Genomic DNA, 72,089 nt, shown 5'->3' with positions numbered 1-72,089 from the left:
ATTCCAGGCGTATTCATGGGGGACCTGGGCAAGCCCAGTTCCTCCGTCTCTCTCTCAAAGGCCATTTTCTCTCCCTCAACCCATTTGCTCCACAGTGAAAATAAACAAACATCCTTTTTTTTTGTGCAATATGAATTCTCTCAAACCTTATACCTTGGTCACCTTCAGGGCTTGACATACCATCTTAAGCTTCGCTGATTAACACATCTCAGTGTGTTCTTCTTTTGAGGACACAAAGCAGAGGGACGTGTTCAGTAAAAAAAAAAAAATCATATGCAGCAGGCTCTGAGCTCCAGTACCTTATAACTTTAGCTATAAATGCTTCACTGACTTTTTTTGCAATTGTGACTAGGTTTACATTACAGTTGTGAGAATGTGTAGATGCCCTCTAGTGGTGTATTTCTTTTCAATTTCTGCTGCTGTGCCCTAAAGAAGCTCCCACACGGAAGACCATGTGCCCTCCTCTGCAGTGCTCTCCATAAGGGAGCCAAATCACCGTGCAGCTGGAAAAGAGAGAGAGCATAGCATATATAACTTCAACTCTGTGTAAAGCCAGGTTGAGGCATGCCATTCAGACAGCCCTGTTCCAGACTTGCTGACCTTTCAAACCAGTAGGCCTCATGATATAAAAAGCACCTCCAACTTGACCAAATGCCACATCATCTCCAGATCTCAGAAAAGGATGCATTTTCCTGTCAATCTCAGTCTTCCTTGACAAACAGTTGCCCTCTTCACCTACCCATTCCCTTCCAACATTGACCTCTTTCCCCAGACAGGTTCTCCATAAGAAGCAATCTCCAAAAATTAGCTGTCAGGGTGTGTTGACTTTGCCAAGAATTGCGAACAAGCCATTCTGCCCTGTGAAAAAGACAAGTCTTAAGAGATCTTCAGACAATACGAACCAGCCAAAATATCACCAATAAAAAGATGGGAGCTTGATGGAAAATTTTCAACAGGTCCTTGTTACAGCTCTGACCCGGGGTGGGATTATTGTCTGGCCCTATTTTCCTGTAGAGCAGCTGGAAAATGGTATAACCAAAGCTAAGTACAGGCACTGTATTTATCTGCTCCAAGCAATATAGAGCAGACTGTAGTTTACTGTATTTACATTTCTAGCCACAGAGGCATATATAGACCAATCTGATGCATTCATCCAGTGTTTAACTTGTTATCACTCCATGATAGTAGATAGAAAGCCAAAATCCCACCCTCCTCACTTCACCTACTGCAGGCAGATGCCACCACCAGGGCACGTTCAGGAAGCAGCTTTTCCTCCCCTTACAGGGGAACTACTTTAGACTCTTGGAACATGTTAACTACTAGTTTTAGCAACCGCAGCCAAAAACCAAGGACAAAACCATGAGTCCTTCTGTGACTGTTTCTGATCCTGTCTTGTCTATCCCAACCATAGTGAGATGTTCTCTTGCAAGAATAGCTGTAGCAGTTTAAGAAGTTACTGTGGATGGAGGCTCTTCAGATGAACCTGACTCAGCTGGCACTGTGAAACAGAAGAGGAGTGTTAGTGTAGTTGCTTATTCAAATTCTACACAGGGTTTTAATGAAGAGATGTGGTGGTCATGCTTTATACTACATTAGGCAGCCTTGCAAGAGGACCCTTAACTATGGTCTTAGACTACAAGCCTTATCAATTCTTGGAAGATACAGCTAGTTTAGATTACATTTTTAGCGGAGGCTGGTTGTTCCCAATATATTTGAAAGAGCTAGACCCTGCACTTTTTTCTCCCAGAACACAATAATTTCTGGAGCACTTACAGTAAATGTAAAGAGAGCCAATAACACTCAGATCCTGGAATGAGGATCAGTGGTCTGTCCAGCCTAGCATATTGTTACATTATCAGTCAATCAATCAGCCAAGCCATTTAAACTAGGAATGTAAAATCTTTTCTAGATAAACCCTAAAGGTTTGTGCAGTGCCTAGCACAATGATTGGGGCCACTATAGTTATCAAACTATGAATAAGAATTATAGCAGAAGGGAGCAGTCACAAGACTGTGTGTGAGGTAGTATCAATGCCCAGAGTGCACCTCTGAGGAGTTTTTTGGCAGGGTGGGGCTGTAGGATCAATACAAACAGTACAAATACATTGCAAACGATGTTTCCATTGAAAACAGCATCTGAGTCCTAATGAGACCTGAAGAAATGCTGTGCTCCTGATATCCTCAAGTCCTAAATTCCACACCCTTGGCAATTTGGTTGGAGCATACCAAAAGAAGATGGGTAACATGGGGAGGGAGGGGAACCTACATGGATTTAAGAGTTGCTCCATGTCTTTCACGGAATGAATCATTACTGATGACCAACACATGGAGGGGGGTGGCCAAGGGCCCCCGAGGTCGTCTGACACTCAAGGAACAGCATTATGAAAGCAGACATCTTATAAATAATTATAAAAAAATCTGTTCCATTCTTTTGCAGTGACCCCAGATGGGCAAGCCAGCCCCTTAAAGATGGTCTTTCTCTGCTCAGTCAAAAATATTATGAAAATGAAGCATTTGACAAAGAATCTGTGTGCATTTGCAAAATACATTTTTCAAGCCCAACCCAAAGTAGCTGCTTGATAAAGTCTTTGTGTATCTAAGCTTCAAGCCACTTGCCAGCAATTGTTATCATACAGAAAGGTCATTAGTTCTTCTTTTATATTTTGCCTTTTACAACTATTTCTGAAGGAACTGATTTTTGAGAAAGGAGCAAAAGAGAAACCCACACAGTGCTAATTACGGCAGGGCAAGAAGCTTTGCTATTAACAGACTTCTAACATTAGTTGTGTCTTCTACCAAACAGGCTGTGCTTGTGTAAGTCTAATTGGAAGATCCGACTTTCAGTGTTTGGGGTATAATTTCAAAAAAATGTTCAGTACATCTCTGTCTCACTGCCAAAAAGAGACATCAAGGCTACGCATTATGCAAAAGGATGAGCATTCTCTTTGGGAAAATGGGTGTCCCGATCATCTACCTACTTGGTGTTAAAAGTACCTACTATAATGCTTTATTTTGGTATTTTGCTTAGTTTTATAAAGGTGCTTTTGCCTGTAAACCCTTTTTCTCTTCTGCATCCCTAACCAGACTTTCTCCAGCTACCTCTCACACATCGCTTGTGCTCTTTCTGCATGTACCAGCCTCACTGAATGGAATTGAATCCAGTCCAAGAAATTCTTGCCTCTTCCTGGGTCCCATGCCACTACTCATGAGACAGTGCTGCATATGCTCTAACAAATAAAAATACAGGATTTGCAACCATGGTGTGCCCTATCTTGAAGCATGAATGCAGCACTGTTTGGCTCTAGCTCCAGGGGAGCAGTCTGCAGAAAAGTGGCCTTGGGGACACAAGTCAGGGCTGGTTAATAGCAAATAGGATTTTCCCCTGCTTCAGAATAGGCTCTCGGGCTTTGAGATGAGAGAAGACAGTAAACTTGCAGAAATGCAGACAAGTTATTTTAAGCAGTTCCTATTCTTTGGTCTCCCACTGGATATAGCTACAAGCAAAATGCAGGGTTATGTAGAGATAGCTGTGCTGCATTTAAACATGTTAACATAGGCACCAGTAGCTGTGTAAGCACAGCAGCATGCAGCTCAGTGCAGGGCTAATTTGCCCTGCTGCTTGTTTAACACCAGCTTGTATAATTCCACAGTGATTTGCAGTAGCCATACCCAATTTCCACATCAATTGCAGCTGGGTATAGCCTTCTCTCCTGTAATTGAGTTACATACCCTCCTTGTGCACTTGCAGATTTAATGGCTCTGATCTATGGTAATGGCTCAGGCTGGATGGGGAAGGGGATTAAAATTTGTGTTCTTGGGGCAGTCTAAGGACTGCCAATAAGGGAGAGATAAATCATCAACATTAATCTAATTGGCAAGTAAAACTGTTGTATGTCAGTTACTAAAGGGAAGGCCTGTGTTTAATTCTGTGGCAGTGTAGAACCATCTGCAGTATCCAGCCCTGGGACCAGAGGGGTTTAGTCCTGCAAAGTGCTGTGTACCACTCCCACACCAGATCAGCAGAAGTCAGGGCACACAGCACCCACTGAACGCCTTGCTACCAATTAAAGCCTCTTCAGGAGTCAAATCCTTAAATCTTTCCTGCTTTACTGCCACAAAAAAACCCCCATGCCTTCAGCATCCATATCCTCACTGCTGTGTGTAGTTTCGCAAAGTTCCTCAGGCAAGAAGGAGCCATAAGAATTGTGCTTTAAGTTACAAAGTGAAGGAAAAACCAAAGTAATTCTGTCTATCAGATGAGCTCAGGAACACAACACTGGGAAAGGCCGTGCCCCTCAGCAGGTTGAGTCTGCTGTTTACAGTATTGCTCTTACTGCACCCAGCTGCAGGAATAGAAAAGGCAGGGAGGGAAGGGCAATACCTCCTAAAGGGAATGGTCACTACAAAAATAATGAAGAAGTGCAAACTGACTTAGATTGAAAAGTCAAAACAAGGCAGCATTCAGAAGGGCAGAGCCACCACAGAGCCCCATCAAGCGACTAACGCAACCACCACATGTCAGAGCCAGAGGCAACTCCATGGCCACCAACACAACTGACTGCCTCAGGACTCATACAAGGAGCCAGATGCTCTGTCTGGGAATCACTCTTCCACAGGCCGGCATCAAGATCCCAGGACTGTCATCCTGAGAAGAGGAAGAGCAAGTACAACATGGTGACATAAAACAAAGGTTGAACTGGACTATACTTGGTTTTGTTTGGTTGTCTTTTAATGCACTGAGTTATAAATAAAACACCTATTTCTGACATACTTTTGCTTTGCTGCACGACTGGCTTTGCTTATAAAAAGAAAAAGAAAAGCCTATGTCCTCTTTATGAATATTAAGAATGGGCCCCAATTACATGTTTCCCAGCACTATTGCCTCAGGCTTGGGAACCCAAGGAAACCAGCCCCACATGCTCCTTTGCAAAACAAACCCTCAGATCACAGGCTGATTGGGCAAACAAACCCCTCCCTGTCCTGCAATGGAGATAGGCCAAGAGAAGAAACATTTACCTAGCTCTCCGCCCTGCACTTCTTAGATAAGAGTCAGAGACGTTCTTGATTTCAGTAATCAAGAACTCAGCCAATGACAATTGCAAAATCTAACTCAAAGGCAATATCCATCCTTGGAGGCATATCCATCCGGGAAAAACAAACTTTGAACAGCCAAGTCAAAAATGCCAACTTGTTTACCACCAAACAAAAACATAACAGAATAACCAACTCCAATTCCTTTGCCCTGATATTTTAACAGGATCACAACTGCAAGGAGAGAGCTTGAAAGTCTGACCTTATGAATGACTCATTTTCAAACAGGCATGTCCCCACAATCTTTTCTGTCTGCTATTGTAAAGTGCACACCTGATGCACTCCCAGGGATGAAGTCTGCATCAAAAATTGGAAAATTTAGGCCACTGACAATTTAGTCTACAGATACCTAAGGTTCAATATTGGGAAGCAGCTGCAGTGTGTTGGCTTCAGCTCTGTTGGTCACTTTTGTCTTGGTAGCTTCGTGCTGCTGCTGCTGTGGCCCAGCATTCCAGCACAGTGGGAAGAAATGCAGGATATCTTGCAAGAATGCAGGAGACATCATGTGTCTGGCATTTGGGCAAAATTTATTCATGTGCCACACCTGGGTTCAAAAGAGTGCTTCCTCAATAATGGAACGACCTGGCCAACTTTCTTTGCATGAAGCAAAATGTTGCTTTCCCATAATTACACCTAGTATTTTGTTGTTTTGTGGGAACACATCTGGTGTATATATACCAGACTGTAAGTAGAACTGCACAAAAGGGGATTTGGGGAGATTATACCCTCCAGCAGCTCCATCCAGCAGGTGGTACAACTGGCAGTGGTCTTTGCTCTAAATCCCACAAGAGGAAAGGAGAGATCCTTGTGTCCAAAATAGAAATATTCATCCTAGAAGCAAAAAGTGTTTTTGCTTTGGTATCCCCACAAGGATTCCCTCAAGTGACTCTGTAGCAGCAGGCTGAATCAGACTAGATCAGAGCTGATGTGGCAGCAGCGACAGCGCTGCCTGCTCAGTGACTCCCAGAGCTGACTTCCCAGGGCCAGCTGCGGTGGGATGGATGCTGCTGAGCTGGACTATGTGGCTGCATATTGAAACGAGGGCTGGCACGGTTGAATGTTTTGCACCCGAGCAGACAGACAGAGGGGAAACCTCCCTGACCACCACTGAATTTAACTAGATCTGTGGGTGTGCTTGAAGGGACCATCAGCATTTCTAGACCATAACAATGACTGGACGCACAGACCGGCATCTATAGGAGAGCTCACATTCATGATAGACTGACTGGGTTTTGCTCATCTTGCTTTTTGGAAACGTTTATCATGTTGGTTTTAATTTTTTCCCCCCATTTCCCTGAGACTCCTGGGGTTTCATATTCTGAAGGCCTCCAAGATGTGTGGGGGTGTGATTCTCCTGGAGAAGAGGCTAAAAAGCTTAGTGTTGAATTTCCTGGAGCCAGAGTTGGAGCGTAGCTTTACACGTAAGTTCAAGCCATTGTGCCACTTCATGTCATGAGAACTTAGGGAAGGTTACACCCACCCACCCACCCACCCACACCCCTCCATGTACGTCTATCTGCACACAGGGGATTTTTCTCTATGAAGGCTGTCATGTAGTAATGCCCACGGCCATTTGGCCCTCTGCACAGACAAAGAAACGGAGACCTTTGCCCACATTTCTAATGACAACAATTAATGGTAAAACTTGGTGGTGTACCTGTAATTTTAAACATTAGGTAAAACTGACAGTGTCTTTATCCTCACTGTTATAATCTAAGTTACTGAAGACAAGGCAAATAGCATATGAACCTGGATCAGCAAAAAGATAGGGAAGCTACATGAAGAGAAAAATCCCAGTGAAAGTTTAGAATAGAAAATGAAGAGGGAATTCACTGATAGACCAAATTTTTTGTTGGCATTAGATGGAATGTACATTGATGTAAACAGCGTGAGTTCAGGCAGGCTGTGTGATTCATATTTCTTGTTAGTTACACTGTATTATTTAGAGTAATTGCTAGTGGAGTTAATTGTTGAGAGTATTATTCTGTCTGAATGTAGCTACTTTTTACTATTCAGATATAATTACAAAATAATTCTGTTTTCTATAGATTCAAAAATATTCATCACATTGTTTACCTAAAGAATTAGGAAACTAAGAGATGACTCCTGACTACAGAAAAAAGAAAATAATTTGGTGTAAAATAATGAGAGCTTTAAAAAGCAAAACCAAGAAAACTCAAAGCAACTACAACAGCCAAGCTGAAAAATGGTGAAAGGTAAGAAATTACTGTATGTATCAATTCATCTTAACATGGAATCACTTTTATGACTATAATCACAATAAGAATGACAAAGGTAATGATTATCTTTTCTGTTGATATCCCTTGTAACGTCCTTCAAACTAATACATCCTCCAGAACTCTTGGTATTCCAAACCCACACAATTTACCTCTCCACACAAAGATGAAGCAGGACCGTTGTGAAGTTGATCTTAACACGAACCTCCAATGAACCACCTACACAAACTCCTTCTAACATGCTGTGTCCTGGTTCTTAAAAACGAAACTCCATCACCAATTCTGATTTAAATGTCAAATACAGCTTCAAAAACTCCAGACAGGTGCTCTGACATTTAGGGTTTTTTTCTTGTTTCACTCATCACTTTACCTACAGTAAATCTCCACGAAAACTGCATCTTTCATTGCATTCACATCCCCCTCATTTATGTGACGCCTTCAGAATATTCATACATGCTATCAAATGCGTAGGAAACACCATAGGACCTAGACACATGTTCTATACATACTTTTTACATGTGCACTTAAAGATATTTTAAGAAGGTCTCTCATCCTGAGTTTACCTATCATATGCATATAAGAATAAATGTGTGTGTATTTCAGACTCGTGATCCTTTCAATACTGTTTTATGCAGCACCGATCAGGTTTAAAAGGGTCATTTCAGAACAGCAAGACTGAGAAGAAATCACAGTAACAAAACATCAGTCCTGGAGTGTGGGAAGTGTCAACACACAGCCAGTAGAGGGTTGATAGTAGCAAAGAAGCTGCTTTATCTGTTCTGCGTTCACTGTGTTAAATAGTCATATCTAATGACTCAAATCAGCTCGAACTTGTTTGTGTGGGTGTCACACACAGGACTATTTGAATACACCAATCCATAGATGCAGAGAGCTTGCCTACAACAGCATCATTTTTCCCCATTATGGATGTGTTGAATGATCTGTGTTTGCAGAGCGTCGGGGGAGAGGGAGTGCTCCATCTAAAGGGCAGAGGCCCAAAGGGTTTTGTCTCCATCTCCAGTGGATCAGCTACAGCAGTTATTGCACCCCATTGCCCACATGCCCCTCCTGTCAGTGGTCACAGCCCCCCTCACATGGGTGCCAGCAATTTGCACTGCCACTTAAGAACAGGTGCTGTAATATTTATGTAATCCACCCTTGCTTTTGCTTTAGGTTAACACACCAGGCTGTGAATTAGGCTGAGGAGCAAGCCCTGTTGTGCTGTTCCTGCTCTGGGCTGTCATCTCCAGCGGACAGATAGGAAGGCAAAGGTAACAACGCTTTCACCCATGACAACTGACTCACTTTGGGGGTGTCAGTCTGGGCCTTTAGCACTATATGAGGAGCCATTTACATCACAGAGTTTTACTGATAATGACAGTCTATTCAGCTAAGTATCTCACCTGGGGTAGCAGTTTATAAACTGCTTGTCCTGACCTCGGTTATTTGCTGTATACAAAGATCACCTAACCATTGGAGTTCCCCTAGCCTTAACACAGTTCAGGCGAGTGGCCACAAAGCAATACATGGGGTCCCAGGGCACCCGCTATTAACTAAGTAAGTCCTGCATGTCCATGAATAGCATGAAGTCCACATCTTGCACTCCAGCTAATTCAACCCAAGAGTGAGAGTGCCTGATCCAGCACTGCCAGGTGATCGCTCAGCGTTGATGAACACAGAAATACACCCTTTGCACCAAGGCTGTTAAAACATGGTTACGTATCTATGCTGGAAGTAACTGCACTACAGGCAGACACAGCTATGCTGAACAGCAGAGTATCCAGCAGCAATGAAGCTGACAATCTGCAGTGAAGCAGACAGGTGTCTTCTTTGGGCTTTCCTGTGCAAGTGAGATTGAAGCTAGCATGATGTATACACTAACTCATTCTGCAGTCACATCTCTGTTTGCTTTGTGGACATTTTGCTCAGTAAGCAAGAAGAACCTAAATCATTTCTGCAGGTTTTGACCACAGACCTCTCCAATTCCAAGAGGTGAATGCTTCTAAGATGTCCTGGAAGTTGGGCACCTTTCATTAAGATATTTAAAGACCACAATTTGCAATTGTGAACCCTTCCTTTAACAATCAAGACTCTCAGAGTCCCCCAAACACTTCCATACTGAATCAGCCCCAAAATATATTTGAAATGTCAAGGTGGAGTTTAAGGTGGTTTAAGACTCCATCATCAGAAGGAATGTGCTTAGCTGGACAGCACAGCAAATATCTATTAAAAATAAACAGAACTGGGAAAGTCAAATTTGCCAACAATTCATAAATGGTAAAAGGGCTAAATTTATGACAGTAAGTTATTAGGAATAGTACATTGAGCATGATCTTCAGAAAGCCAATTCTATGAAGTACAAATCGTTCAATAATTTTAAGTTGAGCATCATTGTCAATTCAAAGATATATTTGATTCTTATATTTTCTTTACCTCCCACTTTGTGTTCCCTTGGCACTTTGCCAAAGTTAATTCTACTATTTTAACAATGTTCATTTGTGCTATCTGTTATGGATTTAACACAAATCTCACTGTACCTGCTGTTCTGTCTATATATCGAATTCCCAGTGTGAAGTGATCATCCGGAAACCTCCATATTCTTTTATCTGGGGGAAAAAAAAAAAAGATAACATTTCCACCCTTCAGCACTGTGACAAAAAAGTCTGAAACAGAAACCAAGTCTTGCCATTGCTCTAAAAAGTACTCAAGATTTACTATTACTTAAAACCTAATGATTTGGGGACCTTCACTCATGCTTTTTGAATGCTGGGAACCATGAAAATGTACATTACCATTTTTAACTTTTTAGATAGCCCAGAATAACTGATCCGTCTCTGAGCAATGTGGATTCTCTTCTGCCTCTAGCATAATTCACGGAAGATCCATAACTTCCTCCTTGTGTTTTCTATACAGTTATTGTGTCCCTATTCTTGTTTCCTAGGTCAAGAAGATTACTTGTCTAGGGCTCCCAGTTAACCTAATGAAGGCGATGCAGGTGGTCTTTGGAGGAAGGAGGAGTCTTTAGACAGAATTTTTTTATACAGATGGTTGATTTTAAGAAAAAATATTTGTTAAAGTGCTTTAGAGATATTGAAAGCTAAATTAGATCCAAAGCAGATGACGCTGTAGAAATGAAGTGGATGAAGGTGGACTACATGCTTCCTCTCCTCCCAGATTTATCCCAACCACTGATGTGGTTTGTACCTAGGGTTATACAGGGCATGAAACCAGCCTCATTAAAATCAGTAGGAGCTTTTAGACTTCAGTGGAACCAGGATTTAATCCAGAAAGTTTTACTTCTCCAACTTTACAGCATTAGAGCATTCAGTTAGAACACATCCTATACGCAGTAGGACATGACATAAGTCTCACAAAATCAGGGGAGGTTAATCCTATAGGATTGCAATGGGCCATGTTTAATACCCACTAGATTTGCTCTAGCCCCCAATGACTGCATTAGCTTTCATTGACTTCTTGGGCTCAGAATCACACTGAAATAAGCCCAATTAATTTCTTTAAAGACTCAGCAGTCAATGACTATGCGACACAGAACTATTCATTATTTGAGCTATTGTTCTTAATTAGCTGCCATTCCCATCCATCATTTTAAAGGGATGCTACAGCCACATCACTTAAGTATTCAACCTTGAAAACACTCTTGCATTTTTCACACCTTGAATATTCTGAACTTTTAATGATGAAAGCTGGAAAATTTCCCTGTAATCACCGGGCTTAATTATGTCACTGATGGGCTGCATCCCTGACTTGTGCCAGAATGTAACATAGCTTTCAAATCCAGGCAAAGGTGTTCAATTACATGTTGGAGATGAGCAGAGGAGAGTTTAGAAAACAAGCTGTGGAGAACAGAAAATATAATAAAGGACAAAGAGGAGACAAATATTTTGTGCAGGAGATGAACTGCCTGCAAACCATGGATTGGTGTTAAATCCTGAACTTTAGTGAGTGGGCGATGAGCTGGGTTCATCTAACACCAACAAACATGATATAGCTACAGGGCATTTCACCCTGGTTAAATACCAGATGAATTAAAGGCTGTTGCCAGCAGCTGTGATGAATGTCACTGGGATGCCATCTGATTGCTCTCTGAGTTTTATGAGTGAAGTATGTCGGCTCCTTCTTTGTTAAGGTCAGCATGTATTTCTAATGGTTCATCTGCAGGGCTTTGCTGAAGGCACCAGTGAGAACACAGGTGCTGGAAAATGTCTTTTTCATGCAGCACGGACTGGAACAAGCAGGACTGAATAGTGTCAGGAGGAACTTTTGCGTCAATATGTTTGCAGTGTGGAAACAAGAGTCACAGATCAGGACATAAACTGACAGGCATTTGTGGATGGGACAAACTTACTGCCAAACAACAGGCATTTTTATTTAACTTGCATAAACAAATAATTTTCCTTGAGTTACCTGCTTCTGAAATTCAGAGAGACTTGCACAACTTTTATATACAGATGTTTAAAAAAAATCTCAGACTGAGAAAGGACCAAGGTTCGCCTGTTTTCAAGGCTTGCAAGGTTTTACCTACTGGGTTTTGAGACAGTGACTCAGAGAAGGGGTTATGAGCTTTTTAATCCTCCTCATCCATTCTGGATGATTACCTAAACTAATCTCAGTGCTCCTATTCCTCTGGTCTCCTTTTGTACAGGATAAAGTGAAGCTTGGCTTCCACAGCAATGTGAAATTCTAGGTCACTCACTTTCCCACCCATTCTCAGCTCTTCCTCCTTCAGTCTGTCTCTACAGACTACTGGCAGAGGAATAATTCCTAAATTTTTGTTGTGGTCAACAGTTGTATAACAAAATAGGCACCCTACTGCATCTTATTGTTCCTCAATGAATAAATAGCTAGATGTGTTCCTCCCCTGGGAAGTTTCATTCACTTTTTTAAAAATTATTTTTTAAGGAATGTTTGATCATTATTACCAACAAGCCAAATCATCTAGCTGTCCCAATGCCAGAAAAACATGCCAATGTTTTTTACCCCAACTTGCTAACTAACTGCATCCTAACCATCTCTTGAGGTAAGAGGATAATTAAGACTTTGTCTATACCTAAGAGTAAACCTAATCCTGGATGTTGATAACAGGTACAGATAAATATAGTCAAACTGGAGCTTGCATTGACTGAATGAACTCACTCATACCTGCCAACATCTATCGTGAACAAAGTGATGGGAATCTGACCACATCCAGCAGAGACTTACTAGGCAAGCTCTGTTGATTAGTTCATTAAGACTAACACTTTTCTGGATTCACTTGGCTTTCCATGAATCAGCCTTGCTGCATGCATGCATGGACTCTGACACTCTCACACATGCTCTCCATGCTCAGATCACTCTGCTCCACACGTGCTGTGAATCCCCAGTCTCTGGGACATGTTGAAAAGCCACAGATGCTTCTCTGCATGTATGCAGTGATCACTTGTCTGGCGAACTGGCAATTGATTACTGCCAAAAGTGGGCACTGACCTCTCTACAAGGTGGTTAATGTTGCCATTTGGACATTAGAAACATCAATATATAAGTCCCTTTACCTTCTTTTCATCTTAGCACTAGGTCTCTCTAATGTCAGGAGACCTAAGGAGGACAGAATGGATGTTTATTTGGAGCCTTTTGAGGCATAGGTAGCAAGGTTGACACAGTATCATTAACTCTCTCTTCCTGAGATGAAAGGAAGGTTGACTCTTAGACACTTGGAAAAAAAACTCCACCATTTAAAATAATCCACATCATTTCAATGATATCTAAGGGACAACACACTCTTAGGACTTGGTTTTACAAGACAGGTATGACTTTGTACCAGCTATTCTGCACATCAGATCCAGTCTGATGTGAGACAGTTGAATTCACTAAAATGTAAAAAAAAAAAAAAAGGAAAAAAAACCCAGGACAGTTTTCTATTGTTTCAGTGAATTAAATTGGCTCATGGGAGAGCCCAATGACTGCTGCAGCTGGAATAAGGGAAGGGGCATGGACCAAGAGAAGTAGTGAGGGAAGAGCAGGGCAAGTCTAGCTACACTATCGTGGCAGTTGTCTATGGTTTCAGCGTCATACTGAGAAGTACCATAATGAATATGTGGCAGGAGGTGACCAATTCAAACCAAATCAACACAGTGTGAAGGAACAATACAGAAGATTGTTGCAAAACCTCTTGTCATCTTTCTACCAAACATTTACTCACTTAAAACAAAAAAAAGCTCCAATTATGAACACATTTTGTAAGCTCAAACAAATAAGAAAAATGTGTAATGGAAGATATTCCACCCTGAGCAAATACATAACTAGGGAAACATCACTTAGCATGAGTACTCTCTCCCACACAATGTCTCCTGCTGCAGGTGCTCTCTTCGTCCCTTTCTCTGTTCTTCCCTCCCACCGTGAAATAAAGGTGAAAGCTTCACAGCCCTGCCACTTCATCATGGCTTGCGTTGCAGTAAAAACAACTCAAGGTAAAGATAGACAAGTCTTAATAAAAAAATTACTGTCCTTAATTCTGCAAGATTCCCATGTGATCAATATCATCAGGGTCAATCAAAGCATAGTGGGATTTTTGCAATGGTGTGAAGCTAGATATGTTCCCCAAACCTGGACTGGGCTCAAGAAGACAGTTCCCACCTTCCTGACTCTGGTAAAACTTCCACCAAAACTCACTGAACAGATAGTGAACCATCTGGTTCAGGAGGAGATAAAGCTCATGCCACTCAACTTGGTTTCGGGTGCTTCTCTTGCAGAACCGTTTCCGTGACAGTTTACAGTCCTGGTGAGACTCTTGCCATGCTTCTGCAGCCATAAGGGCCAGAACTGGGGCTGACAGTCACAGCAGCAACTGCCCTGCTTCCCAATCACACCAGTTTCTCCTTGCTATAAGGTTGGTAGTTACTGGCTGCAACAGAAACCACCACCAAGTTGTTTGCTTAGCAGCAGAGGTTGATAACAATCCAGGAGATATGTGGGAGACTGACTCAGCTACCTTTAAAATCAGACTGTGTAGAAGTGAAAGAAGAATGCTGTGTTACAGGACTTGGCCTTTCATTTAATTCTCTCTGTTAAACTGCTCATTTACACTTTGAAGAATATTGACCCTGAATGCTGAAAGAAAATTACTAAGCGCATATTTTTATTCATCTTCATAGCACAAAATTGTTCTACTTTTCTGACAGATGTAGGACTACTGATTTAAATTACTTTCCTTCATACCTCTCACCTTCCCCTATTCTTTCCCATTTGCTCTCTTACCAGAAGAGGTGGGCTGGCACTCATACACTGAAATGAGGCCCAGGAGAGCTGATGTACAAGCAAAAGCTCCTTTCTGGCACCTACAAATGGAGAGACAAACTCCAGCCACAGAGCAGAATAGGTGTTTGGGTCAATAGTTTCTTAAATCACCTTAAATAAATCCATCAGAGCCCACCTCTCAAAAGGTCTCAAGCTTTCCCCACATCCTCTCTTTTCTTAACCGCTTCAAGTTATGCTACTTTCAATTTTTGTTTCTTTTCTTTCTTTTGTTTCTTCTTTGTTTCTTCTTTGTTTCATCACTGACAGAAAATGCAACAAATTTTTATTTGAAATGCTCGTCTGGTTATGATAAGCAAATCCCTTTAGTAGTTTCTGTGACATTGTAAATGTTTGATTTCTTTTTCAGTATGTAGAATGTGTTTTTCCACTTGGCTCTGATAGCACACTGAAAAACACGGCATAGTCAAGGTTCACATTTTCACAAGTGATCTCTAATTTTTGATGCCTACACATATATACCAAGTATGTTATTCACACACAAGCTTAAGGACAGGGCTTCTTGGATCAGAAGCAGCGTTCATTGTTTTGCAGAATCAAACTCACGCTGTGCCAAGCACATGCATGCAGATTTTGCAGTATATTGCTTTCTCAAAGCAGCACTGTTAAGTGTCTGCTTTTTGTGTGCCTAAGCTGAGGGGACCCTCTAACTGTGAGTCACACAAGCAAAAGGACGGCTCATGGGGCTACCTACAGGGGTACTATGAAGTACCTGAAATGATTTGGGAAGAGGGTATATGGAGTTCGTGAGCTACCAGAGATTTCTTTTAAAATGATCCAATATAAGAAACTCCAGGCTTGTCTTCCTCCTGTGAGCTCTATTTTGTACAAAAGTATTCTTGCATTAAAAGCAAACCAATGTTGCAGTGTAAAACTTGCGATCGATTTCCATCATGCTAGCTTTTCATTTATCTTTATTCCTTTGCCTTCAATGTGCAAAAAAGATGAAAAGGAATTACTGAAGGAAAAAAAAGGGAACGGATAGCAACAATGAACTCCTGTACCATGCAAATATCTACATGTACCAAAGTTTTGAATCGGGTGACACCACAGTAGAATCTAAAGTTAAAACATTCCAAAAACTCCTAAGAAAGCAACAGAGCTTTTTGCTTTCCCATGAGATGCCTCACAGGACTCTTTGGAATCAAATGGTGGAAGATTAAGCTTCTCTGAGTCAGGAACCTACACGAGTTATTTTACCATGTGTTATGCCACGCTACGGACAGAGGCTAAAGCACGAACATGGAAGAGTAATGTAAATACACTGGCACTGCAAAGCAGTACAATCTGGTGCAAGAGAGGCTGGAAAACCAAAATATATTTGAACTGGTGAAAGCAAAGAGAGGGAAATTTCTTTCTGAGCTGAACACTCCCCTCACACTATAACACGACTTCACTGTCTCATGGTTGTCTCTTCCTGGAAGCAGTCTGCAGAAATGGGGATGGGATGAGAGATACAGAAAAACAACAGTGAAAATACAAAAGATACAGGATGGGATTTTGCAGTGTACCCATTGTTGGTTTGATTTTGTCCCACTGACGCTAATTATAAAATCTTCATTAATTCAGCAGAGCAAGGCTGTAACAGGACTTTGTACTTCTGAAAATTTGATTCTTAAAAGAAATTCAACTTAGAGACTGCCAGGGCAGTAGGAGTCCCCAGTTGAACAGCAAGGAAAAACACCCTCTTTTCTTATTGCCAGTGAGGAACTCAATTCTTCTCCTCTCCTCTCCTCTCCTCTCCTCTCCTCTCCTCTCCTCTCCTCTCCTCTCCTCTCCTCTCCTCTCCTCTCCTCTCCTCTCCTCTCCTCTCCTCTCTTCTTCTTTTATCTTTTTCTTTCCTTTCCTTTTTTTTCTTTTCTTTCCGAAGAGGAACTAATGCTCTGAAGTAAGTAATGGCAGTGAATCAGCACATTTGCTAGACAAGGCAAAAAAGAGGACCTTCGCCTTTGCTGTCTGACTTTCTAAATTCTTGAGACAATTACTGCAGTTTGCTGTTTGTATAGAGAAAGTGTGGCTAGGAAGAAAAAGATTTCCTTTCCTGAGGACACCTGTTCTGCGAAGCTCTGATAAATTGAATATGCATAGCACAGGAGAGGCACTTGCAAAGTGTTAAGTAAATCACCTAACAAGTAACAAGGGAGGTGGGAAGAGGAAGAACGGAAGGATACAAGACAGACAGACTATAGGATAAATTAAAGCATACACAGAATGCCATAATGAATATGTACATCAATACTTAAGCTATTTGAATTTTTTTCCATTAGATGTATGTATTTCTTTCACAGTTTCCACATGCAAGTGGTGATTTTGATTAATCTTCCCACCTTTCCAGCTCAGTTGATTGAAATGAGAAAATGCTCTCTGTCAGCCTTAAATTTAGTTTCTATATTAACATCAGATCACTTCATTTCAAATCCAAAATGTTTACATTTCCCAGTTTTTCACATTTGTAAATTCTCAGAATTTGTTCCTTAAATGTCAATATCTCATTCTGATTATCTTACATCCATGCAGGAGTCATTCTAAAATAGCAAGCTTTTCAGTTAAATAAAAATTCAACTTGTTGAACAACTCAAATATCTTTCCACTGTCAGCTGCACTTGGTGCCCAAGACCTATGGAAAAGTAAGAACACCCATAGTATAGCCTAGGTTTATTGTATTATCATAAAATTTTATGCATACGTCCCCAATTTTGTGACTGATAAAATCGCATGTTGAAATAAGATTTGAGCAGAATTACATACAAGATGGTTGTTGAAAATATGGGCGAAACTCATGTCTGAGGTGCTCTAATAACTTGCCATCACCCGAAAGGAGAGATCTGCTTACCCCTTGCTCTACCACTACTGGTACCTCCCACCCTCATATCACCTCTTCCAGCCTTACACTCCCACTCTGTGGCAGCAGGTCTGGAGCTAATGTGATTCACAAATTCATCAATAAACTATTGATACTTTTGCTGCCTAATGTTCTGTTGGTTCCGTGAGTTCAGCCACTGCAGCATGGGATCAGAAGACCACCAGAGCTGGTGCAGGGTGGAAAGGGTGCCAATAGGTCAGCTTCAGTGGTATTATATAACTTAAAAATTAAGTGCCCTTTTCAGGCCCTTGCTATCTTTAATATGTGTCTTTAACACATATTTTTACTATCTTTAATTATTAAGAGAGAACTCAGCCCTAGAGCTCTTTTTCTTTTATTCAATGTACTCAACAAACTTCATCTCCTGCTAGTCTCAGTGGGAGCAGAGGGAAGTCGGTCCCGGCAAGGCTGGGCCCTCCACGATCACATACACCAAATGTCTGTCCTGACACCTAACAGGGAAGCCACTGACGGAAGTACACTGCTCAGTGCCTTCTAGGCCCATCTAAGTGTTATTTGTCCCACACTTTTATATGTGTCACATTTGCTTGTTGTTTAAAAAAATAATATCCGTGCTCATCTCAAGCGTAGATATGATTTGGTTTTGTTGGTAACATGTTTGTACTTTGCTAGAGGAACCTTAGCCCAACTGAAGTTTATCGTTGACTTCTCTTAAGCACGGCAGGTAGGCCAAAACTTTCACACATAACACCTATATTTAGCACCAAATTGACATGAAGGACTACATGACAGCAGGACTGCACTAGAAACTTTTGCTGGTAAAGCAGCATGTAGCACAGAGTTGGTTAGAGGTGTGATTTTAGAGCAGCATTGCTAATGTCAGCAAGAGTGCTAGCACAGACACAGTTAAAAAACTACTTCTTGCCTGTAAAAGCTTATTTCATTCTGGGAACTGATACCAAATGCAGCAAAAAAGGTGTTTTGCTGACAAAATTTAGGGTAGACATCAATAGTGATCTAAACCAAGGGGGTGCACAGCTGCGATCACACCGTATCACACAGGCACATGTCTCGGACTGGTTCATACCACAGGGGAAGGGACTGGAGGGACAAAGCATTGTTAGTCCTGCTGGCAAAGCTACTCCCGGTAAAAGCTGCATCTCCTAGAGGGGAAGGCAGCAGTAGGACTACACCAGAACCAGGTTTACGCAGGAAGGTGGGCCTCAGGTTGATGTCTTGCCATCACCAGAACTCCACAGAGCTGAGGTAGTGGAACATTTGTGAAAATTTTCGATGCTAAAATGTGAATATTTTGTGTCAAGTTTTAGGCACCCAAGCTTGATAAATATGTTCGGAATAGCTGGAGTCCTAAATTTGTCCACAGAGATAGTCTGAGACACTTAAAGCATCTTCATGACATCTCAAGAAATAAATAGGATGAAGGCTGAACCCTACTCTGTGTGTGTGTGTGGGAGAGAGAGAAAGAGATCCTTTTCCTCGTAAGTGTGAAGGAAAGCTACCAACATACCACTTCACATAAACATCACGTTAATCCCTACTGCTGTCAGGGCTAATTGAAATTTACAGGATTGGTACTTGCAGTATTAACCCAGGAACTGTCAGGCTTCATTATTTCCAGTGGAGTCTGACAGTCTTGTCTTAACATTATGAAGTGTCAGTCTCTTTTCCCTTGATGACAAAGAAATAACATCTGCATTTCCCCACCCTAGAAGGCTAACAGGGTATAAAAACTACTGTTATGGTCAGTATTTCAGTGTTTTCGGGATCATGATGGTCCACTCACTGCTGTTGTCAGAAACACAAAAGAAAAAAAGTAACTCTGTTTATTTTATAATTGCTATCTTTCCCTGTTGAGCCAAATGAATACTACAATTTCCCCTTAGTAGAAACGGTGATACAGTTAACACTTTTGATTAAAAGAGTATCTAGAAAAGTCCATTCTTCCTTTGTTTACAACTGACTGAAAGGACTGCGGTTAGCAAAAGGCAGACAGAGCAAACATTTCATCTTCAGAGATCTTTGTGTTCAACTCAAAGCTTGGGCATGCAAGGCCAGGTTGGATGGGGCTTTGAGCAACCTGGTCTAGTGGAAGGTGTCCCCGCCCGTGGCAGGGGGATTGGAACTAGATGATCTTTAAGGTCCCTTCCAACGCAAACCATTCTATGATTCCATGATTCTATGAAGTGGAGGTTGTCTCCAGTACAAGCCTTCTCTATTATATCAGGTTCTGAAGTGTTGTCCACAGGGATAAATTTAATGTCTTACAAAAAAGAAAAAAACCCCTATATTAGCATGAGTTGAAGCCTAATACAAACTTCCCCCCATGGATTTTTAACCAAACTCTATTAAATCCACTACTGGTCTTTCCACTGGCATCTGTGATACCCCTAGCTTGCTGAGATGTTTATAAGGGTAGATGTTCTTTGGTAAAAAGGGGTGAAGATATATCTATATAAGTAAAAAAAGAAACAAAACAAAAGAAAACCTAGGACTACTCAAATTTAAGAACTTGCAAACTAACTTTCTGACATTTCACTCAAAATGACACTGGCAGTTAGCAGCTCCAGATGGGCTGAGGAGGGACTCTGGGGCCAGCATGGATGGACAAATCCATCTTCCCCAGAAAGAAATAATTGGAGGTAGCATTATATATGCAAACTACCTTTATAACAGTGTCGTGGCTTAGCCCCAGCCGGCAACTAAGTGCCACTATATTCCAGCTGAAACCAGGACAAACAGTTACCACAAAATCTTGTTACAGGAGTCAAGGAAATTTACCTAAAATTAAAGAAGTAGCAGCTGTATTTTCTCAGTTCAAATTCAAGTGCTAAGCTTTTGCTCCTAAAAGCCTGTGCACAGATCTGACCTGTAGGACAGCCTTTTGAAAAAACAAAATTCCACTTCTCACCAGTGATGCATGCAACCTAGAAAGCCAGAGAGTGCAGCAGTATACATAGTAACAGTGCAAACCAGTTAAGCCAAAATAAAGTAAAACCTACCAAATCTGAACAAGGTGCCCTCTGCAAGAAGTCTGAGCCTGGCAGTTTCATCACAGCTGTTCCCTTGTCTCATTTTTCCTCCTGCTGTTACTTGTCTCAGCTCCTTTTTCCCCTAATGTCAAACTGCAGTTGAGTGGGTCAACCTAAAAACAGTGCAGGACTTAGATTCAGCCTAATGGAGTCAGGGTTGGTTCCAGCAAGTAATGCTTACCTGTGACCAGGCCATGACAAGGCAGTGCCAGATCCTCACAAGACAAGAGGGGACCAAGAGGCTCGGGTCTATTGTGCTGCTTTGCACAATTACTGTTACAGAATGAACACTACCACCTACAGATTTACGAAACAGAGATCGCCAATATGTCTATACATGTGTGGAAAACATTATAAACCAGTGGATCAATTTACCATCGCTCCATCAGATTACCTGAGATAATTGTTAGCTGCGAGCTATTAATTTTTATTGTTACTATGCTCAATGCTCCAAAGCCTAATTAAGGTATTAATTTGAACGTACATAGGCTAGCATCTATTCTCATATTCAACAGATAAGTGGCTAAAAGATTAAAATCACTTATGTGATCATAAGTACAACAGACCTCATGTCTCTCTTCATAAACATTCAGAACTGGCATGTTTTCAAGCACTCAAAACTTTCTGAACAAAAAACGGATAGAGGTTCAATGAGGACAAAAGATCGTAAATAGATCAGTGAAGCTGAGAGGAAGAACATATTTCTTGGTCCTCTCCCATCTCAATTCTTTCAACTCAAATAAAAGCACAAAAGCAAAGGTCAATGATCACCATTCTAACTCCTATTGACATAAACTCTCTGTAACTACAAGGCTAATTGACAAAATCCTAAGTAAATTCTCTGATTAGAATCACAGAAACAACCATGACACACTCAGCCTAATCCATTCATCCTCCTTACCTGCAGAGAGACAATATTCAGAAGTACTGGGAACTATCTATTTGACATTCAGGTCCTTTTGACTGGAGAAACCAGGAAAAGATAAAAATAAAAGTGGAAGTATATTAAAAAATGCATAGTACAGGAAAGTTCCACTCTACAAAGAAAAGATGAACATTCATTTAGGTATTAAATTCATAGGAAGGTATTAAAAATTCAAGGGAATTTTTTTTCCACACAAGGTCTGGCTGGACTGTAGGACTGTCGCAGGAAGCCAAGGAAGCAAGAACACAAGAAGATGCAATAGGGGATTGGACTTTATTACACAGATATCAAGAGAGTCCAGATATATCATAACTAATTATAAAAATCTTTATAATTAGATATGGGATGCTATAATAGAAGGGATACTAAACCTGGTCCACCAGAACTTAATGATAAGATGGTAAGATATACCTTAGTGTCATTCACTGTCAGATACTGGATGTTGTGCTCTAACTGTAGGTCTGATCTAGTAGAGCAATTTCTGTATTTCTTATTTGGCTTAAAGATTCAAGCTCATTCACACATTTTCTTATACGCATATCCTTTTGATAATAATCATAAAGTAATTTACAGCATTTGAAAACCATCCATAAGTCAAGCTTTACTGGCACATACCTAATACCACGTTTGGCATCTGTTGCAAATATTTTTCAGGATATGAATGATTAATGGCATAATTACAGATTTCATATTAGCTAATAGCTTTTATTCTGGGCAGACATTAATATTGTAGATTTAGCAGCATTTAGCAGTATTTAGCTTTGAAACAGATTGCAGTGTTATAAGTATTAGCTAATAATTAATAGCTGTTATGTTCATTGTAAACTACAGTGTTTAATAAACAAAAAAAGAAGCAAACCCCATGATTAAACAGTATTTCCTGAGTATCTTTGAGTATCTCTGTAATGCTTACCTATCATCTTTTTCTCCTATTTATATAACTTATATAAAGTTATATACCATGGTAAATGTTGATATATCAGGAGGTTATAGGAAAAACCCCACATGTTTAGGCTGGCAATTTCATTTTGTGAAAAACAAGAAGTCCAGGCAGAGGATGAAGACTATTTGCACTTGAAATAACAGAACAATTGGTTTGGAAAACAGAGCTTAATGTGTGAGCTGGCAGCTGTCCAAGTATCCCAGAAAGATGTTCATTTTCTTTGCTCAAAGGCTTCCCAGTCTCTTCCTGAGCTCCTGGTTTATTGAGACAGCGAAAAGCTGCACAATCTAACCTCTCACCAGATTTGGTGATGCTTTGTAGGAAACAATTCCCACCTGAAGGGCCAGAAATAAGGGAATGTCATTTTGATTCCACAAAACATAATTCTTAATTGTGGGAATAAATTCACTGTGAGATACATCTTCATGGACTGGTTTTTTGTGTACTTCCTTTCAACTACCATTCTCCATTTTGCTTTCATCTTCTTTCTATTTTCCCCTCATTTGAATGCGCACACTCCAATGCTTCCCTGTTCTCTGATGCTTGATAAGAATTTAAGCCAAACGCTGTTTATAGTTTTCCTCAACAGTGAATCTGATGGATTTCCTAATGGCTATTCTTATGATTTATACTTTATTCAATTTGTATATTATTGACATTCTGAAATATTACTATTTGTCATACACAAACTCATCCATTTTCTGTTCACGCATCAACATCCAATACCACACTGATTTTTGCCCTCTCCTGAAAGCCATGTATTCAGCTGAAAAATGAACAGACAACTTCATTCTTGTGCAGCTCAACTCACAGGGAATCAGTTGCCAATAAAAGTAGAGAAAATAACTCCTTAAAAGTGTTAAACATGCTAATTGAGTTCCAGTTAACTTGGCCTGGCTGGAAGCCAGCATATCTAGTATGGCACTGACAGGGAGCAAATATCTATGCGCTGCTTATATACTGCATATGTTTTTCCTAATGACAAAAAAATGATTTGGAAGAGGCGCAGTAGCAATGTGTGCTAAGCATTTTTTTCTCCTATTGTATCACTTTGCCTAATGCTTTATTGTCTTCTTATGATTGAATTGTTAATATAATTCAATGACAATGATTTAAAAGGGAAGAATGAGTAGAAAAGGATGCACATGATAGGCAAGACTTTGTTGTAGCTGTGGAACTTCCTTAAGTACTATTTGCATTTCCATACCTAAAAAAGTCAGAGCAAAGTTAGAGGAAGTATGGAGAATAGCAAATAAAATAATTAAGTAGAGGGAGCTACTCCTTTGTGAGAGACTGAATGGGCTTAGAAGCTCACGATGGCAGTGGACAAGGTAAGTTGTTATTCAGCAAGTCCCACACTATTTGAACGAGGGGGCACACAACAAATAGAAGACACACCTAAAAAGGATTTTTGAAGTATTTCTTTTGTGTTTAAACAACAGGAATGAACTTCTGGAATCTATTGCCATAGGAGGCAGAAGGTATCAACAGGTTCAAAGAGGACCAGATAAATTCATGGACAACAGGTCCATAAATAGGCACTAAAATAAATAGGCAGGGATGCACTCTCTAACATCCCTTATCCAGCAGTTGTGGATGGTAGGGAAATACAAGGGGAAAGGACCACAGAGAGTAGCTAGGGTTGCATGCTGTTCCCTAACAGCATCTGCTATTGTCACTGTGGGGGACATATACATTGGATAGGAAAAGGAGATTAAAAAATTGCCATGTTGGGTTTGACCATCACTAACACCATAATTGCATCCTATATGCTCATCCTATATGCTCATCCTATATCCTGATTTCTATATCCTTGTAGCACTCCCAGCAGAACAGGGACCTCTCTGTGCCAAAGGCTCAAAGAATCAAAATAAACATTAAGAAGGTACACACAGGTCTACAGAAACTACATAACATGCTTGCTGAAGGCATGATGTAGTTCCTAATTATTTGACAACATAATTTGTTCCAATTTCCCCCCCTCTTTAAAAAAACCCCACAACATTGCATCTAGAACTTTTAATAATGCATGTATTCTACCAATGAGGCATGTCTAGTTAGATGTGGTTTGAGGTGATAATGCCCTATTAACCTCAGGTTAGACTTAAAAACGTAAAGCAAATACATCCCAACAGAAAACCAGTGTTTGTTTAATAACTTCACTTTATTTTTCTCTGCTGGAAATCAATACATTGCTATGGTAATTCACCTATTTTGTCCTCAAACCATAACAACATACAGATCCAAGGAAAGAAAATTGCCTTCTATATAAAAGTATAAAATTAGCAGCACGTGTCCTTACTATGATAATCAGAAGTACTTAAAGTTGACCTCAAAGCAAAAGTAATTGGGTCTCCGCTCTTTTGTGTCTCTTAATTATCTCTGGAGGGGATACGAAAAATTGTCTTTTGTTTGTTTTCTGCATTAGAAATGCAGATGTTTTCTGCCTTGAGACCTGAGACTTCACAAGAGTCAAAAACCTGGAAGTGACTAGCAGTAAAAGGAAGGATTCTGATGTTTCTTCGGCCTTGATTCTCATGTACAACTAAATATAGAGAGCACTAGAATAAATGGTCATGGAAAAAAAGCAGTATGCATGCTTAACACTATATACAAGGTAGATAAATTCACATGCTTGATATGAGAAACAGATGCATTTTGGATTGTTCAACCTAGAAATGGGTGAGTTACATTTGTATGCATTTATCCTCAGGTAAGCCATGGACTTACCACTCACCTATGCACTCTACAGAGTCCATACAGTTCTTCCAAATTATTTTGGTAGACCTGGCTCCTCAATTAATTCTGCTAATAATGCAAGTATTTTTATTGGCTCTTATCACCAGATTATGGCATGTGCCACTAGAAGGCTTGCTGCTTAATGTACGTTCATGAGCATGTGTTTTTCTAATGAACACACAGCATTCCTCAATGAAAGGAGGAAATGAAAGAAAACCGTCTCACCCTTTTGAGTAGAGTTGTGCTATAGGAGCATTACATGTTAAAAAAAAAAGAAAAAAAAAGAAGTGGTGTGTTTTCTGAAAAATTTACATTTAATCCAGGAACAAATGGATGTCCCCTATCTGGTTTTTGTCCCTGTAGCATAGTGTGCAATAGATAACTACAAGCTTGTTGCATTTTTGATTGGTTGTTAGCTAGTAATTTTTGTTATTTTCTACTTTTTCCAATAGAAAAAAAATGCTGTTTTCTATTCTTTTCTATTCTCTTGCAAATAATTGCAACGTGGCCTCTAGATTCTTACACCAGTGCACCATAATAGTACCTTAATGCCATTCTTTCATCAGTGACCATTTCTTGATAAAGACCTGTGGTTTGTAACAATATCTATTGAGAAACCTAAACCTAGACTTACCAAATAAAATAATAGCCAGTATTCACAAACTAGCTAATTTCTGCAGATAGTTCTTCCCCAGGAATAGCAGAAGTCCTTTCTTCTCATCCCAAAAACAAGGGAAGAATGAGACCTTTACCCAGCAAAGCATTTTCAGCACAAGTTTAACCATAAGCATGAGTAGCACCTTTTAAAACAAACTGTTGAAATTTAACCAATAACTTAGTGAGAAACGTATGTATATTGCTATGGTACAATTCGCATTTAAAAAAAAATCATATTTCTCTCCCACCCTGCTTACGTGTCATTTTTCTTATACTAACCCCCAACGAAATATCAGATTACACAAAGACCAGGAACGCCTCTATGCCCAGTCCTTCTCCAGCAGGAGATTGTTAAAACATTCCCTGAAAGATCTACTGACATGATGTTCCCCGCCTGCCCAAACGTAACACCATGCCGGCACTGCAGCCTTGTGCTAGCGAACGCTCCCACCAACCAACCTCAGAACAATACCTCCGTCCTATCAGGCAGGAGGCTCTGGGGTGACCGTTGAGTGCACTCTGATTTTACAAACTGTCATATGGCGAGATAGTGGTGGGTTTCAATGCCGTCACCTATTCAGTCAGCCCAGATGAACTAGAATCACCATTTCAGTTATATCATAGCTCGGGGCGAGAACATGTCACCCTCTTTATTTCCAGCTCGGAACAAGCTGCTTAGGCAGATGCTAACTGTGGTCCTCCCTGCCATGTTCTGTAGAGTGGCCTTTGTCTGGGTTAATTGAGCCCCCACTCCATTTAATAGGCTGTTGAAGTCTTATTGAAACAGAGCTAGTGCCGCAGGTTAAATACATTGCAGTGCTCTTGTTAATCCCCTCATTAACGGAGCTGTAAAGCTTGTTGAGAGCTGTGAGTTTGCATATATTATCAGAGAGTTCTTCACTCAAGTGCTATCAATAAAATGACAAAGCCAGTTTGCAAATAGTGAAATCAACAGTGACACAAAGCTAGATACCTTAAAAAAATAAACAAGTTAATAACTGATAAATCTAATTTTCACACTTGGAGGATAAAAAAAAACAGGTGGAAGAATCTCCTTTTCTATTGGATGAACTTAAAACATGAATTATACAAACACGATTACTTTCCTTGAGCAGAGAGAACAAGTAGGAAAAATACCACTTCTTCAACACGGCTTCTAGCTGAGGTTTGGCTGTAGCTGTTTAGAAGTAACTTAATGAGCCATGCACAGACTAGCTCCACTTAGCAAACCCAAAGAAAACAAATGAATTAATAATACAAAATAAGAAGTGAACTTAGATATAAAATACAATGAGCATATTGAGAAAGCCTGGTATGGTCTCCAAAGGAAAAGAAAGCAGAGTAGGCCCTGGAAAACAGAAGTGGGTGGTTAAAAGAGGAGCATTTAGCAAATCAGGGCTCTCTCACACCTGCCTGGAGGGGGAGCAGGAGAAAAGCCTCGCCCAACACATGCACAGTGGGAGATGGCTGACTGTCAAACAGCAAAGACAGGACTGCGTGGATGATGTTCACCAGGACACAAGAGAAGGAGTCTGAGCAGGAGAGGCAGCCACTAAAAGCAGGATGAGAGCAGAGCCGTCTGGAGGCCAAACTATTTGGTGCTGAAGTCCAAGGGCACTTTGCAGTGACCTACTGGGGACAACCACCAGCCTCTTGAGTTCATGTTTTTCCTAATGCTGATCTGAAGCAACAATCTTCCTTGTAATAAGGAAGACAGAACTATCTGCAAATATCTTTTTGTGCATATTCATCTTTATCTTTTATCTGCATTGTAGGCATGATCCTTGGCAGATCAGAATGCCATAGAGAAGCCCAAAACTGAACTGTTGCAGCTTCGATGTTGATTTAGTGCTGATTTCAACTTCCCCATCTCTATCTCTGACCAATGAATGCATACGGTTTAGAAAAGCCCAGTGGGGTAATTTCAGAAACGACAGCCACAGCTGAGCCCTTTACAGATACTCTCAGAAGTTCTTTTTCTAAAACGTAACATGAATGCCTCTGGTTGCCCCTTATTTTCCACCTCTTGCTCTGACTTGCTGGCCTATAAGAAAACCTGATTAGCATTCTTTTCTTAACAGCCCCATCTGTATAAATAGTTAGTTATAATTCTGATCAGGGCCTTTTTTTAAACCCTGTAATAAAGCATAGGCAAAGTTTGCCCATCTATGTTGAGTCTGCACTACTGCATGAACACCAGAGACTGGATTGGACAGTGACTTTAGTACAGGCAACTCTTCACGGTATAATGAGAATTGTGTCTTTTTGGGCACTTTCAAAACTTAACCCTGAATGCTTTCTTCTGAGAATGAATCCTATGCCCTTCCTGAACACTTTTTTTAGCTAAATGAGGACTATATACTACCATTTTTTTCTACTGTGGTTTGATGTTCTCCTTTTTAAAATTTGGAAACAACCAGAAAGAGGGGGTTTGGGTTGTTCGGGGGTTTTTTGACTCTTTCTTTACCTGCAAGTACTACGTCTATAAACTATATATAGCTTGATGTAGATGCAAAACCTTTCTTTTCCAAATTCCCAGGATGCTACCTTTGCACAAAAAAAAAGTCTGAGAAAAATTGTACATGAGCTGGCAACGTGTGCTTGCAGCCCAGAAAGCCAGTCGTATCCTGGGCTGCATCAAAAGAAGCGTGACCAGCAGGTCGAGGGAGGTGATTCTCCCCTTCTACTCTACTCTTGTGAGACCCTACCTGGAGTACTGCATCCAGCTCTGGCGCACCCAGCACAGGACAGACATGGACCTGTTGGAGTGGGTCCAGAGGAGGGCCATGGAAATGATCAGGGGGCTGGAACACCTCTCCACTGAAGAAAAGCTGAGAGAGTTGGGGTTGTTCCACCTGGAGAAGAGAAGGCTCTGGGGAGATCTTATTGCGGCCTTTCAATATATAAAGGGGGCTTACAAGAAAGATGAAGAGAATTTTTACCAAGGCCTGTAGTGATAGGTCAAGGGGCAACTGTTTTAAACTTAAAGAGGGTAGATTTAGATTGAACATAAGGAAGAAATGTTTTATGATGAGCATGGTGAGACACTGGAACAGGTTGCCCAGAGAAGTTGTGGATGCCCCACCACTGGAAGTGTTCAAAGTCAGGTTGAACAGTGCTTTGAGCAACTCAATCCAGTGAAAGATGTCCCTGCCCGTGGCAGGGGGTTGGACTAGATGATCTTTAAGTTTTGAGGGACAACCTGAAGCAATTATGGTTCTTTTGAGAGCAATAATAGATAACATAAATATCTTGTTATGTGGCCCCTGTTCAGTAAGGCGTGGCATCTGACCAAGGTCTCATAAGCCACTTTTTAACATCAAACATACAGTGCTTATATCTTGCACTCCTTTTTTCACATGAGTTAGAAGTGGTCGTGGGAGAAAAGGTAGCGGCCATGGTCAGGAAGCTCAGCACAGCACTTGAGAGTTGGCAGGTCTGCAAGTGTATTTTGCAACAAATTATGTTAGGTTTTGTGAGTCTATATGCTGTTTAACATCAAGGGTGCTATATTTAATATCAAAACCACAATGACTGTTTGTTACTGGTTGAATTACTATTCATGTAACTGCAGGTAGTACTAACCACAGCTTCAGGTTCAGCACTTCAGCTGTCTCACTCCAAGAACATGCTGCTTGACTTGCCATACTGGAAACTTACTGTCATTTACACGGAGATGCCTTTACTAAGCTTAAGCAGCATAAAACGTATGCATGCCCATGCTCCTGCACAGACTATGGAAAAATTAGCAGACTGCTATTGCAAACTACATTAGTCAGTCATTTCTCTGAGTCTGCAGACAAGAGGATCACTTCAGTACACGCACAGGATACTCACAGTAACTCACAGAATTTCTGCAGCGTCTTCCACAGCAAAAGGCATTCTTCTCCTCTACCAAGTCAGCCTGGCTGACTGTTTTTCACTACACCTAGCAAAATACACTTCAAAATGCTGGCATCTTTCACATAAATTTTCATTATTTATATAAATCGAAACTTTCATATACCCCTCTCTCCATTCTCTAGGTCATCTGTAAAATGAAAAAAAGGAAGTGATGACCTAAGTGGAGAAAAGGGTCCCTCACTACCTGGCATACTGGATGGGAGTTGCCAGTTTCCATTCCAATTTATACAAGCGCTGTCAGCAGAAGGAACTCCCCTCCTTTCCATGAAAAGTATACAGTTTAATAGCATTTCTATTAACAATTACAGCCTTTGGGTAGCATCAAGTGACTCCCCAGAACACTCGCCAGAACTTGTAGTTCTTGATCAAATGGGACTGTTAGTGAATGTAAGCCAACAATTTAAAATGGAATTTCCTCTGATTCCTCCTCCTATTTGCCTCTCATGAAAATATTCCACCAGAAACATTTTTCACTGGCTCTTTCAAATATTGAGCCTGTAGGCAGGCAGTGGCTGAATAAATATTCTACTGCTAGCAAGGGTCCAATGAATGACTGTCCATCTGTACAAAGCTTGCTTTGCTCCCCATGGATCTAAAATGGCACCTGTTAAGCAACACACAGATGGGTTTTATGTTTGCCAGTTGATCTAAATAGGGATAGTCATCTTATTGATGGTGATCCTTGGCTGGCCATAATGCTCAAAAAAAAGGGAAAATCTTGGCATAGGAACACTATTAATTTAGTTTTAAAAATATTTATTTAGCTAGATTTGAGTAAAATGGCTTTTTATTTAATTTTTGCTTACTACCAGGCAAAGCAAACTGGGATTTTATCTGAAGAGGTGAATATCTAGCATTAATCAATAACTCAGCTTGTGAGTATTTCAGAAAAATCTCTTCTACCAGCAACTTCCCTCTGAGGCTACAACAAGCAAAGAACATTGTCTGTTTGACTTTATCTAACCTACATTGCCTTTCCGGTCTAGAGAAGCCCATGTGATATGATACCTTTTCAGTGTTGTGTTCTACTGTCATACACCAATGCTTTATTGTTTAGAATCTACTCACTCACCCAGTTAACATCCAGTCTTCCATTGCACACAGTTTTCATAATCTTACAACATGCAAACATTGTGCTCTCAGCTCAGTGCTATGCTTTAGCTAAGCAACAGGGATTTGAAGGCAATGGTAACGTGATCCCTTTTTCTTTCAGTCAGTCAAAAGGAGCCTTTACTAGGAAGAATTTGATTGCCAGAAGAATAAATAATTTCTTTATTCCACAGCTTTTTAGTGTAAAATTTTCTAAGCCTTTATTTCATTTATTGTGTAGCTCCCCAGTTGTTAGGAGTAAATTTTCACAGTAACAATGCAGGACATCAGTTTCATGTAGTATCCCTGCTTCACAGTACCAACCCTTATCTCTCACTATAAAAATGTCTAGTAAATACTAATGTCCTCACTTGCTTACAACTGGGGAAGGCAAATGTTTTTCCACACTTGGCCTAAGCATATGCTGTCCTAACTGGAAATAATCTTTACAAAAGATGGGTATTTTTTAGGCAAAGTTTCTTTGTTTTGAGATTGCTGTAGCTAAAAGTCTTCTTATTTCTACACACAGTTGAAGAAAGAGACTTGTTTAGACCACATTCAGACATATAATCCATAGAATTAGGATTACCTTTCTGTGTAGCCTGGAGTTTCATTTGTGGGTGAGCAGTTCTCCCTCTATAGCTCGAGGGGGTTTTGGCCATTTTTGAAGATCACATAGTCAGAAGAGTGCTCCAAATACTTTTTGTGTGTTATTCAGGAACACTACAAAAGCTGAGGCCATGTAATAATGAGCTTCAAACAGCTGCTTTTGCACATTAGAAAGAGAAGAATTCCAGGTTGTACTGAACTTACATCTACCACACATTAAAAAAAAAGAAAGAACAGGCAAACAGTAATATTTAAAGAAAATCACCACGGAATAATGTTCAAATGAACTAGGAAACACTGATGTTAAAATAAAGTTATTTCAGCACCTTTGTCCCTACAGAGGGAAAATAACTCAGTGAACTTTTCAGAACATTGGAACACCACAGTCTCTCTGCTAAGCTCTTTCCCTCAAGGAAAAAATGTTCTGATGACATTGGCTGCATGTAGATTGCAGTTTTTAAGAACGCCTTAAGAGTGATTCAAACAGCTACTTCCCTGTACTTGGGTGTTGAATACCCTATGGGCACTTTGAAATTCCCATGCATGCTGATGGATGAATTTGCCTAGACAGTCCTCAGGATTAAGTGTTTTGCTTCTAAAAGCATTCGAGTTATCTCAGATAACTCAACTGAGAAATCAACCACTGCCTCCTGTATGATATGAAAAGAACATATTTCTAAAAGTATGATTTTCTTTTTAAGTCTTTTCCCTCAATAGCTTTAAAGAAGGAAACCTACAAGTTAGGTTAGGAAAGTCTTTTTTTTTGGCATAAACTCCTCAAGATCTTTCAAAAATGGAGAGAGGAAGCTCACGAGGAGGGTCACCCACTAACACACTGTACACTTAGACCAAGGATGAGCCATCTACTAACATACTGTGCACTCAGATCAAGAACCCCTTGCTAGTCATCTCTCCATAAAGTCAGCAAAGAGATTTCTTTGACTAAATATTTGACTAAATATTGAAGAAAGAACAGCTGGAAAAAACATGAAGGAAAGTGAATTAATGAAGTACCAGGTCTTCACTTTTGATATGCTATTTCCTGGTTCTGTAATGAAATGTGTGTTGACCACTTGTACAGGAGGAGGTCACTGCAAATAATTTGTCTTGTCATATACTGTGGAAGCACAAAATGATCCATATAAGCTGCAGTGCACAAAAATAGGGACAACAAAGTTTTAACTGTTCCTAGCCAGGTACTGCCCAGACCTCAGGGCCCCAGCAGAGCCTGTTGCATCCGCTCAGCACAGAACATGACAAGGCCTTGACTCCTCATCTCTCTGTTTCACTTGAGCAAATGTGTTAATAGATCTAATGCCATCTTATTTTCTCACTTTGGTTCGACAGAAGGTGACCAGACAACGAGTGTGAGGTCATTTTGGAAAAAGGAGGACTGCTGAGGTAAGGGTCATTGAAGAGGCAAGGTGCAAGAGTTCAGGATCTTGCCTCCTGGGAAAACTAAAGTTTGCACTCTGATTTCTACATTTTTACAAATTCCTTGTCATGACTTACATCTCCACTTTTTTAGCCCATTTATCTTCCTTGCTAGAGATCATCTCTCCCTAGTTTGGTGGATAGTGAGAAACGTCCAAAATTTGCAAAAAGACATGCAGTTGTGCTTAGAGAGATGTAGGTGGAACGCGTCACCGTTACTGCCCATAATTGTCATATATAATTGCAGCATCTTCTTCAGACCAAAGTTCACTTTCTTCTGTGGAAGAGAGGCTCAAAGTTGCTGTAACCTGTGCTAACTGCTCACAGCTGCAAATCAAAGAGCTGCTGCTGCAGCTGGACAGCCATAAGGGAAAATGTAAAGAATATGCTTCTATGCTCCTAGACAGAGGTTGCAATTAGAGTTGCATGGGAGCTGTCACAGCAGTCGCCTCTCTGACAGGATCCTCCAGGAGGATGAATCTGCTTATTCTAGAGTCACTTTTCAACAGCAGATTTGGCTCAGCTAGTAATTTACCATCAGATCAAAACACGCAAAGCTGAACAATCCCCAGCTGTCTGCAACAAATTCTTCTTAGTTTTACTCATTGTTTTGCTTACTGCACATTCCTGACATCTTTGCTCATTCTGAGCTCCAGTATATCTAGGCGTGTGCCCAGAAGAGAAAGCTCTACAGCCTCATTCCCAGATGCAGTGGAAAAGTCAAGTGAGATTCTTTCACTGTAGTATTAATGGATACTTCTTTCATCTGAAAGGGACAGACTGGGTCAGTGTGTGCTACCTGAGCATCCAGGACTCTGTTCTAAATCCAAAACAACCTTGCAGAAAAGGAAAGACTTTTGAGTGCAGCCGTCATCCTCCATGTGCAAATACTCACCATCCCATGAGCAGCAGAGTAAGACTGGCCACTTTGTGAGAGTGCCAAAAAGACAGAAGGCCATCTGGTGCTATAGACTAATCTAACAGCACTGAAGTCAATACAGCCTGGTTGGTATACAGTACATAAGGCTCTCTTACAGACAGATTAGTCCCCGTAGTCAGGAGAGACTGGACATTACATTATCTCCGCTAGAGAAGCAAACACTGACAAGCTGTAAGAGACAAGCTGGCAATGTGGCCCTCAGAAAGAGCAGAGAGTAGGAAGCTGATCACAGATAGATTTCTTCAGGATTACGAATTTGGAAAAGAAAGTGGCTGAATGTATTGGACTCAGCTGCAAATTAGTGTGTGTAAATTCCTGGCTGGCGTAACTTAAGACATTATCATTTGTACAGGTAGTTTGCAAGAGTGTAAAGTTGTTATGAAGATAATATGGAAAGAAAGGGAGGAAACTGTGAGATTCAAATGGAAAGAGTAAAAGGTTAGTGCCAACACATGTAATCACACCAGCATAATCCAATGTCTCAGTGGTTTGCAGCGTTCATTGCATTAAATGTGATAGTACCATATGCTTATACAAATATACAGTACTGAAAGACAGTACATTTATACACACAATATGTCATTTTCCTGAGTGGGAGAGCAGGATCAACTACCATACCTGAGGGCTGAAGGACAGCCAGTGTTGCACATGCAGATAGGTAAAAGTGTATGCAGTCATCCAGTGAACTGCAGACCAATAGTTTGCTTTCAATAGCTGGCAAATTATTTGCATTGGTGACTATAAAATACTTAGAATATAATGGGATCTATACACTATGAGCTCTGCAAAGGAGATAATCTGTTAAAATTTTTTGAGTGAGTCAGTAGTATAGTAGGTAAAAGAGAAGGCTCACATAATTTATGAAGGTTTCAAAATGCCTTTGTCCAAACCCTTCATAGAGAGCAACTAAAGAAGCTAAGCAGGCAAAGAGGAGAAGGAGGACGAGACAAAGTAGTTGCTAAGATCAAAAATGGTGAAGAAATATGAAACAAAAAGAAAGAAAAATGGTTGCTATGGCATGAGGTTATCCGTGGTGTGCCACAAGGTTCCATCCTCGGGCATCTGTTCTTTATCAACTATCTGGAAAGTGTTTTGCTGACATTCCAAAATTATTTAAGTTGATCAAGACCAGAGAAACTGTGAAAAACTGTGGAGGCCTTAAGCAAGTTGAGTGAATAGAAAATATAATGGCAGATGAAACCAAATGCTGGCAAATCTCTTTAGCACACTTTAAAGGAAATCACTGGAACTGCTCACTTTCCTGGGTATCTCAGAAAAAGACTCAACAAACACTACATGGATCAAAAAAGACCATTACTCATGAAGAAGCAGCGGTGGAAAAAGTAAGCAGTTACTGGGCTATGCACACAATATAATGGTAATAGAATAGAAATATAATAATGTATGTCTATGTATTGTAATTTAGTTAACTAAATAAATCACTTGTCAGCTGGAACACTGTGCACAATTTTAATTACCCCTATCAAAAAGGGGACAGAAGAATTAACTGAGATAAAAATTAGTAGAAACACACTGAAAGACTCTCCTGTGTCTGCCTTAGACAGAAGGCAAGTAAGTGGGGACACAAGAAAAGAATCACAATAATAAGTAACGTGCTCTCAGTACAAGAACAAGAGAGCATTCACTGAAACTGAAATTTAGTGGCAATTTCAAAGTGGCAATAGGAAACTCTTTTTCACACAAAGCAAAATTATATATAATTATAATGTTAAATATTAAACAACAGATAATTATTTCAGGGACACATATCAACCAGAATTAGAGCTTTGGGCAGCACACTCTTCTACACAGACAACCAACTCCCTAGCAATATACTGCCAGGCTTTTTGCACCTTCTTTGACATATCTCGTACTAGCTACTGTTCAAGGTAGGACAATATGCCTTGGATCTGATTTACTCTGGACACTTCTATGGATAATAATTGGAATAAAAATGATTAATTGGAATAAAATGGAATAAAATAATTGGAATAAAAATGATACTGCATAGAGTGCATATTGTCATTGAAGCTATCTGTTGAATGATTTTATTTTAAAACTTTGCTGCTTGATCTGTTTCCACCTATTTTTAACTGAAAATAAAAAGCAAGGAAACCAGCAGCATAGAACCCTTTTCTGCCTCATTATATTTCTAATTTGTTGTAGAAGAAGTGTTGTAAATTTCCTTTTCCCTGATAAGGGTTTGAGTGGGGGAGACGCAGATCATAATGAATATTTATTTGACCATTAAGTTGTTATTATTGATAGCAGATAGCTATTCACATAACACATTCACTTACTCACTCACACATGCACTCATAGTTACCAGTCAGAGCAATAGTTGGGACACCAACCCAGCTGTGTACTCGGAAGCAGAGGATGATGCTGAAGCACCAATGGCTTCTAGATAGTTGTTCAGAAAGTCCTTCAGGGAGTCCTTTGTTTCATGAGGTGTGCATATAATCCTGTAGTCTTTCAATACAGCAGCCACTGCCTCCCAGGATGTGGTCCAAGTTACACAACCCACTGTTGATGCCAGTGTGTAGTGATGGCAGTAGTTGATGCCAGATGCTAGTAGCGTTGTATCAATTCAGCAGACTCCACGTACCCTGAGTTTATTAGTTCTTACAAATTCAACATGACTACTTGTCTCCAGATCTTATTCTAAGGAAACTTTCACAAACCACCTTCTCAGCACTTATTTTTCCCCTCCTTTGTTTGTAGATAGTTAGTATCTAGAGTTAACACAGGTTTATGAGAAGGTATTGATTCAATCATTCCTGCCTTGAATTTTGTGCCAAGGCTTATGAGTAGAGGCAGTAGTGCAAAGACACTTCTGTTCACCAACTTCTTGTACCTGTGCAGGGGAACTTGCTCTCCGACTTCCTGTTCCTGTGCAGGGGAACTTGCTCTCCCCATATGCATTACTGAAGTGTGGATATAAGCCAGGGCAGAAAAGGATCAGCTGAAATGGCAGGAGGGGATGGATCTATCATAAGTTTTTTTTTGCAGGAGAAGTGTCCAAGTTTTCTCTGGAAAGTTGTGTTCATGTCATATCTTTAAAGTCTGTGGTATTAACACTTAACCAAAGCAGCCTGTTGTACAGCATATCCTATACTCCAGCTTCTTGTAGTCACATCTTCAGGGCACTCTTCTGTGAAATAACGTATAAATGGATATTGGTCATACCACATACGCCCATGTAGCACATTCAACAGTTCTGGTTCTTGCTCCACAAATGCAGTGCAAAATAATAACAGAGATATCAAAATATGTTCATACTACTAATCTTTGCCAACAGCTTGGGGTTTATGTTGTGCCCTGCTTTAAATATCACTGCATTCACTGAGACCTGCAAAGAGGGGGAAGTCTTGGTTAAATTTTACATAAAATCATGGAATAATTTAGGTTGCCTAAGGACCAACCTACAAGTTGCCTAAAGGATCAACACTTAAATCAGACCTGATTTGTAAGTTAAATCAGGTTGCTCAGGGCTTTGACCAATCATGTTCTGAATATCACCAAGGACGGAGATTCCATCATTGGTCTCAGCCCCTGTTCCAGTGTTTTCCCACCCTCGCTATGATCTTCTCGATAGCCTTCTACAACATATGCTTCTCTAACCATCTTTCTGACCCTCCACTGGATTTGCTCCTGCATGTCACAGAATCACAGCATGGCTAAGGTTGGAAGTGACCTCTGAAGGTCATCTGGTCCAACGCTCCTGCTCAAGCAGGACCTCCTAGAGCTGGTTGCCTAGGCCTATGTCCAGACAGCTTTCAAATATCTCCAAGGATGGAGACACCACAACCTCTCTAGGCAACCCATGTCAGTGCTCAGTCATCCTCATTGCAACAAAAATGATTCCTTATGTTCAGAGGGACCCTTCTGTGTTTCAGTAGGTGCCCATTGCCTCTTGTCCTGTCACTGGGTACCACTGGAAAGAGCCTGGCTCTGTCCTCATTGCACCTTCCCTTCAGGTATTTGTATACGTTGGTAAGATCCCCCATATACACTGGTAAGATGCATATCTTACCAAAGTATAGACCCCCTCATATGTCAATATTTTTCTTGTACCACAGCGCCTCAAGCTGGACATAGACTTCTGGAATTGATCTCACAGGTACCAAATAGCAGGGAACGGTCATTTTCCTCAACCTGCTGCCCACTATTTTACTAATGTGGTATGTGGTTAGCCTTCATCAGCACACTGTTGACTCATGGTTAAGGACCAGAATGACACATGAACACATATATATGACCACTTAGACACTCATAAGATGGTGAGAACACCCAAATCTTCCCATTAGCTCACATACATCTACTAAGAAATTCCTTGGAGTTGTCTGAAAGAACTATAGCACATATGCAAAATATGCACCCATCACACATGCTGATGAATACCATATATAATACCTGCAGTTTTTCTCTTCCTTGGATTGCAGTGGATGACCTGCAAAAATGATGATAGTGACTCATGACAAATTCTGAAAAAAAGAAGCCTGAAAATAGTAGTGCTTTACAATGTACTAGGATGTATTTGAGAATAAAACCCCCAAATTGGCTGTGGATTAACAGACTAACCAGTGGTATCTTCTTACAGTGCTGTGTGATGTTACATGTGCTTCCATGTGAAGTTTCTTCCTTCAGAATGAGATCCGGGTAGTATCAGTCCTTGAGTGACACGCAGGGATTTAGCGAGCATCTGCCTTGGTGCATAAAGAAGGAAGAAGCCAGCTAGCTCTGCGGATTTTGCCTTTTAGGAAATCCTCTACAGGTAGAGTGGAGAATCAGGCCTGTAAATTTGCAAGCTGAAGAAGGATATGCTTGCTGAAGTTGCAGAAGCAGAGAGACTGAAGCTAAGCCTGCAAGGGAGACAGATGGTTCCTGTGTGGTCATGCAGAAGGAGAAGGTAGCAAGACTTGTCGATGGTGCAGAAGGAGATGTAAAGAGAGGAACATCTGCAAATATCCCCAATATTTGGGTTCCAGAGCAGACTGCCAAAAAAATGATGTTCTTTCTGTGATGTATTAATTGGCTTTATATGCAAATCTGCTCCACAGCAGAAGGAAGGTACAAGATGAAAATGGAGGCAAAGTCAGGATCCTGACAGGAGGGAAGGGGGAATAGTGTGACAAAAAAGAAGACACTACTAAAACAAATATATATTGAACAAATATATCCTATGCTATGTGCAAGTTTGAAGAGGTATGCAAATCAGGCAAGAAGACAAAATTTTTTTTAAGGTATTCCAAATTGTGTGTCATGTTTTGTGTAAACATGAGCCCACAGATGTACACAAAAGAATAGGGCATTTAATCTCGGTGATCTTTTGCTATATTTTTTTACCTATTAAGTCAACAGATATGTAACATTTTCTTCCAGCATGTGTTATAAACACTGGTTCCCAGTGCTTTTAATTCTTACCAAGAAACCAAAGTGCATACTTCATCATACCCGTGCGACATTAATCAGTGGGTGCCACTGTGCACCAGACATAAGTAATAGAAACAGATAAAAAAGAGCTGCAGAAAATTCAGCAACCTAGTCAAAATGCTTATCCATATTTTTAAGGGTAAAACTTTTTCTGTAACTGCAGCAAACACAATGGTCAGCAAGATGACATCCTCGAACGATGATCATTCTAATTGAAATTAATCTCATTATATTTATTTTCATTTCTATTGTACATGTTTTTAATTGGATTTGCAGAAAATAAAAATACAGGCACCTGTGTGTTTTTTTGCTTCACAGATTTAATACACTCCCTGTGCAGGTCACTTCAAATGCGGGCAAAATTCAAGGAGTGAAAAAATGTCACATTTAATTAGGACTACCAAGATAGCAGTGGTGAGGTACACTCCTCCGAAGCTGTCAAGACAAAATTATATGCATTTCATATTGCTTAAAAAAGGCTATATTCTGAGCTATCTGGTATGAAACCAGAGCACTCCACTGGAGTTACACTGGTGTAAACCTGGAGAAACTGAAATCCAGATCTGTCCCAAAGCATGCCTCTCATTCTGTAATTTTCAGGAGAGAAGGTTCTCAAACAACATACACCGGAATAAACAAGAAAATAATTCCAGCACCATCAGTATAGTTATTTGTGATATATAACTACAGGAATGAAACCAGAATCCTGTCCTCAGAATTACAAATATTCCTGCTGAGCCTCTTTTCTTGGGATGGAAACAGATGGTTGATGCATCAAGGCCAGATTTTAATCTCAGCTGCAATCACGTAAGTCTGAAGCTGTTTTGCTGAAGTCTTTGCAGGGGCTTGTTTTCACAATAGAAAGTGGTCAGTGGCTTAAGGTATTCCCAATCCCCGGCTTGTTTTCATTGGTATGCTGTCCCCTCGGGTATTCGGGTTAAAATAAAACAATTAATAAAACATGACTTTTTCAACTTGGATCAATTCCCTGATTTAATCCACAAAACCGACTCGCAACCACTTGCACTAGCACAACTTGGAGGGTGATGTCCCATGACAAACACCAGAGCAACTGGGACGGGAATACCATTTACTCAACAAACATGAAACTGCAGCCTCGGGAGGTTACCCATGATCTGAGAACCAACACAGTGATGTAAAGGAAGAACTCAGGCTAGGAAAGGGAGAGAACAAGTTAGAGGTTACTTTGATAAGTCAGAGGTTTCTAAATTGTATACACCTGATTAAATTTGCTATGGCCTAGAGCTCAGAGGGAACCGGATAAAGTAATTTAAAGCCATTAGCAATTATTTTTTATAACCTCAAGGATACAGGAGGTTCTAAAATACTGGAAATAGGTAACAACCATGCCGGTTTGCAGAGGGAGAAAGAGGAGCTGATATCATTTTAACCCAACATATGTGAGGTAGTCAATAGGCAGGGCAGTCACACTTTGTCCCACACACCTGGCCAGCCTAACTCAGCTCAACAAATAATCACATACAATATTTATAAGGGTCTAATGAAGAGACAAGCAACAGCTAGGGTACATTTGTTAACATTAAATCAGGTCAGGCCAACCTAATTTCCATCTATGACAAGTAACAGGCCTCTTAGCAAGGATAGAAGTAACACCCATACTACAATTAAACATCACTTACATTCTGCCACTATTTTTTGTGACAATCATCTTGTAAGTCAGGTAGGGTAACATGGCCTGGACACCTAACTGCTAGATGGGCATGCTTAGATGTTAGTTCTCCATGACCGAAGCTGGAATGTAAAACGATGAATCTACATGTGAAATATGAACAAAGTCAAATGAAAATACCACCATCAATGCAGCAGAGATAACCATTTCAACATTATCATAGGGAGCAATATTTCAATAGTCAGGAGCGAGAAACAACAGACTTTCTTTATACTACTTTCATTTGTGACAGAGACATAATGACTAACAAACTGACAGAGTTATACTTCCTGTGTTTGGCCAACTGGCACTTCTTTTTTCTTGGCTTATAATTCAACTGGCTTAGAACTGTGCCCTTTCTGGTATTGCTTCCCTGTCACTGGGATTGTATCAATCACATCCCAAGGGAATCCAGCAGGAAAGAACCAAAAAGAGCCAACATAGAAGTAGGACTTCTGTTTCTTTCACAATAACTAAACTTCATGTTTTAAGCAATAACTGAACTGACATACCCATTGGAGTCTAGTTCTCTTAAAGGCAGCTATATGCTTGGTTATATAAAAAAGTACTTACATTCTGTAGTTTAAGTAAGACTTCTAAACTATTCTGCTATTTTTAAGTATTTTAACACATTTTGCCTTTCACACAAATAATAGGCAGTTTTTTTCTGTTTTAATTTAAAAGAGCCATTGTGATTACTATATTGATATGGCTGGTGTATTTCTCCACATGGAGATTTAGTTCTTTTCATTACATTTCTAAAATATCTGAAGAAATTTTATATAAATGATAAGTAATACCATCCACTGAAGCCTAGAGTGAACTCAAAGATTTTTCTAACCACTACATTAGAAATCCCTGTCTCTGGAAACGCAGAATATCTTCTGGAGTTGACATGTATGTTCCAAATCTGTGATATGAGTTTGTTTATCTCTGCTTTTTATATGTCTCAAAGGAATGTCAAAGAATGTCTGTTCTTTTAGCACTTACTTACTTTTCTTTCTCTCAAATAATTCTCCATGGTCTTTCTGTATCAGCATAATTAAAGCTCAGTTTATTTTTGTTTGTTTTCTTGTTAAATCATCACTTAAATTACAATTTCTTTAACATGGGATTGGTCAATCAGTCATTTTTGTTCTGTTTCTTCTGATCTATCTTGACTATTAGGTGGCATATAGGTCATATTTGACTTCAGCACTATTTAAAGCTGTATAGCTATTTGATCTGAATAATTTGCGAGTCTGCCTACGTTTAAGCATTTTCCATATTAAATACAGCTACATTTAAGGGGTTTTTTAACGTAAATATCCCTACAGTAAGAGTTTAATATTCTAAGCTCCACTGTACATTAAAAACCAGAGAAGATGATCTAAAAATCCCCTGAATATGACACTTCTTTAAACCCATTAGAAATTCAGTGTTCTAGCTACTTTCCCCCTTGGTTCCTCCGAAAAATGCAGTAATCTGCAAGGGTATTACCATGACACAAAACGGTTGGGAGCTATAATTACTGTGGCTAAGAAAAAGATCCCCACAAAGCTTCCACGAACGGTATAAGGACAAGCAGATCTAATGTAAACTTACATATTAACAGCTGAATACATGTATCCTTATACCATTGTGTTGAATTTGTGTTAATCTTTCAAGTGGGACAAGCTACAAGATAACAAAGGTAACTTAGCTGAAGACAGTTCCACCAGCTTTGTAAATGTGCTGCTAAATATCTCCCAGATGATACATAAAAACTTAGCAAAATAACATGTTTTTATATTGTACACATGCTATACTCAGTAGAGAGACTGTGAGTGACAGCATATTTCATTAGTCACATGAGATGTATTCAAACTGCTTTCTCTATAAAATCAGTATGTCCCTGCCAGCTCATCATTTACCAAGCAGCCTTCTCACTGGGGTTGCTTTCTTAGGTCTGAGTCATTTGTTGTGGGTGAAGTTTTGCATATGAAAGTACCTCCAATATCAGAAAAAATGTCTCCAACATGAAGCCCACAAATAAGTAATATGTACCATTCCTTTCTATAATACCCAATTGTTAATTTTTTACTGGTGCACACTACTCTGTGCTATAAACCAAATTAATACAAGGTCTGGCAATTCCATAGTGATTTTGTACTGTGAAATGATACTCTCTTTCAGTTATACCGGCTATATGAAAATAGCTTTTCTTTACTATTCGATTTTGTACTGGTGTGTGTGGATGAGGAACCAATTCTTTTCTGAGTATCATTTCATATCACCTCTTTCTTCCCTACACATCCTCGTGAGCTGAAACTTAAAAACAACTTTGGAGACCAGAGCAACTACAGTAACAAAACTCCATGTCTGTCCACGTCCACAGTGCACAGAGCCTGCAACTCCTTCCTGTGGCACAGCTGTGAGTATGGTCTGCAACCTCCTTCCATTTCCATGGATCAGAATCCACACAGGAGATCCACAGGAGAGCAAGCTCTGACTTTCTCAGAGCACATGAGCTCTGTCACAGCCCCATAGCAGAGAAACTGAGAGACGACACATGGAGCTGACACAAGATGGGTGTTGATTCCAGGTAAAAAGCACAGTTTGTGTTGATTAAATGTTCCCCAGCCACAGCCACAACAAAGCACGATTCTCACAAAGATGCCTAAGTGCACTCATGGTGTCTACTTTTCTAAGGGCAAAAACCAGGGTGAAACCTAGCTCCTGCTGAAATCAGCTGGAGCTTTGGCACTGACTTAACAGAATCAGCATTTCACCCTAGGACATCTTCTCTGTTGCAGGTTAGCAAGGAGGATTGGGAGCTTTAAACCTCTGTCATCTCTCCAGACTTCATTCAGCAAGAAGTTAGACCCAGCCTCATGAAGAACTGCAGCTGCAGCATGCAGCTGGCACTCACACACTGCAATTTCAAACTCTGTTCCACTGACAATCTAAAGAGACCAATTCAGTAAAACATTACTCACCAATTACACTGGTTTCTAAGAAATTTACTTGGAAAATGCATGAACTGCACCACCACTTGGTCAAGCCACTGGCTGTTCTGCTCACAAAGCTCTCTTTTTCCCTTTACGAGTGTTGCCTCATTCTGTGTTGCATTAGCAAAAAAACCCCAATCTTCTGAACAGTTTTCTAACCATGGACCTGCCTTGCATCCTTTCACTTTAACTAATGCCAGCAGAACTGGTATTTCCCATTTGCAAGGTAATATGAAGTTTACCTTAAAGTATCACACAAATCTCCCATGAAATACTGTGTTTTAGCAGAGTCGTGTTTCAGAATGCCAGGATTTCTGCCCCCCCACCGTTTTTTTCCTGTTAACTGGCCTACACAATACAGTATTTTTTTTAATCCTGTGATTTCTCGTGTCTCCTGCAGATGAAGAGTGTGAGCACACTGCTGGTTTTATGTTGCCCGAAGCCACATCAAAATAATTAACAATTGTGTTGCACTCAGCAATTATACTGCACTATATACTTTCCAAGGGCTGTGCAAATATTAATTCAGGCTTCATGAATCTCAGTTTTTACAACTTAAATCGGGTCATGCCTGGTTAGTGCTCTCAATGGAGACCTTCCCTCCTGCCCCCCCAAATCCAAGAAGTTCAGAAGGGAATTATTTGGGACATCCAATGGACGGTGCTACCCAGAAAAAGAGGAAACAGTTTCAGAATGCAAACCTTCAGAAGATTAAAAAGGCTCTCATTTTCACAGAGTTATACTGAGCCTGGTTTTGTCAATGCTATTTTTAAAACCTTCTTGAAACAGTAAGAAAACTATGTTTTCGTATGGGAAACCAACAACAAACATTAACAGACATAATACAAACAATTTTGGCGGGGGAGGGAAGGCAATTTACTTCACTGATTATTTTGTTTTTCAATCTACAGTTATTCTTGTAACAATTAATGATGGCATCACTTCCTGAGCACCATTGACAAGTTGGAGATATGCTGATACCAGCACCACCAGGTGGCCTCTTTCATGTGAAGTACAAAACCAACATCTGAACCACTAACGAGTTCCCTCAACATTTTGGAAAGTGGTATTGATGGAAATAGTAATATTAATTACTAGTAAGTTTTGTTTTCCATCTGAGTTCTACAATACAAAATGATACCAACACAATGATGGGAAAAATGCAGAGCTGTTCCTAAAAACCCACCCATAAAACCAACCCAATGGATTTAAAAAAAATATATTTTTAAAGTTATCACAGGAAATTTCAGATTTTGTCTTAATTAGCAATTCAGACTGCTGGTAATTTATCTCTCCAGTTACTCATGTTTACTGCATAGAGCAACCTGTGCCAATCTCCATACACCTAATGTCATACACTTTGATCAAAAATGAAATGGCTAATAAAGTGGACAGTTAAGTTACTGTCATTAGATCTCCAAGCTGATACTGCATTGAGATTAATGGGATATTTCTGACCTCTCAGAGATGCAATTGCAAGCTTGAAGAAGGGTAAAGGAGCTTCATTACAACACTTGGTATTTGGTTTCTGTTTGTGCCTCCAGATGACTCCATACAGCTCTAGAACTGCGCAGATTTTAAACTAATGAGGATCACGAAGAAACTGGAAAAGAAGAGGATGGAATTTCAGAGTTTTTCTTTGTAACTATACGATCAGGTTCTCAGTTATTCCAAGGGGTTTCAATGTGAATGAGATTGAAATCCTTACAGCTGATTTTTGCTTTAATGAAAACCTAAATTCTGGAGCACAGATGGCAGTTGAAAAAAAAAGAAGAAAAAGAAACAGCATGACAACCTACTGTAAGGCAACTCACTCCAGTCCTTGGATACAGTAATTTTAAAGTGTTTTCCAATACTGCTACATATTACTAACAGTTCCACTGTACCAGGAAATGTGATAAGACTAATAAACAGCTTTTATGTGAATACTTCTCAAACTGCCCCTTAGAATGAAGATTTCTATGCAGATGCAATTTGTTATGGCTTCTGGGGTATATTGTATGGCTCATTTAATTCCATCTATATAGTTTTATATTGTCATGTATTTTATTTCATTACAAACAAAGTTGAGTTAAAACACCAGGCACATTATTTTGCCTCTTTTGAAAATCTGAAATAAGAGGTGTGAAATTCTGCCATTCTAACTCAGTTGTTACACTTTCAAACTTTCAGAATCCAGTTTTTACTTTGCTTCAAAAGCCAGACTTGTCCAAATCACTTGCAATCACGAAGTTTTCCAGACACACAGGTTGGAAAACTAAAGTGCTTTTAACAGCTGCGTCCCAAGTTCAGAATGTAGGTCTCTGCATGCTTTGTTAGCCCTGAGGAGGGAAGCAGGGACTTCAACATTTTGGCTATGTCTTCCACTGTTTGCCTTTTACTGTCACAGCGGCTGCTGCTGCTGCTGCTGCAGATGACATCTGATGTTGACATCAGACATTGGGGAGATAGAACAGACTTTCAATATCTGTGCTCAGTCACTGGGAGAAAAAGCCTTGACAAGAGCCATCACAAAAGGAGATAATCTCCTCCTTCTCCTCCTCCACCTTCCATCACCCCCTCTTGCAAACACCGGAAAGCTTCAGAGGAAGGCAGGCTAATGAGTCACCCCTGAGCCCCACTTTTAATTCATTTATGCTCTACCTTAGGGGAGTCTCTCCACAAGCACAACTGACAGTGTAAATAAATCACTTCTATTTTGCAAAAAAGTCATATTTATTGGAGTCATTCTAAATATTGTAAGCAAGCAACCACATACCAACATTTCTCATTCTTTCCAACTGAAAAGCTGCCTACATCAAAGGAAGAAAACCTTAACAGAAAGAGATAGTGGTAGCCCTGTAACCCACTTTAGTTTTAACAAGTTAAAGAGAGTTGAAGTTAAATACCACATGATTATCTTTACTGCCCTACACTTGCTATGTGAAAATGCATTGAATGCAGGACTTCCTGAGGCATAGAAGTTTTCAGAGAGCTTGAGCTGCAATCCTCATGTCTGTTATACAGAACCTACTTACATGAGTCACCTACTTACAATAGATCAAGTAATTTGTATCTATGAGTGTTGTTCAACATAGGTGCTGCTCGAGTCTGATCAAGCTTTAATTTCTTAATTATTAAACTTAATTAAAAACTAAAAAAGCAACCACTGTAAAATGGTTGAATTTGCTAATGTTAACGCTTGTTTAACCACATTCAGTGTTAATATGATACAAAGCCTATCTGAGTTGGAAGACTTCCTAGTATTTCTGTAAAATATAAAATATTAAACACTTCAGCAACATAACAATGCTCATTCTAGTAAGAATGAACTGAGTTAGGCACATGAAGGAGTAAGAAAAAGGAGTTTTTGCAGCAGTATGGTAAGCAGACTCTCCAAAAAGCCATTGTGCAAGCTATTTGGTGGGGCAGGCTGCTGGATTTGGTGTTGATGGATGCAACAGATTTATTGTCTTTCAAATTTATGTCAGCTGCAGCAAAACAAAGAAATATGTCAGTATTTTAAATTACCCATCTTTTTCCATTCTCAAAAAGTGTTTCAGCACTAGTCAAAGTTTCAAGTCCTCTGATATTTTTTATACCTCTCAATTCATCTACCCCTCTTCAGTACTCACACATGTATTTCCAGCCAGGATAGGTACACAGTTCTGCTGCACATCATTCAGTCTAAAAATTCAACTTTTGGTGATAAGCCAGAGACTTTTTTTTTCCAGAGGGAACTCTGTAGTTTTCTTTTGAGAGAGAATAGGAATGAAAGGGGAATCCCAGAAATTCCCCTCCCATTAGCTCTGTGCTTGAAGTATTAACACTTTCACTTTCTCACTCCTACTCTCACCATTTGAATCTGGGTCATAACAGCATGCCTACCCTTCAGTACCCTGAGTGGGTGGTTGTTTTGGCTGGCGCTAAGGCATACTTGCTTTGTGACACAGAGTGCCCTTATGGTGACACATACCTGTCCTTTCCAGTTGCATTTTATACTTTTTTTAATCAACTCGTTTATTATAAAAGACAGACTGGAGAGTGGAATTTGTGTTATTCAGTATTCATATTGTTTTAACAATGTGTGAAAGGAAAACCCACAAAATATTTTAGTCTATTCTTTTCACAATGCTGGATATTCCCTATAGCATCTTTTTTTTTCCCTTTCCAAATACCTTTTCCATACTAAAATACTTTAATACATGCCCTACCCTCAAGTACTACAATGCATGCCCAAAGTCTCAGGTTGGGCCTCTAGTACTAGAGTCTTCAAATCCAAAATGAAGTATTTGAAGAGCTAGAGTTAAATTATAGTAGAAATTAAATCCAGTTAGTGCCAGGCTGCCTAGCTAAAGAAAGTGTTGGACCTATAAGAACCCCTATCTGAAAGAAAAAAGGGACCAAACAAATATGTGAAAGAAGCCCGATCTTCAAATTTCCCTGTTAGCAGAACAACAAAATCAAGAGTCTGGTGCAGGAAAGGTTTAAGTGATGTGCAGCAGAATGGGAATGACACCTGTAGATTTACGCCTTTCCAAACAAGTGAAGTCTCTTATTGACTCTTCATGTATCCTGTCGTGATGCTTCTTTCTATCCTCTTTGAGGGGTGGATAAAGTCTGTGAGCAAATAATTCTGGACTTTTAGAAAAGAGCAGAAAGATGAGATGTTATTTTTCCAAATTAAAACATCTACCTTTCTGAGTACAATTCTAACAAAGATAAAGGAGAGAGATTATTCTACATGGTTCTGTTCTGCCTTCCCTGTTATTGTGAAATGGTCATTAACTAATTGGCAAATCTTCTAAACAGCTGCTATTTTAAAATTTTTCTAAAATCAGTACCAACAACCTGTTCAAAGTCATTCACACCTGTTTTTTTTAGCTAACATACCAAGTAGAGACAAATTATTGCTTGTGTAGTTATTATATACAATATTAAAACATAATCCTAAAATTATATAAATATATGTATACTGTTTGCTTTTACTACTATCATCACAAAGCAAATGCAACATTTGCAACCTGGGTAATTAGCACCAGGGCTGTTCTTTCTAAATTGCAAGTGAGTATCTCTATGCCATCCTTTTTCTTTGCATCCAATTAAGCCTAATGCGTACTGCCCTACAAGAATTTGCAAGCTGTACCGAGAAATAATGCAGTGTTAGTTTTGTAATTTAGTGCACAGGGCACATTTGTGCTAAAGCTCTGTAAACTGGGCCTGTGGTCAAAAGGAGCAATTAGCACTTTGTTAGTATGCAATGATGTACTAATCTACACAGTCCCCAAAAGCAATTGTCTATTCCTTTTGCCCTCATGTACAAATTTTCTACAGTATGCACCACTCTGCCCCTAAAATAGCCCACCACAGCACAGTTGCTGTAAAACAGGATTCCTGTGATTAGAATCTACTTATCAATTAGAATTTATTTATTGGAAAAAAATCATGTTGTACCATTAATCCCTTTTTCTGTGTTGAGATAGCTGCATAGTTCTCTGAAAGTGTTAAACAACTGTAACTGTACTATTAAAGAGTAAAAGGGGGTCAAATTTAGGTGACAGAATATTTCCATCTGAATCCCCTCTAAAGGTTGCTCCTAACTAAAAATTGCAAGCTGTGTTCTCCAGGAAAATAAGCCTGGTGCTAAAAGTGGCCTGATGGTAAAAATAATAGAAACTATCAATAACACTCACAACTGTCAGAAACAGTGGACTAAAACCTACCGTTCAGTGAGTATTCCACATCCCCCTCTTGTGGCTGATATGTAAAGGATGTGAATCTATCACAGGTACCAGCTAAATTATCTTTTAATATAGACAAGCTTTGTGATAGTCACCAGAGGTGGTCCACAGTGAAGGCTGCAAAAATCAAGGAGGAAAACAAGGCAGCATATTGCCAAGCGTCTGAGAGTGACTAGTGCTTGTTGTTAAAGGCCTGGTTTCAAAGGCTATTTTCAAAAAATCAGGCTCATTATAAGTATCTATCGTGGCTGGGGCACCCACCAGCCAAAACACCTTCAGCCACTATCCATTTTGGAAAATCTTGGCATTGCAATATGTACCTATCCATTAAGTGGGTACATGCTAAGCATCCTCTCCTCCCTGTATCAGTTGCCTAGAAGCAAGCTAAGACTACAATTTCATATTTACCCAGGAAAACTTAGCAAGGCTGACAGCATCTACCACAGGGTTACAGTTTCCAAAAGGAGTATGGAAAACTAGGATGTTAGCTCCCTCAGAAGAAAGGTAAAGCATATTAAGGAGGCATAGCACCTCCATAATAGCAGAATGCTAAACAATTAGGATGAGTTGAACATCACTATCCAGCTAGGTAATGTGGAAGTTTAATCCTCAAGTTAAAGGACAAAATAAAAAAGAAAGCTCTATGAATTGACAGCACAGTCAGTAACTTTGACAGAATGATCCTTCATGGGGACCTCTTAATAAAAAGATCCCTCATAGTCACTGCCCACATACCTGTCTCTGATCTTATGCAAAACAGTTCTTTGGCTCTTGAGACTAGGAGAACAAGAGGCACACTCTGGGCTTTGATGGAAGAAAGGGAAGAACAATGAAAAGGCAGTTTATGTAGTTGCAGGAAGCTGACAGAGCTTTTCTCCTTTCTCATTTCTTTCCCATTACATCTGTCATTGGTATGAATTCAGTTCAAGGAACTTCTGGTTTCCATTTTCCCTTTTTCTCTTCTTTCTGTTTGTTTCCAGTGGGAAAGACAGGAAGAAAAGAGGAATATGAATGAGGAAATGATAAACCAAAAATCTCACTGCAAAAATTTTTCCAACATTGAATTTTTTTGGGGGTAAAAAATTAAAAATTAACATTTTTGTGAGAAAAGTCTAATAATTCCCTCCCCCCACCCCAAACCCTTTGAACAGTTTAGATTGGCTGTTCTCTCGATAAATATTATATTCACTTAATGGAGACACAGTCAACCATTCCATTGCTTCTGACAAGAAAAATTCACCTCCAGAGAACTGGCCCCACGATATTCCTGATAAACCTGTCAATACCCACCAAGCAGCCACGGTCATCTTTAGAATGGGAGGGCAATAGAACATTAACAGACCCAAAAGCGTGCTTGTTTCTCCAGATTTGAAGGAAACTACTGAACACAAGAACAAGGCCCGTGAGAGCTGTATTTTTCTCTTAATTAGGGGACTTAAATGTTAGCTTCTTAGTATTTGCCATTTTGGTATCAAAAGCAAAAGTAATTTGAATAATTATTATAAATACCATTACATTCACTACTTGCAACACTGTGTAAACTAACATATTCCTTCTAATCTTCTCTCCCTTTAACAAGTTAGGAGTCATAGCATCCCTCAGGGAGATGAAAGAAAGAAATTAGAGATGGTGGTTAAGGACATGGCGTCTCTTGTGACTTGGGATGAGACTATTTAGATCAACTGTTAATGTATAGAATACTCCAACATCATATAATTTATTAATGGGTCTGTTACACAGCAATATGGATCTACTAAGGTCATATCAACTACTTGTCCTCCTCATTCACTTTCTTGTGCAAGCAGCAATATCTGATTCATTTGATTTCCTCCATCTGTCTTTCTGTTTTCCCAGTTCATCTCTCCAGGACACCACCTTTTGCAAAGAATGCTTTAAATTTCCTCTGGAAAGAAAACAGAGTTGCTTGGATGTTATCCAACGTGGCTAGGCATAGAGAAGATTTCAGAGGTTCTTTGCTTGGTTTGCATTTAAGCTGCAGAAAGGTTTATGTAGCTGTCTGAAATATTTGTAACAGTACTGAATTAGTTTTCAGTTAGTTCATTTATCTTTCATTGTCAATGAGTTTTGTAACAGAGCAGTGGTAGGTGAGGAGTAGATAATATGTTAACAAGAAGGCTGTTCCTGTCTCTACTTAGTGACAGCACCTGCTATTTGGGATTCTCTCCAAAATTTGTGTTCTGTTTGTGAGAATACTGAACAACAATGAGGAGAGTTACTGAGAATTCTAGTTCTGCTTGTCTACACTTACATTTCTGGACTTAGCAAATGAATAAAGAAAAAGAAATAAGCATACAGAACTGTAAGTTTTCAGATATGTTATCCACTGTAGGCAGAAATAAGATCCTGCCAAAGATTTAGTATTTGGACAGATTTTTTAATATGCATGCAGGAAAATTCAAACTGATTATGTTCCAAAAATATTTTCTTAAATATGACTTTGCTGAAAATTGTGAATTGCTCATCTGCTTAATTTTTTTTTTTTTTAGAATAAAATAACATATTTTAATATATGTTGCTATCATGCTGTTATAAATATCGGAAACGATTAACACTGGAAGAGTATTAAAAATTTAAACTGTTTCACCATCTGTGCTGTTTGTTTATTTTTCACATTTCATTCATCTTGGACAGTGAAAATAGATTTGTTTGTTTCTCTTTCACCCTCGTGCACTAGCATAATTATTCAGTGTTTCTGCTACAAACACTGCAAGGGTATATTTATCTCCAAACTGCCATATCCAAAAATGCTGTTTTCATACAGTTAGAAAAAGATATACATATATATAAAACCAAAGACAAATAACTTGACTTTATTAAAATGACTACATGATTGGTCCATTGTTTCAGTTTTTTATGTTGATTACTTTTCCCAACATACTACAGGCATACCTGGGCTTATATAGCTAGTGTATATCTATCTGTTGTACTTGACAAGAGTCTTTTGCAAAAAGAGGTTGTCAGCTAACCAGGACAAAGGATGCCTGAAGTGTGGTAAGGTGCACTTGTCTTTGGTAATGCACTCTATGTTATTTTTATGTGATGAGTGGAAGACAAGTGTGAATACTTTTTTATAGGCCCACCTTCATTCAGAATGTATTGCCCACCTGATTGTTGCAATTTAAAAGCACTAGACTTTTCAGCTGCAAAATCACTGAAGATGGAATCAAGCTTCAAGATCCAGATTTACCACAGAAAAGAGTGGTTCCAGCTCTGTTATTCTGCTACCATTTTGCTGCTCAGTTGGAATATCTCTGGGCCATTCTTCTTCCATATTAAAATGAAGAAAATCTGAAACAACTGAATCCTGAAACAACTGAATCCTGAGTTGATGTTCCCCCTCACAAAGGGAGGTCACATCCCAAGGCCATTTAATCCCTCAGAATCTGACAGAGGAGCAACTCCCTGTTTAATCACTTAAATTACAGCATGAAAACCAAAGATAAATCTGTCTGATCAGCATTAACAGACACCTTCTTTGTTCCATGTTCGCAGGCACAATGGCTAGAGATCAGTGTCATCTCTAAGTTGGAGTAGATTCCATGCATTCTTCATAAAATATTTTCTGAATCATGCCACGATCACCCCACATTTATTGATTCCAAGCCTGGATTCAGTGGCAAAGATCTAAGCCTGAGATCTTTGTGTTTCCTCAAAGTAAAACAAAATAAAACCAATTTCATATAATGTAAAAACTTCACTTGAGATCGTTAGCTTTCTCTACTTACCTCTTGTTACACTCCTCCTGGACAATTTCCAGCAACCATTCCACTGTAATCTACTCATTAGCTGCAGTGTTCTGAATTTCAAGTAAACTTTTTAAGTCTATAGTGAAAGAGGTGGATAAAAAGAGAAAAGTTAAGGTTAAAACATCTTCTAAATTAATCATGTTTTTCTTGGCAATTTGCTCTGTGTGGACCACACAATGACCAGAGCAAAAAAACCCCAACACCCCCCCCCCGCCACCCAATACCATCACAGTGAATCAGGGTAACAAGAAAGACTTAAGGAATAAAAAATTTAAAAAGAAGAAGAAAAAGTGTGACTTAGAAGGAACATTTCAAAACCTTCACAAATGACAACTTTATGAATGCGATATAGAAATGAAGAACAGGTATAAACAAATTGGACTTGTCTAACAAATGAACTTGACCAGATAGATTTGTTTTATCCTTTCATTTGCCCTTGAATTTTGACAAGAATTCCCTTGCATGCCAATTGCCTAGGATTTGAAAGGTCTGACACATAATATTTATGGTAGTCAGCTTCACTAATAGTTCTCCACTCTTGTTTTTCAAGAAAAAAAAAATCACACTTTTTTGAGACATAATTTTCTTATTCATTTTCTCAGGGGGGATTAAAATGTTAAGTCCTTTATTCCTTACCTTTGATGAGTCTGGAATGGATTGTGAATGTGATACTGCAAATTGGCAGAAAGATCTTATTTCGTCTGAATTTTTGAATCAGCCTCTCTCAACGAGTCTAATCAAACCTGTCACTCTTATGAAGACTGACGTGGCCAACAAGTGTGCTGCTGAACTGCAACCTGCCAGACTTAGCAAGTCCTGCCATAAATGCATTTGAAAATCTGGATTTTCTATTGATCCCAACTTGGTTTTGCTATACAATGACTTCTGTAGCTGGACCACATCGATATTTCTGTCAGAAAGGTTACACTGCATGTGTTGATCATGTCCAATTTACAAAATGTTGAAGTGACAATAATGGGGTTATTTGAACATTTATTGTTGAACAGTGAGAAACAATGTATTTGCTGATGTCAAGGAAGACTCCATACGTGCTCAGACACCAGCAAGTGCAGAAGTAATTTATCTATCCTTCCACAAGCCCTTGGGAAGAGCTTTTTCATTCTTAGCTCAAAAGAGCCTTAGGCTCAAAAATAAAGGGCAAATACTCTTTCGGACACTGATATTCAGAACTAAGCCATGCTTTACTACTGTGGAAATTCATACTACCAAATGAGTGATTTTTATTTTCTTCCCCTCCATAGGGATGGCTCACAAACACATATTCCCCTGTTTTCTCTCTCTTCTCTATGAATGTTGCACTTTTCCTGCTGCATTCAGCAGCATAGCTTACACTCAGATCACAGCTGGTCTTTTTAGGGCTCTGGGAAGATTCTGAATCCTCCACCCAAAACTAAAGGTTGGATTTTTAAAAGAGATAGAAGAATTAGGTAAGCAGGTGTCACTGAGTTCAGGGGGGGCTTGAACAGCTAACTCGCTTCACCCCCAGTAGAAACCCGAGACTGGAATTCAGGAAATTTTCCTTGGGCAACACCCAATAGGGAGTTTTGCCTGAATACGGATGTCAGGACTGGATCTTTAGAATAGCATCCTTTACCAAATCTGAATGGTATTAGACCTGTTCCAAGGGCTTGTTTGCTACATTATATTTCCTGAATGGAAGTAAACAGGAACAAAGGACGCTGTATAAAGTGGACAGAATAAACATGTTCAAAAAGAACAGTGGCTCAGCAAGTATCTGTGGGTATGAGGGCTATAATAATATTAAAAAGATAAATGTTTTCAAATCAATCCAGTCAAGTGCCTATAAAGAAAAAAAAAGAAAAAAAGAAAAAAAGAAAAAGCTCTCTTTTTTCCTCAGCTGTGGTGGTGCAGCACCTGCCATTAGCTGTGGTGGTTCCTATTTTCATATTGTCTGACAGTAGCAGTTGGACTGAGCCAGAGCCAGTGAGGCCGAGAGGCAGACTCCCTGCTTCCACAAAGCTGAATTTAATAAGATGAGAACAGTATGCCAAGATGGTGAACTCCCTCCCTAGCACTTATCATGACACTAGTCACTCAGCAGGGCCCTTATTGCAGCAGTAATCTGGGTGAGCCTGGCAGAGCGTCCTGCTTACAAGTTCAATATAATAGAACAGCAGGGCACTGGAGGCCTGGCAGAAAAGCTTAGCAAAGTTAAAGCCTATTACGCTATGCTTGAAAAAAATGGCTCTCAAAATATTATATGCCGAGCAAAAACCTGGACATGCCAAGTGCAGTGACATACTAAGCCTACTCAATAATGGTGCACTCATTAGTCTATAGACACAAGCAACGGGGATTTAAAAGTCCATAACTTGAATGGAAATGGATATGCAAATTCGTCCTTTTCTTCTGCTCGGCTTGAATTTAATAGGCAACACTACAGCATAATATATAGATAGCGAAAACAAAACTTGAATCTGCTCTGAGCTGCATTAAGTTGTTGGAAGTTAGAGAATCCCCGCTCTGCATTTTATTTCCCTTATATTTTCATAAATAACAAAAATCAGTTGGAAGTAATAACCCATCTCACTGGTATACACTGGTATGTGAACATGAAATCCCAACCTTGACAACACCTGTGACAGGGAAGCTGTATCAGACACATCCTTAATACAGCGACATATGATACAAGCCCATCAGCATTTAAATTAAAGCAGAATAAAGATTTTGTTGTGAGCTGTCCGCAATAATATAATAAGTCAGACTGTTTTTCATTGGATTATTACTTATTTGATTGAACATTTTAAAGTCTATTTTACTCCTGTCCCTATTTTTAGCTTCAGTGGTGTCTATTTTAGTGTGGACTTGAAGTTAATCAAGAATGGTCCAACCTTGAAACATGGTCCCTAGTTTGAATGGTATTTTGGAAAGAGAATTTTCCTTGTTAGGAATTGCCAGAAAAGTCTTTCCATCTGGTCAAAAGACCGTAATGATAAACTCCCCTGAAATGAATTCTAAAATTATAAAACAGCTAAAAAGAGATGGAAAAAGAAGAGGTAGGCATATACTCCTCTGCATATACTTCACTTGTGATGGGAAGATCAATGTCTCACCTGGCCACTTCGCAAAGTCAAGCAGGCTTTTATTTGCCTAAACACAACCCCTTAAAGCCATCTGACATGCCCTTGGGTTTTCCATGTAGCCTATAGCCATCATTCCAGAAGAGCTAGAGTCTCTTGTGGTTTCTGCACCATGTATGTCCCACATACAATAGAAATGCATATCCTTCCAGCTGGAAGGAACCTCAAGAGGTCTCCAGTCTAACACCCTGCTCAAAGGAGGGTCAACACCACATTCAGATGAGGTTGCTCTGGGCTTTGTCCAGTTGAGTCTTGAAAATCTCCAAGGATGGATTGCATAATTTCTTTGGGCCCCTGTTCCAATGCTTAATTATCCAAACAGGGGAACATTTTTTTCCTTATCTCCAGCTATAACCTTCCCTGTTTCAATTTATGGCTCTCGTTCTCCCGCTGTGCTCCTTAGTAAAGAAATTGGCTCAGCCTTCCTAGAAACTTCCTCTTAGGTATCAGAAAGCTGCTACTAGGTATCCCACACCTTCCCTAAACAATCTTGCTCTCTAAAGAAGCACGGTTCCTTCAGGTTCTCCTGACAGGGCATGTGCTCTAGCCTCCTGACCATCTTGGCAGCACTCTGCTAGACTTGCTCAAGTTTACCAGCATCTTCCTTGTACTGGGGACCCCAAAACTGAAGGCAGTATTCCAGATGCAGTCCCACAAGTGGCAAACAGAGGGGAATAATCACTCTTTGATCTACTGGCTACACTCCTGTTGATACCTCCCAGTATGCACCAGTCTACTGCCAGATCCACTGGCTACACTCCTGTTCATACCTCCAGTATGCTTAGTCTACTGCCCACCAGCACCCCCAGGTCCTTTTCAGCAGAATCTTCCAATGCTAGGGTGGCAATCCATAAGAACCAGGGTTGGTGATCTGCTGACTTCCCTGAGTTGCTTAAAGAAGACCTCATCCATTTCCTAATATTGACCACGTGATTTCTAACAGAGTCCCACTACAATGTTGCTCTTACAGCCTCTCGTCTGATCATGACCCACAAGCCCTCAGTCACCCTATCTTCTGTTCTGCAAAAGAGCTCCATACATCCAGGCTGCTCCCTCACATAGATAGCGCTCCCCTTCCTTGTCTTCCCTGCCCATCGTTCCTAAAGAGCCTGTTTGCTCTTTACAATGCAGAGCTCCTGCCACATCTCAGTTATTCTCATGATGTCTTAGTTCTGCGCCTACACACAGAGCTCTAGCTCCTCCTGTTTGCTTCCCAGACTGTGTGCATTTGTGCACAAACACTTGAGGCAAACCTTCTTTTAACCTGTCTTATCCTTCCTGAGGGCTCTCTTGCTCCTGTCACCCTGTCCCATGTATTTACTGCCCTGACTTCTGTTCCCTCACTTATCTGCAAGCTGTCATCACCATCCCCTGATGTACCTGGTTTAAAGCCTGTTGGCAAAGATCATATGTGTGGATATCTTGGATACTCTAGGGCACCTCAAATGGAAAGTACTTGCATTTAGACAGTTAAATCCTGCCTTTAGTGTCTGAGTCCAAGACTTACAACTGCTTCTGTCTGGTCATGTCTATTTCTCATCCTGTCCTTCCCATCTGTACATTTTATCAATCATTCAAACAGAGGAATAGACCATTATATTCCTAGGTGTTCTTTATAAATGCACAGAAAGAGTATTTTAGATGCAGATTTTAGGGGTTTTTTGAGGAAAAGCCTTCCTGTGTGAAAGAAATTAACTTCTTTTAAGTATCATCCAACAGAATCTAGCTAAGAAGTGCTCAAGCTACAGCACAAACGTAGTGAAACTAGTTAAAATATTCCTACCCTAGCACAAGGGTCAACAATATTTGGCAGATGTGATAAACACAGCAGGTAGCGACATTTTAGGTAGCACAAAGCACTTAGCCAGGGTGTCTGAGTGCACTAATAGGCTTTAATGGCCCTGGCCTGCCTTAGCTGGGGCCTCTACCCACACCCACAGGTCCAGGAGCTCTACTTAAGCTCAGCCCTGCACCTTCATTTCTTTCCTAAGCTACTCTGGAGGAGCGCTGGTTTTCAGCTCAGCTGCAGCTATGCCCCTGCCTGGCAATGTGTTCAGTTGACCCTGGCCTCTGTGGACTGACTTCCCAGCTTGACCTGGGGTCTGCCTGGCAATTGCTGGACCCAACTCTGACCTGCAGACTGATTTCCTGGCTTGACCTGAGATCTGCCTGGCAATTGCTGGACCCAACTCTGACCTGCAGACTGATTTCCTGGCTTGACCTGAGACCTGCTTCATCACCATGAACTTGCCTGGTGATTTCAACTCTTGGTTGGACCTGCCTACTATCTCTGGGGCTGCCCTGCTCAGGTATTGTGGGGTGGGCCCTGGCTGATGAGACCCCTGCCCTACTGGCCAGGTTATTACCCTTGGCTCCATGTCCCTTAGGGACCCTCTGGCCCTTGCTGCTCCCTGACGAAAACTGTAAAAATGGTTAATGCATGGTACTGAGAGCTAAGCATGTAGTTAAAGCATTACTGTGAATATAGTAGAGACAGCACTTTGAATTTTACTGCAAAACAGAAGCTCTCAAAAACATCACCTGTTTCCCTTTCAAGTTTTTCCCTACTGTTCTAGACTGCTGACTAACCTTAATATGTACTGATCTCTCTATTACCTTTGAAAGCCTCTATTTAAGTACTAGTTTTCTTGCCTCATACCCTCTCTGCAGTGCCTTGTTATATTCTGCCACGTTGTTGTGATAAGTGATAGTCCCCTAATTGAGGAACTTTAATTTAGTATCGGCAGACTTGATGGTTTCCCCCTTGGAAAGGGGCACCTTGTGGCTTTTGTGGAAAAAGTTAATAGTGCACTTAACCCAGAGAAGACATTTTGTATAGTAAATTACAACCCATCATCATTCCTCAGTTTTGTGGCACTTCTGTGCTGGCAACAGAAGTGAAAGTAGTTTGATTTGCTCTGCATCCTGTCTCCCCAGTGAGCACAATGGGGAGCTGAGGACATGCATGGTGCCTTATAACCCCTGAACACTAAAGACCAAACATGATGCATACCCCTTCCATACCTGCAGTTCATCTGAAAGGATTCCAGGTTTAGCATAAGGTAAAAAAAAAACCCAACCAGCTTATGAAACCAATAACCTTAACTCTGCCCTGCAGTATGTTTTGGGATAACCATTAAATTAAGTTCTTTGGACACCTGTAGTTGTAAACTACATGGAATTTATTTGTGAAGATGCTGGAGTTGGGATTTATTCTTAGACTTTTTTTTTCCCATTAACATTTTGAAATATACACACTTCTGTTGCTCACTAGTAAGTGAGCTTAAACTACTATGTTCTTCTGCATGTGTAAAATCCATGGAAAGTTTTTATTGATTGATAATCCACATCAGCAGAAAAATTCCTGGCTAGGACTGGATGACTTCATGCAAATAAGCATAAGAGCCTTAGAGAACAGCAGTGTCCCAGAATACTTTTCAGGGCCTGTGGGCATAACTTGCATGAACCTGAGCAGCTAAGCCTTTAATTTCAACAGAATCTCAGTGAAAAGGCACTGTAAGAAGCCCTTGCTTTGCTTGTGTAAAGCCTCTGGTGTTAGAAAGCAAGGGTACCACTGATGTTGCCCTGGGCACATCCAAAACCCTGAGCAAAATGAACAGAAACGGAGCATTGCCAAATCTTACCAAAGAAGAATTTGCTGCTATTTTAAGTCTCACTTTGGGTAACTGGTTTTAGTTTTATCACCTACCATCTAGTGGTGAAACATTTCCAGGCAAATGGTGTGTTCAGGACAGAGCAATATTAAATGCTCTTGGTAGATCTCGCATATCTTGTCAATATTAAGTTGGTATTCAACCATTTCAGTGTTATATGAAGGACAGATACAGCAGTAGTATCTTCAATTTTGTTGCTGAAGCCAAAATTAGCAACAGAAAAGTTTTCAAATAAGCTTTTAATATTAGGAGACATCAGGAGTACTGCAGAAACCATTAGCGATGCAGTTTCATGAAAAAAGAAATTCCTTTGGATATTCTAACTGATGGGACCAGTGTACTTGTCGTAGAGAAGGGAATGAGTGAAAGGAACCCTGTAACAGAAAGCACAATGTAGGTAGTGTTATATAAAGCTGAGTGTACCACTTGGCTTGTGCTATAGCAGCTGTTATTCAAAACCATATGGGAATTTCTGAAGACAACTTTTATTCTGAACTTCTTCATCTGGCTTAACAGAGACAAATACATAGTAATGAGTATGTATACTCTTGATGAAATTCCAAGGAAAAGGTGTTCCAACATTCTGAAAGCAAAATCTTAATGCCTTTGCATCTTGGTAATCTCTTAACTTAGATACTTAAGACAAATCAAATAAATGTTTTATTTTGTGGGACCAGATGGCTAACACCTCACAAGCTAAAATGCCAGCTGCCAATTTGTTTGTTGGTGTTTGGCTTTAAGTTACTGCATGCACTGGGAGGTAAAGAATAAACTTTTAATTTCTGTCAGATTTATTATTTCACAGTTTGAATTTTAGTTAAGTTCACACTGAGTGGAGCAACAACTTGAGGCAAATCCTTGCCCTTTTCTCTTAGGAGATACTTTCCTACATGTACTTATGCCACCATTTTGATGTGAAAGATGGGCAGTTATGCTCAAAAGATCCAGTTCTCATTGAGTTCCAGAGATCAATGTCAGATGACTAGCTGACTGCGATTTACTTTTGGTGATGGCTTCTGCTTTTCTTCTGTTGATATCTGCTTCCAGCAACTATTCCAGTTATGCATGCAATACATTGTAACTGATCTTCCATATTCCATCAGATATGTCCGATGACATAAAAGGCCAAGATTCATTATTATTTATTTGTATTGCAATAGTCCAAAGATACTACATAGCCTATGCCAACATAATTCTTGAAGAAATCTCAAAATTATTTTCTTGTCCAACAGAAAATAGATGTATTCTTCTTGAACAGAATTTCGAAGTATTATCATAGAATCATGGAATAGTTTGGGTTGGAAGGGACCTTTAAAGGTCGTCTAGTCCACACCCCCCCCCCGCAATGAGCGGGGCCATCTTCAACTAGGTCAGGTTGCTCAGAGCCCCGTCCAATCTGACCTTGAATGTTTCCAGCGATGGGGCATCTACTACCTCTCTGGGCAACCTGTTCCAGTGTTCCACCACCTTCATTGTAAAAAATGTCTTCCTTGTATCTAGTCTAAATCTACCCTCTTTTAGTTTAAAACCATTACCCCTTGTCCTATTGCAACAGGCTCTGCCAAAAAGTTTGTCCCCATCTTTCCTGTAAGCTCCCTTTAAACACATAAAGGCTGCAATAAGGTCTCCCCGGAGCCTTCTCTTCTCCAGGCTGAACAACCCCAACTCTCTCAGCCTTTCTTCACAGGAGAGGTGCTCCAGTCCTCTGATCATCTTCGTGGTCCTCCTCTGGGCCTGCTCCAACAGGTCCATGTCTTTCCTGTGCTGAGGGCTCCAGAGCTGGATGCAGTACTCCAGGTGGGGTCTCACCAGAGTGGAGTAGAGGGGCAGAATCACCTCCCTCGACCTGCTGGTCATGCTTCATTTGATGCAGCCCAGGATATTGTTGGCCTTCTGGGCTGTGAGCGCACATTGCTGGCTCATGTCCAGTTTTTCATCCACCAGTACTCCCAAGTCCTTCTCAGCAGGGCTGCTCTCAATCCCTTCATCCCCCAGCCTGTATTGATGCTGGGGGTTGCCCTGACCCAGGTGCAGGACCTTGCACTTGGCCTTGTTGAACCCCATGAGGTTCACACGGGCCCACTTCTCCAGCTTGTCCAGGGCCCTCTAGATGGCATCCAGTCCCTCAGGCGTGTCAACCGCATTGCTCAGCTTGGTGCTGTCTGCAAACTTGCTGAGGGTGCACTTGATCCCACTGTTGTGGGAAGATTGATGAAGATATTAAACAGTACTGGTCCCAGTACGGACCCCTGAGGGACACCACTTGTCACTGATCTCCAACTGGACATTGAGCCATTGACCACTATCCTCTGGATGTGCCATCCAATCAACTCCTCATCCACCAAACAGTCTACCCATCAAATCCATACGTCTCCAATTTAGAGAGAAAGATGTTGCAGGGGACCGTGTCAAAGGCCTTACAGAAGTCCAGATAGATGACATTCATAGCTCTTCCTTTGTCCACTGATGTAGTCACTCCATAGAAGGTCATTAGGTTGGTCAGGCAGGACTTTCCCTTGGTGAAGCCATGCTGGCTGTCTCAAATCACCTCCCTGTCTTCTATGTGCTGTAGCATAGCTTCTAGGAGGATATGTTCCATGATTTTCCCAGGGACAGAGGTGAGGCTGACAGGTCAGTAGCTCCCAGCATCCTCCTTTCAACCCTTTTTAAAAATGGGTGGAATATTTCCATTTTTCCAGTCACCAGGGACTTCACCTGACTGCTATGACTTTAATTATGCATTGGACAGACTGGATGTGGTGCATACTAAGCCTATAATTCCAACTGACTCCAAAACCCTTTTTTATCAGACCTTGGTATTGAAAGTTTAAGGTATCATTGTTATCTGTACTCAGAGCTCATTTGGATATGGGGGACTAATTCATCCTGATTTAACAAATAATTGAAGTGCTTTTTGCATGGCTTATGTAAAAATTAGCTTCTTGGTATATCATACAATTAAAAGCTATTCCAAAGAAATTTTCATATATTTTATAGTGTTTGATAATAACTACAGAACTGCTTGCACAAAAAGAATAATCTATGTTAGAATAATAGTGTATAATACAATTCTAGTAGGCCCCTAATAGTGAAAACAGGATAGTCAGTCAAATATTTTATATCCATAAACCAAATTCTGTTAATCAGGAATAAACTGATGTGCTGAACTGCACTGCTGGGTAAACAATGTGAGGAAGAAAACCAGTTATTTGACTTGACTGTCAAATTTAGAAAACAAACCAAAGTGTGGGTATACTCAAAAAGGGATTTTTATTTTTTTATTATTCTGTGATCATCATATATTTAAATTCCTTTTAAAACATGAGAATTAATTTGGAAAAGAAACTACTTCAAAATTGGAACATTAATAACCCCAGTTCTAAAAACTGGGAAAAAAAAAAAGATAAAAATGGTTTTTTTTTTTTTTGCAGGATAAAGGGATCTTTGTTTCTTCTTGGCCAAGACTGGTTGTGAATCTGTAATTGAGGCCTTTGTAGGACAAAACCAAATTGTGAAGTAGCTACACACCAGAAGTTATATATTTAAAATTTTTTTAGGTTCAGTCACTGTTTTTATTTTATCCAGAAATGAAAGCTAAGTCATCAATGTTAAGTTTGCTTTTTCTCCCTATCTGGGAGACATCCATAACTCAGTCCTGTGACTCATGAACATTTAAAATAATCAACAGTAGTCCTATACTGTTAGATTCCTGTAAGTGAAAACATATAAATCCAGTGTTGCCAGCTGTAATGGGGCCTGGTAATATGATTCAAGGGAATTCAATTAGCATTTTTTAGGTTTTCTTTATCCCATATTATAATGTTCAAACCAACACTGAGTATCATTTCTCATCATGGACTAGAAGCAAAGTCTATTTTTCAGATTTTAGAATGTACTGAATATGTCATATGTTTTCCCTCTAGCAGTGTTCTCAAGATATTAGACCACTTCTAGTTCCATCTCCTGTTTTCCTTTGGTTAGCTGGCTATTTTAAAGTCCTAATTCTGTCTTAGGAGTTAAACTGGTCCCTCCAAATATGGAAAGGCTTTTCATTGAAAGAGCTACTTAATGTTTGTTTATTCTGAAAACAAAAGGATGGCACTAACTGAAAGTGTGCATGTATATTTGATTCCAGTGTTGCACAGAGCAGATAAGTGAGACAAGTGAGCAATGTTCAAACATACATATTCTGCTGTCTGTGGGTACTGGGATGGATCTGTATGGACTTATATAGTTAGTATAAATTACAGCTGATCTGACCTGCAGTCACTTCCATGCCTGTCTGTGCTTTGTGGTACTGATAAGGAGCTGCTCAACTGTTGTAAGCCCTTGACCTTTCACTTGTCTAAAGTGGTAAGTGTGAAATTTGCGACCAGCTATACTTTGGTGCACATCAAGATCATGGCAGGAGATGGATGAATTGAACTGGATAGCGTAAGAGCCAACACTGCAGACTGAAATTCTGATATAAGATCCTTGGAGAGAGGTTCATCTTTATTTTATACAGCACTGATATTGTTCAATGCTTGCTACTATAACAAAATTATACCACTTATATTTTATAAGTGGAAGAGGATTCCACTTCCAAATGTTGCTATTTTACTCTAAAAGGAGAATTTAACAAAGACATTCACCAAATAAAACCAACGTACCAATTTATCCTCGCTACAACTTCCTTTGTGGTCAGGAAGTTAAAATGGGTATGAAGTGGTGAATGAGAGCCTGGCTTTATATATTTACAAAGGTGTTAATGTCTCTGTTTATCTTCATGATTTCACATTATGAAAACAAATTGATTATAATCTCAAACTAAGCCAATACTAAGAAAGATTCAAATCTCCATATTAATTTTCTAGTGGGATGACTCTTACTATTTTCCACTCCATGCTGCAGATAGATAGAAGGCCACAGGTCAACAATCTTTTGAGGATGGTATGCCAGAGTCTTTTGTTTTCTGGAAAAAAGTGTACTACTCAAGAGCATTCAAAGTGTATTTTACAAGCCAATCACTAGTTATATTGGAAAATATATCAATTCTGTACTCAGCAGCCAAAAGAGTGTGAGGTGATTATAATTGCAAGTTATTAATACCTAAGCTACCAAAACATCATGCAGGGTTGCATCTGTGTGCCAGCATTCTAGTAAGCAGCACTGCTTTCTCATTTCTTCTTGTGATCTATAGGTGATTCCCCTGCCCTTAGTTTACTTCAATCCCTTGCAGCAGCTATTAATTACCTTCTCAGGCTGATGTTTGATCAGAAACATCTATTCCTTTACTGTATCCTGAAACTTCTCCATTCACTGTGCATCATGCCTGTCCTTTACAGATTCCAGACTCCCACAATGCATCACACCACCCTTGATCGTTACAGGCCTCCAGTGTTGCTCTCCAGCTATGTTCAACACCTTATGGTCTTCAACAGCCACTGTTGCCTGATAAATCTCCAGCTTTGTAAGTAATAGCAACAGCAAATGAAAAAGGTCAAGTACTCCTTTACCCTGATGGAGTAATGCTCAGTGTAGATGCACCATGGTAAACAGGTGAGAGGCCTGAGTAGCAAATGCAGTCTTGCTCAAGAGGAAGACATGGCTGACCAGGGGCTTAGGAAAACTTGCCTCCTGTATCTAGCTAAATTTCAGCTCATCTGAAACTGGGAGCTTCATAATTACTTCTGTGTGGGTGCACTTCAACATGTCAGGGCCCTCAGGGCACTAGTAGGACTTAATGGCCCTGACGTCCCTTAGCTGGGGCCTCCACCCTAACCCATGGCCCAGGAGCTCCGTTTCAGCTCAGCTTGGGGCCTTCACTCATTGCTGGAGCTTGACCTCAGACCTGCCTTCTCAGCATGAACTTGTCTGGCAATCTCAACTCTTGGTTGTACCTGGCTGTCATCTCTGGGTCTGCCCTGCTCCATTGCTGGGAGCAGTGGGATAGGCCCTGGCTGATGAGGCCCTTGCTTTGCCAGCGTGCAGTGCCCTGGCCACTGCTGTACCCTGACAGCTGGAACTTGGTATCATTAAAGTTTTAAAACCACAATCAAATTAATGAATAACTAGTTAATGAGAAAACTTAATTTCTGATTCAGTGGATCAGTGGCAGGATTTCTTAATAAATTCCAAGATGGGGAAAAAAGTAGCCACACTAGTGTTAAAAAAGCTTTACTGAAGACTTATTCTGTTCACATACTTTGAATTTGGAAAATGAAATCTGGCAGTGAGGTAATTTGGGAGTTCACCAAGTACTTTATGCTGTACTATTAAACTACTCTTATATACATTAAGCCTTCAAAATTGATTACTTGTATCCTTGCAAAAGATAGTTGCTCATTCTAACTGGACAGTGTACATGAGTTCTGCAATAGAATAAATGTAGGTGGAATTATAACCAAGTCATATCCTTGTTTAGCAGTCTTTTGTTTCAAAGATGATAATTAGCACACTAGTGACTGCTCCTAAAAGTCCCACTAGTATGATATCTGAGATAATTAGAGGAAATCAGAAGGCAAATTTTCAAATTGATGCATAATATCCTCACTGAAATTAGCCACTCTGCACATAAATAAAGGTCAAGTATGACTCAAACTTAGGAATCAATATTATGTTGCTACTGTAGTGTCTTAATGTTATGATTGAATTTTTTACACTTCTAAATGTCTGTTTGATTCCAATATGAATACTGGAGTGACTGTCAAGTCAACAGAATATATGAAATGTATAGATCAGACTGACCCAAACAGACAGCCAATGGCTTAGAATCATGAATGTTCATGAGTATACTGGACTAATGCAACTGCTTGGACTCCTGTACCCATTTATTCACTCTTCTACATTATGTAAAAAGACCACTTGCATGTAAGCTCAATGTAGAAAGAAGATGCTACTTAAAAATTTCCTTCCATGTCAACTCGTTTTTTTGTATATCAGAAAGACTGGGTATGGAAAAACTTAGTTTTGACAATGTGGAAAAAACCAAGGTTAAATGCAAACCCGAATATGATTTAGCATGGAAGTTTATTACAATTGTAAAAAATACGCTTTTAAAAGGAAAAACACTGAATATTTAATACTGCAAATAAGTAGGATGTAGAATTATGCCTGAGGGCTCTTTTGCTATGTTGAACAGATTTAATTTAATTTAGAAGGGCTGAAAAAATAGTATACAGTACACACTTTTCCAATCTACCAACTTTTTGTTATTGTTGTAGAAAGGCAGAAAGCAAGCTGCATAACTAATCTAAAAAAACCTCTAAAATAATGTAAATAGGAGGAGAGTTATACAATGTCCATCTCGTAAACAGTATAGCAGAGAAAACAGCTACACTGGCAGTAGAAGCGAATTCACTCACAAATTTTTTTACTTACATGAGAGAGAAGATATCATTATCATCAAGACTGCTCTTACTGAGGTACCTGTGAAACAAATAATATTAAAATAACTTAACATTGCAAACAAATTTGAAATACTTTGCTATACTGGAAATGAACAGTCAGAATGTAGAACTGCAGACTTAAAACAAACAAAAAAACCCAAACCCCAAAACAACAAAAAAACCCACCCCCCACCCCCCCACCCCCCCCAGCCCCTCAATGAAGCCTTGTAGAAGTCACATGTTTTGGTCAGTTTGTCATTTTTAGTGGTCTGGTGCTTAAGCTTGGTACTGATGTTGGAATGTTATCTTCATGTCAGTGGAGTATTTAAAAAAAAAAACCCTCATAGGCTATAGAAAGTTGAAAACAATTTAGCAAATACTTTCTGCAAGAATCAGCACCAAAAAAGTGCCTTATTTATACTCTGTAGATTACTGCTCATACAATCACATCTTCCATGAATCTAAAGTGTTATGCTTGTACAAACACAGGAGGCAGATCAAGTAATTTGTTAGGAATATTGAAAAAGTGCAACTTGGAGAAGAGGTGTACCACTTTGCATTCTGCTATGCACGTCTACAGCCAATCTTAATAGCTGAACTGCATTGCCACTACTTATTGGTTTCACTGAGGCTTATTCTATGTAATTTATATGTTGTTAAATACATTCAATAAATAATGGCTGGTCACCCACTTAACCTGTATTTGCTTTACTCATGCAACACAACTGGAAGGACTGGACATACCCAAAATGATATTGTGCAATATAACTTCTACAGCATTTTGGAAATACACAAAACTATGTACACCCTTTCAATAAACTTTGAGACTTCAGAAAATACAGATTTACCAGTGTATCCAGTCAATCCTTTGGAATCAATATAAATAGTTGTCTTATTTGTTTCATCATCAATATCCTTCTTTATCTGGTTATGATTACTCTCTTTTTATCCTACATTCTTAACAAGGTAATAGTAGTATTTTTCTTCAGCATGCTTTGAAAGTCAAATGTTCTGACACTTCAGAAGTTCTAAAATACCTATTATTACTAAGGTATTAATTAGTTCATTGCTTCATCACATATAACTAGCTATTTGTACAATTATAGATAAACATCTAAGCCTTGATTCATAAAAGGATTATACGCATGCCAGTGAAATGCTGTATGTATCGTGCTATTGTGTAATGTAACCCTTTGGGCATTTTCTTTTATATTCACAGTCAGATTTTGTTGTAGAAGTGAACTGCATATATGATTCAAATGGGCTCCAGGCAGATGCTCAGATTTTTCCTGAAAACATATAAAGGCTTCAGGGAAACATCTTCCCTTGGTGATCATAAAAGCACCACTTGCATGTTTCCATATGGAATATCCTTAGAACCTTGTTCACAAACACAGAGAGAACTGAGAAGCAAAGCTGAGTGGTTCTGGCACCCTAAGGATTTCTGAGATAATAACCATGAGGAGATGGTTCTTGTGTACATAGCAATGTGTTACAAATAATGGAAGATATCTTACTATTCTTAAATGCTTGGCAGTGCTCTGCTCTGGGGCTTCTCTCTGGTCTGTTATAAAGCCAGATATTAATTTTGGACTTGACTGATGTTTCTGTAATTCAGAATAATCTGTAATTACAAGTTATAAATGCTTTGGACTAAAAGCATTTATTTAGAAACAAACAAAATACCACATATTTATTCATAAAGTAGTAGTAGGTGTAATGGATGGTAGCACTTCTTAATTTGAAACAGCTTGTGATTCCATAGCTGCTTTAAGGGAGAAATGCTGCACTTGGTGAAATTATACTAACAAGTTAATCTTATTGCATCATAACCACAACTAAATAAAAGGTGGTTATGTTTATCTAAATTTTCATTTAGGCTAAGGGTGGGGAAGAAGTCCTTTTTAAAACAATATCTAAAACCATTGGTAAATGGAGCTGCATTCAAGTATCTTTTTCCATCTAGATCCAGGGTCAGTGTAACTGGAAGTGAAACATTTCTTTATTTGTATTGCTGAAGTTCAATTTTTTTTTTTGTAACTTTGCAGGGTGTGTCTCCTATATAATTCGGTTATACTCAGTCATCTTTTTCTGTCCATTCCCAGGCTTGTTACTTCCAGGGTGGTCTGCATTTCAGATTTTGTGATGGGATGTTATTTTGGTTTCCTTCTGTTTCCTTTTTCTCCCTCACTGCTTCTATTCTCGTCAGAGGCAGAGAATCCATCCATCATACTTCCATGTATTCACGTTCAAGGTGCTTTACCTGTCAGTAAATTTTAGATTAGAGGCCTAATTCAGGTCTTCATTGAGCTTTCTATCATGTTGCCCCCTATGTAGCAAAGCAATTTCAATGCCTGTAAATACATTCTAGTACCTGCATCCACCACGTGATGCTCAGGACAACCCTTCTCTTGGAATATTACTACTTTTAAAAATGGACTTTCTTTGTCAGACCTCTTATGTGTGTTGTTTAATCATACCTTTTCTATGACTCCCAACTGTTTTGCAACAGAAGTTCTGTCTTCTGATTTTCTCTCTTAACCTTTTCTGTAGGTGTGTTACATATTTCAATCCTTAATATTATTTCCCCTTGTCTACCCATCTGCTTATTTTAGCTGCTGCTTCCTCTCTGCTGGATTCTGTACAGACTTCCCATCCCCCTGTCCACTCCTTTAAACTCTCCCCCATAGCTCTGTCTATCCTCTCAGTCGGTGCATTTGTGACCCTTCTGTTCAGATGGAACCTGTCCCACCTATATAGGCTCCATCTGTTCGAAAATGTCCCACAAACCTAAAAGGGGATGGAGGAAGTTCTCCTCTACAGAATTGACGTCACTAGGTGGAATTCTCCTGGGGTTCTGGCCCCGGAGCATCAGTAGCATTTACAAACAATAAAAAGGCTTCTTGAGGAAAGGAATTCCTGCGAACAATGTTACCACAATACCTACCTATTTGCATCTATACTTCTCAGGATCTGATCCAAAGTTTAAGTCACTGGGGAATTTCCACTGATCTCAGTGGACTTTGGATCAAGCCTTTGTTTCACAAACACATGCATTCAAAGGACAGGTTTAAAAAATAGCAATTTCTGCCAAGACAAGGGTGTTTAATAACTCCAAAGCAATTTGCTTTACTCAAAAAAATATGGCAACTAAGAAAATATTACAGAGACACTTCTTTGGGAAACCATTATTAACAATATCTCTATGTATACTGGGACCTAGTGAAATTAAATCTTGTAGATATGATGCAACCTTTTGTCAGTGAAGTAATTTTTTTTGTCATTCTCCAAATGTTGCTCAATATCTGCAGCATGTAAAGTACTAAAATCTCCTTGTGATCTGCTTCAAGGGACAGGAAAAGCTGGAAACAGATAAAAGCAAAAAACTCCCTAAAATGGAACCTTCTTTCAGCACTGGTAAAATCTCTAGTGATTTTTTTCTTTATAGCCTAAGGAGAAAAGTTGTATTAGTCTATTGCATGAAGCAAATCTTTTGCTGTTCAAAATAAATAAGGACTGAAATCCGAAATTTACATTTATACATCCCATTGAGCAAATGTAAAAATGGGGAGGAAAGGCTGAAATTAATTCTTGGCAATTATTACTCTACTCAGTTGCTGAGATGCACTTTAAAATTGCTAAAAGACAAGAATCAGAACTGCTCTATACTTTATTTTTGAATAAGGTTCCTTGCAATGATGGTCTCTCCCAGCTTTTTGCAAGGTACAGTAGCTGCAGCTTTGTTTATCTGGCCCCTACACAATATTGTCAGGATGCATTTCCATTTTCCAAGTGACTGCTGCCACTGTGCCACAATCTGTGCTCATTTCTCGAGCAGCTAAACCCTTTGACACTGTGGTTTTTAATTAAAATTACATTAAACTTAATCAGCCAGAAAGAGGCTGCTGTAGAAGGCAGGTTTGATTGCAACCTGCAAAGGGCGCTGGGGCTGCCAACTCGCTAAAGATGTGCCGGCAGATGCCAAGCTGCTTGTGTGAGCCCCATGGTCACAAAAATGCTATGAGAGGTCAGTTCTGTCTTCACTTTTTTCTAGCACTGTCACCAAACTATAATGCGTGACAACTCTTGATAAAGCTCAAGGAAGAGAAAGAAACACATTGCTAATACAGCCGATGTACTTTTACTCATTTCTTAAATAATTGAGAGGCACAGAAAACATGTATTTGACAAATGCTGTTATTTGGTGAATCCTGCAAATGATAGCCCTGTAGGTCTACCTGCATGTTTAAGAATCAAAACACCTGCAAGGGGTTATGAGATTGGGCCTTGTGATATAAATAATCCCTCGTGTCCTCAAGATTTTCCCTGGGGTTTCTTTATTTTTTGTTCTTGTTTGGCTTTGAATGGAGTAATGAATGAATGAGCAGGCCTAAGAGTGTTAGATTGTCAGTACTTCTTTGTAGAGCTAAGATTGATTTCACTGCACAAATTAATAGTTTTTATCTGAAAATTAAAGTAAAGGTTAAAGTAGAGTTTTGGAATAGCATTCATAACCTTTTTAAATAGTCTTCAGTCGCAGCCCAAAGCAACTGTAGAGTTCCTTGAGCTTGGTAGGATATTGGTATCTTCTAA

General features: G+C 39.7%; 1 long non-coding RNA gene across 1 annotated transcript; it reads right to left on the bottom strand.

Annotated features, from left to right (window-relative positions):
- Nucleotides 1-50,412: 50,412 nt before the first annotated feature.
- On the bottom strand, nucleotides 50,413-67,528 carry LOC140647086 (uncharacterized). The gene is made up of 3 exons (XR_012040663.1): nucleotides 67,489-67,528; nucleotides 53,310-53,406; nucleotides 50,413-50,529 (listed from the first exon to the last, which is right to left on the bottom strand). It is a non-coding gene; the product is annotated as an uncharacterized lncRNA (long non-coding RNA).
- Nucleotides 67,529-72,089: the final 4,561 nt, after the last annotated feature.

This window comes from Ciconia boyciana, chromosome 2 (assembly GCF_034638445.1).
Source record: "Ciconia boyciana chromosome 2, ASM3463844v1, whole genome shotgun sequence".
NCBI lineage: Eukaryota > Metazoa > Chordata > Aves > Ciconiiformes > Ciconiidae > Ciconia > Ciconia boyciana.
The sequence above is the reverse complement of the archived record's forward strand: the minus strand, read 5'-3'. Positions and strand labels throughout refer to the sequence as shown.